The sequence below is a fragment of the Anabrus simplex genome, chromosome 3 (assembly GCF_040414725.1).
Source record: "Anabrus simplex isolate iqAnaSimp1 chromosome 3, ASM4041472v1, whole genome shotgun sequence".
Lineage (NCBI taxonomy): Eukaryota > Metazoa > Arthropoda > Insecta > Orthoptera > Tettigoniidae > Anabrus > Anabrus simplex.
Genome location: NC_090267.1, coordinates 479738616 through 479810704, shown reverse-complemented (window position 1 = coordinate 479810704; position 72089 = coordinate 479738616).

Here is a 72089-nt window from a genome sequence, read left to right as displayed (position 1 = left end):
AAATCTCAATAGAACTTTTATCATTAAGTAATGTGTTCATATGACAATTTTTAACAACATGGACTGTGTTTATAACTCTGTTTACATACGTCAGACTGAGTCATCTTGACTCTTAAACATTTTAAGGATAAGTCATTGTATTTATCGTTGTCAAGAATATCATGTGCTTATTATTATAATAATTTTAGGCTGAAGATGTTTCACAAGTAAGAGACAGAACATGTCCCTTTTAAAAATGAAATAGAAAGGGACAACATGGTACAGTATTATAGAGGTGGAGTCACTCAATTATTAAGACCTATCTTGTTGAGGCTGACAGTACGCATTTATTCCATGTTGGTTTTTCAACGAACGAAGACATTAATTTTACGTGTTGCATATGCTTCATCATGGATAGGTGCAATAATTCCTCTCAGAGCCGATATGTTGCTATACTGTACACAACAGATAAACGAGTGTTCTCTTTTCTTCGGCCCAATTTCCTAAACATTATTTGCGTATCTCGTGAACTGACTGCAACTGAACCATTAGTCAGTCTGCTGACTTAGTTTCAGTTTCTCATTGTTTCTCTCACTTGAGGAGCAGTGTATCATCACGACGCAATTACTGGAGTGATCTCTCTAGGCTACCGGAAGAAACCTGTGCAGAAAATCTTCTCCTTGTTTATCAGTTAAGTGTTAAGTAAAAAACAATGGCCTTCTGTGAAACGAAACGAATTCTAATCTTCAACTCAATGCAGCATGGCGTAGCCTCTCCCAGTTCATCTGTAGATACCGCTGTAAAATCATTGGGTAACCAGCCACTGAGCAAACAATATATCCTAAGTGGACCGGAATAGTAAACAACCTTCAGAATTTGGGAATTTTAAATATTGCTTATCTCACCCCCTACTGTATGTATAGCAATACAACTTTATAAATGAAGGGGCGAGACCGAGTTTAACAAAGGAAAAAAAGGTTAATTTTCATTCTATTGTTAAATAAGCTACAATTGTTGTTGACAATTGCTGCACATATCCCAGTATTGGCATGCTTCCTGGCAACCAGAAGCAACTTTAATAATGTCAGAATGTTAATAATTTGAATATTTTAAATTAAAATGTTCAAAATTTTCCGCCTTTTTAACAATATATCATTGTTTCCCTTAAAAATTCCAAGTTTATAACAATTTTCGTATTTTTCCTTTTTTAAAGTGTGTATCAAAACATTAACATAGACTGTGATTTGGAATTTTTGTCGCTTTTTTTATTCCGAGCACCAGAAAATATTTATAGTTTTTTAAATAAAAATGTTGTATAAAATCTAATTTAAATGCTATTGATCTGAACGAGGTACAGATTGTAGTACAACATTATGGGAGGAAATTCTGAAAAATTCATAATTATCCGTGAATCAGTAAGAGGGTTATGAAGGAAACCGTGATATATTGTTAACCCTAACAGTAACACCATACGTTCTTCTGACGTGTTGTGCGAATGAATGCCATCTATTCCTCTTAAGGAGGGGAGAGTTATCCCCTCCACCACCTCTATTCCTTGTTCATTCCATCTGGTAACTTTAATGTAACTTTAAATAATAGGCTTTGAGTGACACGTCTTCGAAACGTGTGGTGTAACTAAAGCGATATTTATAGACGTGTTACTGTCAGGGTTAAAAAGGCGGGAAATTTTGAACATTTTATTTGAAAATGTTTTAATTAGAAATTTGACATTATTGAAGTTGCTTATGATTGCTCTGAAGCATGCTAATGCTGCGATATGTGCAGCATTCGTCAACAACGTTTGTACCATATATAACAATCGAATGAATATTGGCCTATTTTCCTCGTGTTAAGCTAAGTCTCCCCCTTGAAGTACAACCTCAGATTTTGTTTTTGCATTACCAAACTCGCTAATTCTTCTTCTTCTTTTCTACCAATTTTCCCACACCTGTAGGGACGCAGGTACGACCTGTGTTGCACATGTGGATTTGGCCCTATTTTACGGACCGATGCCCTTCCTGACCCCAACCCTATATGTAGGGATGTAATCACTATTGCGTATTTCTGCGGTAGTTAGTAATGTAGTTTGTTGTCTGAACATGAAGAGGAAAGTGTTGGAACAAATGCAAACATTCAGTTCCCGGGCCGGAAGAATTAATCAGAGGCAATTAAAATCCCCGACCTGGCCGGGAATCGAACACTGGACCCTCTGAACCGAAGGCCTCATAGCTGACCATTCAGCCAAGGAGAGACTATCAAACTCGCTGATTAATTATTCACAATAGTGTTGCTTTGCACGACGATGCTCACAATTTCCTTCATAGGTGAGGCATTTATCGATATATCAGCATTATGCTTTTGTAAATATGTCTAAAGTTACAGCTACAGAACTGACCGCTTCCAGAATTATACTTAGAAAATTAGTATTCTTAATTTTGTGTTACGTAAATCTTGCATATTTTGGTCAATTTTCTGTTTGAAGATAAGTTTTTCCAAACATTTATCAACCCTAGGCACATGATGGTTTCCAGTTTTGTAGAATCTATCGCTAAAGACACCAGACAAAGAATCATTGCAAAACACCGGTTAATTTAGGAGTTATAAAGGAAACGGATTTTAAAAATACAGTCTTGAGAATGTGAGCCACGCATACAGCGCATATATCCTATGCCATGTGTATCGTTTTAAGCTATAACTCCTAAATTAGTCGAGATCAAAATGAACTTGGAGAGACCGGGTGAGTTGATCGTGTGGTTAGGGACGCGCAGCTGCGAGCTTGCATCCGGGAGGTAGTGGGTTCGCACCCTACTGTCTGCAGTCCTGAAGATGGTTTCCCGTGGTTTTCCATTTTCACACTACGGCCGCTTCCTTCCAACTTCTAGGCCTTTCTTTCCACCGACATTATAAGGCCTACCTTTGTCGGTGCGACGTTATGCAAATTAAAATAAAGAGGAAGAGTGGGGTTATAAATTGAAAAATCAAATGTTTGTATGTGTTACGCTGTAAAATTCGTCTCATCATGGGACACATGAGAAGCACGTGGTAGTTCAAAAAATTGCCTCCAGAGGAACTCATATCATTTTTAAAATTCTTGTTACCGATATGCTACCCCATGCAATTAAGGGTTAAATTTCTGTTTCCGCTGGACTGCTTTTACCCGTGTAAGCCAAGTTCGTGATCAAACTAAAACGCTGTTTTGTCTGACATTTATATTTCAACTCTTGACAGTGAGCGAAATGATGGAGATATATGTTAACTGCAGCGTGTCAGAACTCTAGATTAAAGCCTAGCACGCTATCTTGCAATCTTTCTCAAGCTTTCCGCATTAACACAAAGCGGGATTACAACAATTAAAACTGTGCACTAGCGCTTGAAGTAGCGGTTTGCGTGAGTCTCACACAATTGCATATCCTGGCGGAAGGCGCTTTCTGACGGCATCCTCAGAAGACAGCTCGAAGGTGCTTTTTTAAAATCCTGACACGGAGCATAAGAACGCCAGCCAGTTTAGCTTCGCACACATGTTTTCAACAGCAGACCGCACTTCAAAGGATTATACTCTCGTTGATAACTGACACACCGCTCTTCTGAGACTACCTTTTCCTGTGAGAATACTCGTACTTCGGCCAGAAAATTGTGTAATTGCCTGACATAAACCGTTCACTCAAATGTGTCTGTCTACCAGCAGCTCCTATGCACTTGTAAAGTTAAAAATATGTTTTCCTGATGAAAAGATGTATTCTCGTATTATATTTGTTTCTTGTTTTACGTCTTATTTATTTACCTATTTATTTTTAAACATTTTTTATGACTGTGAATTATTTTTTAAATCTAGGAATGTCATTAATTTGCACCTGACAATGGAGCCTAATGTCTGAAACTTGTTGTATAGAAGAATCAATAAAAAATCAGCAAGCAAGCAACTCAGTGTTGAAAACATCCTAGGGATATGAGCTCCGAATGTTAGGTAAATTAAATATAATAAAGTATAAGAATACGCTATATATTTACTCCTAAAATTTACAATCTTTTTTTAATCATCGTATGCGGTCGATTAGATTAACAGTTCGCCGTTTTTCCCACTACGAGTGCTAATGTGAGTCAAGCCCTTATAACTAGATTCGATGTGGATATTTTTAAAAAAATAAAAGAATCCTGAGGATATTGAACCAATGAACACATTACAGAAGTATAGTGTAAAGAAGTTAATTTGGCTAGGATGTGAACAACAAAGTAAACGAATAAAATAACAAGCGATTTTAGGCATTTAGGCCGGAAGTGATTTGTGATTTTTTTGGTTTGCTAGAGCTATCCCGTACTCGCAAGCTGGAACCTTTCCAGACCTTTCAACATTTGGCACAATTTAGAAAATTGCTAATGCTACGTTTCTCTTAGTATGGGAACCCCTACTTTGCCCGCTGAGAAATGGTTTCAACATTGAAAGGTGTCTAGTAACGTATTTTATTACTTCTAAATTATTCATTTACATGTTAATAATAATGTTATTTGCTTTACGTCCCACTAACTACCTTTACGGTCTTCGGAGACGCCGAGGTGCCGGAATTTAGTCACACAGGAGTTCTTTTACGTGCCAGTAAATCTACCGACACGAGGCTGTCGTATTTGAGCACCTTCAAATACCACCGGACTGAGCCAGGATCGAACCTGCCAAGTTGGGGATGGAAGGCCAGCGCCTTAACCGTCTGAGCCACTCAGTCCGGCATTTACATTTTAAAGATTCAGAAATGTATATAAGGAATTCGTTACAAATTATTTTAAGAATCTTTTAGCTGGAGTGTGCTGACATAATGGTCTAAATTTTGGCCTCCCAACTTCAGTTCCCAACACATAGGATTAGGCAGGGCATGTAGTCTTAATCCCCCTGGCAGGTCCGATCCAGGATATTCTGTTTACCGCATGTAAACGTGTGTCAAAGAATTAAAACCAATGAAGATTTAAATACCCGACCCGGCCGAAAATCGAGCCCGGGATCTCTTGTCTCATAGACTAGCATGCTAACCATTTAGCCACGAAGCCAGACAAAGTTTCTGTCTTCATTCCGACCAGATCGCTAATGGAGATGAGCTGCATCTATCTATCCAATTATACCAGTCCTCCTGCCAATTTTACAATTCTGGTGGTACCGAGAGTCGAATGCAGGCCCCAGTGGACGACAGCTAATATTGTTCCCCGTCTCATTACACAGGTAGAAAAAAGAATAAGAATAGGAAGAGGAAGAAGCTGGTGTGAACATTGCTACACTTGTTAACTTGACACTGCTTTACGGCCGGATGTCCTTCCTTACACGTACCCTGTGTGGGAGGATACATTCATACTGCGCGTTTCTCTGGCGGATTGTAGTGCACATATGAAGATAAAAATCCTCTACCCGGCCGGAAATCGATCTCGGGAGTCTGGGAACCGTAGACCTCAGTGTTGACTATTCAGCCATGCAGCCGGATAAATCTTTCTTGAACATTTCCCTATTATTTATAGCGTCGCTGAAGCCACCCAGACTCATGTTGATTTTTATAGAGGTTGTAAGATTCTTTTCCTGAAGCGACATGAATTTTGAGGGGAATATTTCAACCTTGGATTGACATCAGCTTTTTGTCTAAGGTGTAAATATACCTAAATACGGACCTGCTCATACCTCAGTCAGTTTCATTCCACCAAGGACAATGATCACACTGAGACAGGTTGACGAAAATAACGGTTCTTTCTACCCCACACTAGAGAACATAGTTTACTAGTAACACCACATCTCATGGTATCCTATCCCGTAACCAGTGAAATACAATTCTTTCAAGTTATAAATTAAAGAATGAAATATTGCTAGTCTATTATATCTATTTAATTCGAATGCTCTCAAATTTGGAAATCCTTGAACTTTAATAGTATCCCATTGTATGTTATCCATTGTTTAAAATATGTAATGTATGATTAGCTGGGTACTTAATAATTATGTAGCAAATAGATTAGGAAATACTCAGCCCGGATATTACCTCACTTTCGCTCCTAATTTCAAAAGACGAACTTCTCTATCTCCAACGAAATCTCTCATTATATACTGCGAACGCGGAAAACTTATTGCTAATGACTGACACTTTACATCACACAATGTTGAAATGTTTTGACTTTTTCCACTCGGGCTGTATCAAAAAGGAGACAGACCGTAGGAAACAGGCGTTAATATTTTAGATGAGTGATGAAGACGTACAAGATCTCTGCGACATTACTTTCAGTATATGACCTACTGTCAGCCATACATGGTGGCGGGAGCTATAACCCACTTTTCTTCGAGTGGAATGCATCCTACATTACAACTCCAGCAAGATAAAACGTTCTCACTTCAAAACAATAATAGTTAGTTGCTGCCTTGAAAGTTGACGCAGAAAATGTAAGATTCATAAAGTTCCGTTTCTGAATCAGGAGGCGTAAACCACTCATCTTTTCGACTAGTGGATAAATCAATGTTCATTGTCCATTTAGAATGTCCTTGTATCTGCCTTGTTCTATAACCCTACTGCTGCGTAAGTTCTGTCACTTCTGAATTTGCAGAACTTTCACGTCATATTGGCATGATAACGATTCACTATCCAATACGAATTTAGTACTGCTCCTTGAAGGATATAGCTGTCGGAATTATGGCTGAAAAGAAATGTACCCAAGTTATATCAAATCAATTTAGTTCATGTTTATAAAATTAAAAAGCAAATCAAAGCAAAATCACGTTCGTACAGGCCATGGAGGATAGAAATATAAAGGCTTCCATTACCTCTTAAGTTGGCACTAATTGGAATGGAGTGGACAGTTATATGCCCAGCCACCTCTGCTCCCCAGGAATTATACTGCTATTAAATATTGGTGTTGGTTTAATGAACCTCAGGGCTACTGTATATCCCATTCCAGTTCTCGTTTCAAATTTTTTCGACTTCCTGGCTTGGAATCGAACTTGTGTCCTTCTGCGAGAACCGAACACGCCTTTACCGCCTCGCCTCGGCATCCCGAGTACTTCCAGGAAGCGAAAATGTAGGACATTCTCAAAGGTATACGTTTCCACCATCCGTAAGGTGGTGGTGGTGATTATTGTTTTAAGAGGAAGTTCAACTAGGCAACCATCCGCTGTATAACACTAATCAGAGGGAAAAATGGAAGGTATCCGACACTTCGAAAAATGAAGATATCGGTCAAAGAAAGACAAGGGCCACGAAGGGCGTGAAAATTAAAGACTCCCTAGACCTCGCAAACCTAATAGCGTCGGGGTAGGAAAAGAACAGGAGTTGACCAAGAGAGGTCGGATAGGATAGATGAAAGTGAGGAGCCTGACACAAGTAAGTGGAAGCAATGCCAGGACTCAGCTAAGCGCCCAGTGATCGGCAACCCACGCTCCAAAGTTCAGAGCTGCTGAGGCCCTTCCTAGTCGCCTCTTACGACAGGCACGGGATACCGTGGATGTTATTCTACCGACCCCACCCACAGGGGGGCCACCATCCGTAACCTCAGCACTTGATGGGATAAAATGGTTAGCGTTACGAACGGACGCCTTTGCCCGTGCCCGCAGGAATTAACCTGGTACTCTTTTGGTGTAGGCCGAGTGAACCTCAGGGCTGTGTGCACCTCCGGAATTGGAAATCTCGTTTATTAAATTCTTTGACTTTCTGACGGGGAATCGAACCCACGTCCTTCCGGTTGAAACAAGCAAGCCTTTATTGCCTCGGAGAGGCAGACCACAAGATATTCGCAGATATGTATTCAAGGAATGAATTTATGCTCATCTGTAAAATAGTGCATTATGTGGAACAAGTATTGTTTTACAAAGAAATTGCCTTAGCTTTAAATTATAACAACACGAAGGTATTTAACGAATAATAGGAATTAGGTATGCATTGGCTATGGATCCAAATTAAATTTACCGAACCAGTTAGCCGTGTGGTTAGGGGCGCACAAGTGTGAGTTTGCATTCGGGAGATAGTGGGTTCGAACCCCACTATATGCATGCCCTGAAGGTAGTTTTCCATAGTTTCCCATTTTCACACCAGGCAAATCTTGGCACTGTACCTTAATTAAGGCCACGGCCACTTCCTTCCAACTCCTAGCCCATTCCTATCCCATCGTGGCCATACGACCTGACTGTGTCCGTGCGACGTAAAGTATATTGTAAAAAAAAGAAGAAGAAAATGGAGATTAAATTTATTGGGTGAACTGTCCCTGAACTGTGTGCAACTGATTTTATTTTACTGATAGACGTCTTCCCATTTAATATTCAATTAATAAGACGTATTTCTTCTACCTTTCTTCTTAGCTACTTCCTGTCGTGGGGACAACCTAATTACCTTCTGTAACAGCCAGGAAATTCAAAGACAGACGTGTCCTCTAACTGTACTTAATATTCTATGTCAAAATTACACTCTTAGTAAATACGGTACTATTAAGCCTACGGTCCATTCAATTTAGGAAGCAACTTAACCTATGTGAATGCTGGAAAATATGTTAAAGCAAATTAATGTTACAAGAGTGTGTGACAGTACGTATACGACACTCCCGCACTGTATTATTAGTACGTCTAATCTGTGAAAAGTTATTCAGTTCGTATATTAAAATAAAGCTGGAAGAGTGTCCATAGTTTATATTACTTGTCTCCCGGGTGGTCCACCAGCCTCTTGTGGTCTAGTTTTATGCAACCCGCTGCGTTTACAACAATACCTGCCTCTGCTCTGTGTGTGCGCACCTCCCGTTTTAAATTTCGTGTTCTCTTCGTATCTGCGCTCGTTTTACGGGTTAATTCGAGGTACCCATAATGAATTTATAGTGGCACTCACGATTTCTGCTGTCTTCTCCCCCGTAACTACGCATCCTATTATATTAACCCGATTTAGGGAGAGGGACTGATGAATTTCAGAATTGGACTAAATGCGGGGAATGCATAAAACTGGATGGCAAGGGGCTGGTGGTCCCCCGGTATATTAGTACGGTACGCCGAAAAACCAAGGCTAACTATAACCTGAGAGGTTAGATTAATGATCAGTGACAAGACTGGGAACTTGAGATGTGCCAGCTGTTCATGGGGAGGCGAATCTATTGTCTGCAGAGCTGTATACGTCTGGATTTGGCACGGTCCAGAAAAAATCCCTGAAAACTGTGTATATTGTACAATGTTTTGAAGTGTGCTCCCGTTATCATTCGCCGTTGCTAATACGATCATTACAAGTGGTAGTACACCGTAGTGCCTGATTTTTCTTTATTTCTGCATTAGTTTTGTGATTTTATGTTAATGTGTGAAAAATTTCCGTCTTTAGTATTATTTATTCACAAGTATGTTAAGAAACATGTTAGGTCTAGAGAGTTAAGGTGAGCCATCATGTACACACAGAATGTTCCCTTGAACTATCTTAAGAAGATATGTTAGTTACAATATTGACAATGTTTACAAAATACACAAATAGTACTGTGCAAGATATACACTTATGCTTAATGTCTTACTGCTCGCCCATTCCCTCTATCGACAATTTTCTAATTACCCAATCATTCAATAATTCCTGTGCTCAATACTTCCTTTCATTCTACCAATCTGTCATTCACACATTCCCCCCAAGCACTCACAGACACATGCAGCTGTTACATTAGGTTATATATTTGCAAGATCATGGCTTCCCCTGACAGCGAATTTCATAGCTTTACGGAACCCCAAATCCTTCTGAAAGGCAGAGGTAGGGGCGAAAGGCGGACAAAGGGTTGTCTATACTTTTGTTGTAAGAGTCTGATGAAGTGGATCTCCATGGATTATGCGATTTTGAACTGTAGCTCCTGCAGTTTAATCGAAGTCATTGTGAATATTTTATTTGAGGTAAATAACCCTTGTGCAGTTTCCACACATTTCATTGTTTTCAGAGTGATAGGTAAAGCCCACAGCTGATATTCCAGTGCACAGATTCACGTTCACGCCCTGTGAGAGAACACAAAATTTATTATGGTCTATTTAAATTCAAGGGATCCGTTTTGGTGAAATCTGGCAAACAAACATACAGGAATTTGAGGTTATTAAAATATTTTTTCAAATAAGTTCAAGTCAAGTAGAATCATAATATTACAAATGGTGACCAAAATGGTTGCAGTAATGTTAGAAATGACGCCCAAGTGTTATCAGTTATATACAGTTATTAGTTATATTACAGGTAGTTTTATAACGCCAGATTTTTCATTAAGAGGCCAGTAAAATGTCAAGTTTCAACTCTTCTGTTTAAACCCATACAATTTCAAAATTATTCAGTCCAAGTAATCGCTCAGTTTAGAAACGTGTGGTTCGACCATTCAACTATCTGTGTCCTTCTGGCCATATCTACACACGCATATAAATCGTACCGTTTCATATCATTGCAATATCACACGAATTCGAAGAAGAAACAGTGAAATGAAATATATTTTTCATGTGATTCCGAAGGCTTCAGTCAAATATACCTTTACAAATCATACCATGCAAATAGTAACGGATATCACCTGCCAGTTCAATATGTTTACCGGACCGTCTCTTCTATCTGACGTTCCGCATCCATTACCGCTTGACTGCAAATATTTCTCGTCAGCTTGTCTATATGTCAACGTCATGTCGCATATTGAGTAGTTAAATTGATGTAAAAGGTATTTCCAACGCAGTTTTGAATACAGTTCTTTAGTATTGCTTTCGCTGAACAGGACTCTCCAATATTCACGTCCGCACATGTCTGCACGTCAATTCTAAACAAATTCTGAGAAAGTACTTGTTACTTATCCTTTATATCAATCCAGAGTTTATGATATACAACGGCAATCTCTTAGAGTTTTTGGACTCGACCTCCGGAAATGGCGCTTCTTCCATGGTTAACTGTATGTGGGTTATTCAAGAGTCGAAACGCAAACACACTATATGTGTTAACTCCAAATGGAAGGACACATAATATAGTTTACCCGAAAACTCTATTGTTTTATAATGAATGAATGAATACCTACTACCTGTTTTCCAGTCATTGACCGGGTCAGGGATGTAATGCATGAATCACACATAGGCTATTAGTACGATGGGGTCGCCACTCCCAAAGTGATTTAGTAATGACTGATAGATGCTACGAAATGAGAATGGAGAGTGTTGCTGGAATGAAAGATGACAGCGAAAACCGGAGTACCAGAAAAAAACCTGTCCCACCTCCGCTTTGTCCAGCACATATCTCACATGGAGTGACCGGGATTTTAACCACGGTATCCAACGGTGAGAGGCCGGCACGCTGCCGTCTGAGCCACGGAGGCTCCAATGTTTTATAATATCATATTTTATATTGTTTTAATGCCATTTGTACCCTCAACAAACCGGATATCTTAAGTATTAAAAGCAACAATATAATCAAAAATAATACAATGTATTTCATGCAATTCATATTAAAACGATGTGTGCTATTAAAGTTATTTGTTGATTTTAAGTAAAAGATTTAGAAAAATCTAACAAGGTTAAATTAATGGACGTTCACACCAGGCAAGGCTGTACCTTAATTGAGACCACGACTGCTTCCTTCCCATTGCTAGGCCTTTGCTGTCCCATCGTCGCCATTAGACCTATCTGTGTCGGTGCGACGTAAAGCAAATAGCAAAAAAAGTAATTAATGGACACTGGCGAAGCTGAGGGCATATGGTAGTAAATAACAAATACATATAAATATGTTTAAATATCTTAAGTGTTAGATGTTAAATGTTAAAAATTCCTGATAACTGTGCGACGTAGATTTGGCTGGGCATCGCACACATACACACAAACACTTCCGGATATTACGGAGAGAATGTGGCCCCTCGTGTCTGGGATCAAAACTGGCTTCCTATACCATGGGCTTAAATGGCTCCTCGACTTGTATTACTTATCTTATGAAAGTTTGCCAAGCGATAGTGAATCTATGCCTTAAATTCTGGTGACAGCACGTTGGATTGTCATATCCCGTTTTCCGATGGATTTTCGTTCATCACCCAGCAAACAAAGTGAAAATTTAAATTCGGGCTTCGAGGTGCATTCGGACCCTCCTCCATCTTCTTCTTTCAGTAAATCTGTCCTTAGACAGGTATCAACTGGATGTCCTCCACTTCTCTCTGTCCTGTGCATCTTCCTTCATTTGCTTGTAACTTCTTCCGCTCTTCACATCTGTCAGTATTCCAAACTTCCTTTTTCCTCTCCCTTCAACTTTTCCCTCCATGATTATCTGTAGCAGACAATTTCTACATAATGTGCGAGCAATTAAGGATTTTTTCTCCTCTATATCATGATGATGAAGTACCTCTCATCTTCTACCCTGCTCAAAACCTCCTCAATTCTCACTCTATCGGTCCATTTCACTTTCTCCATTCTTCGCCATAACCACATTTCAAGGGATTACGAAGGCTTCAGTCAAATATACCATTAAAAATCATACCATGCAAATAGTAACGGATATCACCTGCAAGCTCAATATGTTTGCCGGACCGTCTCTTCTATCTGACGTTCCTGATCCATTACCGCGTGACTGCAAATATTTCTCGTCAGCTTGTCTGTATGTCAATGTCACATACGCGCGTACACACCAGAAACACGCACAGAAAAACATTTTATTTTATTTTTATAGGCAATAGGAGAGAGAAGTTACGATATCTTTGCTTACCACAAGGACTACCATATTTCTGGAAGACGAACGCGGAGACAAGTTTGAAATTTTAGTAAAATATTAGGCTACTTTATCTAGCTCCTTCAGAGGATCAGGTAGAGTGTCAACTATTGGGTCCTCATATCATGGGTTCAGTCCCAATTCGGACTTCTGAAGGGCGTATAAACGTCCATTCAACACTTCATGTGGTACAGTGCGCACATATAAAAGTTACCTAGCTACAAATTAGGCAATTACCCGACAAAATCAATTTAAAATCAATTATAGATACCCCAATAGAAATCCAGTTTACCCTGTTATCCTCAGAGGCAGTTGCGGAGAAAGTATTATATTTTTATGCCATTTTGGCAGACTGAAACTATGAATTATTAAAAAAGGAATTTGAACAAGCCCTGTTGTCTTATCAGCTAATTCCTTCCTTTATTTTCTTTAATTATTAACAGAATTATTAGCGAAAATACACACACAATATCGTTCGTCCCGGCTAGCCGATTTGTATAGCACCACAGCAAGTAGTGGAGACTTTGCAGGTAGCAGGGGTACATTTTCTTGCTAAGGTCATGGACACTGAGGTATGGTTCACCCGCTTGCCGCACCCATTCGTCAGCCTGGCAGTCTGTTTTGTGTCTGTTACTTTGTAGTTGGTTAATTTTAGTTCTATAATCGCACCGTACTTCTCTTTAGTTATAATAAATGTGTAACATTGTTCCTTTTGTGAATATTGAATATTGAATCAAAATCTCAAAAATCTATTATTACCGCAATTCAGTTGGTAAAATGTCAACATTTACCTCTCCGTAGAAATTCTCTCAGATAACATTAGCTATTCCTTTTAAGTTTTGATGTATATCCCCACCCGGCCGCTACATCCCACAAACCCAGGTACTGTTTGCTGTCTATTTTTCCCCCCGCACTTTTAATTCTTAATCTCCGCTACTGCGCAGAGGAGCTGTGTAGGTGAGTCACTTAAAAAATATGCTGTAAAAGGAAACATTAATCTTATCGAAACCATAAAGTTAATGTGTGCTTCAGGGAACTTACAATTGATGTTAAAAACACATTGCCGTTGCGCCTACGAAAACCACTATATGATATCATTTTTGGAGAAATACTGACCCGCAGCACATATATTATGAAGAATGAGAATTTCTTGACAATATTCACACAATATTGAACCTTAGATGACAGAACCGTCCGCCTCTGTCGTGTAGTGGATAGCATGATTAGCTGCCACCCTCGGAGGCCCGCGTTCGATTCCCGGCTCTGCCAAGAAACTTCAGAAGTGGTACGAGGGCTGGAATGGGGTCCACTCACTATCGGGAGGTCAATTGTGTAGAGGTGGATTCGAATCCCACCTCAGCCATCCTGGAAGATGTTTTTCGTGGTTTCCCATATCTCCTCCAGTCAAATTCCGGGATGGTACCTAACTTAAGGTCACAGCCGCTTCCTTCCCTCTGCCTTGCCTGTCCCTTCCAATCTTCCCATCCTCTGGCAAGGCCCCTGTTCAGTAAGCAGTTGAGGCCACCTGGACGAGGTACTGGTCTTCCTCCCCTGTTCTATCCCCGACCCAATGTCTACCGTTCCAGGACACTGCATTGAGACGGTAGACGTGGGGTCTTTCGCTGAGTCCGGGGGAAAAACCGATCCTGGATGGTAAACAGTTTAAGAAAGAAAGATAGTGGTTTTTGTAGGCGCAACGATGAGTTAGAAATTTCTTTTCCTTACGTCGCATCGACCGACATAGGTTTTACGGCGATGATCGGATAGGAAAGGAAACTTCTAGGAGTTGGAAGGAAGTTATAATAGTCTTTATTAAGGTAGAGCCCCTGCCTGGTGTGAACATGGGAAACTACGGAAGTCCATCTTCACGGCTGCCAAGAATGGTGTTCGATCCCCCTATCTCCCGATTGAAAGTTACAGCAGCTCGGTCAGTCATTGAAAGCTGATAGAAACGCGACTCAAACCTTGCAGCTACTTGCTCGGTACGTATGTAGATATTCCAAAGAATTTTGCTACAGAGGTTACTCTGATACAAGGACATAAATTTCTCAGAGGTCCGTAATTAGTGCAGGGACTTCAATGCTGGCTTTGCCAGGTTCAATCATGTGTCGAAACGTTCACTTGAAACATCACACGGTGACAGAAAGGGCAAACGGCCTTAAAACCCTGGCCAGAACGAAAATAAACCACGTGGCTCCAGGGTCAACAGAAATGATAATTTGAAAATATTGTCCTGCCTCTTGCCTGAATGGTCAGCGTAGTGCTTTTCGTTTCAGACTGCCCCGGGTTCGACTCCTGGCAAGGTAGGAGATTTTTACCTTAAAATGGTTAACTCCCGGCTCGGGGACTGGGTACTCGATCTATCCCCAATATTTCTGAGAACCAAACATCACACAACTCTGTACTCCAAAACAATAATCGGCAGTTTCATAAACTTGGCAGTTGACAGCCAACCTTGTAGGAGGGTCTGCCTTACAAGGACAGCACAAGGCTAGAGGCCAGTCGTGAGTTCCAGCTTTTTCCTGTCTCCCAAATAGAGATGCGTAGATCCACTGTAGAGCCGTGGCCACCCCTCTTCTGCTCGGTTGGTCGGTCAGAGTGCAGAGCTGTTGGACCACGGAGCAGCCGTGGCCACTTAAGGGCCGAGACCCACTCTGCATCCATCGAAGTTATTATCTACACTCGTAATTGCTGTTCTAAAGACCACAGAAACACGCAATTATGCACAAATCTTTCTGTTTTGGGTTAGTATCAGGAGGCGCAGTGGTGTAGGGGTATCGTGCTTGCCTCTTACCCTTAGGCCTCGGGTTCGATTACCAGCCATGACAGGGATTTTTACCTGGATCTGAGGGCTGGTTCGAGGTCCACTCAGCCTACGTGATTAGAATTGAGAAGCTACTATCTGACGGTGAGATAGCGTCCCGGTTTAGAAAGCCAAGAATAACGGCCGAGGGGATTCGTCGAGCTGACTACACGACACCTCGTAATCTGCAGGCCTTCGGACTGAGCAGGAGTCGCTTGGTAGGCCAAGGCCCTTCAAGGCTGTAGTGCCATAGGGTTAGGTTAGGTTTAGGTCAGGAGGGGCATCCGGCCGTAAAATTGGGCTTAACCGAAGGATAATTTGGAAAAATGGCCCGAGGAGAAGGATGAAGGCAACAGAATTTGTGAACGTTAACATTGGAAAGACGGAACGTTCCACCCCCCCCCCCCCTTAACAATTCCTCTAGAAAACCTCACATATTATGACGTATTTCGAGCTAAAATGTAACTTTCGTAGTGCTCCAGAATGCGCCGGCAACACTTAAATGCTATCGGTGCCCACTCCCAGGTAACAGGGTGCGAGATTCACATCTTACTGTCCTATGAGGGAGGGTCGCATGACGGAGTAATGCGATTGTGTTATGTGGTCGCACCTGTTGCTAGCTTGCCAAGCGATTAGGCCCGCCTATTGTACAGGATATGGAAGATATCCGAGCTACTCGGCATTCATTCCCTGCGCTCTCAAGATTACGTGAACTAGGCCACTGAAACTGACAGTGAGAGCACTTGTCACTGAGAACAGTGAAGAGACTTGGAGGACTTGATAAACTTTCCAAAACACATTTATAAATAGACACCTAGATAGCATATCTATTTTAAGCTATATATATATATATATATATATATATATATATATATATATATATATATATAAATTCCTTTAATAATATACCAATAATAAAAAAATAATAACTTTATATCCGCCTTTGCTGGCAGGACCTAGTGTTTACAGTGCACTGTGTCTTCTGGTATAGGCTAGAGCAATTTTGTTACTTTCATAAATCTGTCTCTGTCTTATCCTTGGCTTTGACAATATGAAAGTGACTGAGGTATGAACGACGCTAGTAATGCCAATCCTTATGCAGCCAGTCCCTGCTATGAATGGTGTGAAAATGTTGCTCATAGGGTCGGTTGGTGTATGCATTTCAGTGGGCTTGGCAAACTGATATGCAATAGCAACTCTGGCTCGGTGAGGAAAGCAACGGGAAACTACATCACTCCTCATTTCCCTAGTACGCCTCTTCAGTGATGCCTAGGCCATCTATGACAGCTGATGGCAGAGCTGTTGAGGATCTTACCCGCGGCATCGCTGACGGACTGAACATACATAGAGGAAAGCAACGGGAAACTACCTCACTCCTAATTTCCCTAGAACGCCTCTTCAGTGACGCCTACGCTATTTAAGACATCTGTTGGTGGAGCTGCAGAGGATCAAACTAGCCTTCGGGCTGAATACCCAACATACAACATACATACACGTCAAATGGCTGTAAATTTCCGAATTCACCGAGTTTTCTAATGTATTTTGTAAATGACCTAGATTCTAGGGATCTGTATTTACATTAATGTTAACATTTTATATCTTTGGTAATGAATTATAATGTTATTGTTTTTCGTCCCACTAACTGTACTTACGGTTTTCGGAGACCAGGAAGTACTGTTCCGCATTAGTACTTTAACGTGACAATGAATCTACCGACACGAGGCTGAGTATTTTACCATATTCGAATACCTCCGGACTAAGCCGGAATCGAACCCGCCAAGATAACTCAGAAGACTTCGTAGAGTTCTCCAGAGTCTCGTCATCAACAGTATTTATTAATTTGTGTTTCTATACAATTTTGCTTTACTTTCCACCGACACAGATAGGTCTTATGCCGACAGTGGGGTACAAACCCTCTTACTCCCGATTACAAACTCTCAGCTGTGCGACTATAACCACATGGTAAACCCGCTCGATCATCAATATCCACAATCATGAGTTTGAAATTATTTTCACCCAGCGGGGCAGTAGATGTGCTCTGCTGCGGCTCCAGTAGTGTGAAACTCACATGACGACGCTCGGCCACTTTCAATTTGAGTCATTGGTGATTTTGGACATTTGGTATTCTGACAAGCAACTCCAATCTCTTAAATACGTTTTCGATGATTCTAAAGTCATTGTGAGATAAATATGACATAGAGCTGGGGGCCATTCGAAAATTTGTGTAAGGAAACGGTGTACGTAAGGAAATGTGGGACGCGAAGTTACCTAGCAACAGCACCTTGACATCTGCACAGACCATGGATTTGTAAACAGGGAGCTATTTAGTTTAATTAGAATAATATTTTAAATAACTTTCGTTCCTGCCTCCTACACTCAGGCCCCGGATTCGATTCCAGCCCAAGTCAGAGGTTTTTAACTGGGTCTAAAATGTGGTTCGAGCTCTCTGACGGTGAGTTATCGGTCACAGATTAGGAAGCCGAGAATAACGGCTGAGAAAATCCGTCGTGCCGACTATACAACACCTCAACATTTGCAGGACTTCGGACTGAGCAGCGGTTGCTTGGTAGGACAAGGCCTTTCATAGCTGTTGGGCTATGGGGCTTGGTTGAATGCACTACTAGTAAAAGTTATTGTGATTACTGATAGCAGCTAACTTGACATTCTAAAAAAAATACACAGTTACATTCGACATATTATTGTACTCGTCCTGAAGTACATTGAAGTTCACTTGCGCAAACCAAGCCCCGCTCTTGCCATTTGTTCGAGTAACTTCACATCCGTGCCAAGTAGTTGACGATTCCGAAAGTCAAACTCTCACTTTTCAAAGCTTGCTCTGCCAAATCTGACAAGGTCCAATTTCTCTGTAGAATGTGGGCCCGACGTTCTCTATATCGTTCCATACGTCCATCGCCCAACCGTGGCTTCTGACCTGTCTCGACTCCTCGCAGGTCACTATCGATTACTGCCTAGCCAATAGATTGGGCTGCCCGTCACAGCACTGACCGCAACTCGTAAGGAATTCTGACGATTGTCTTTGGATATCACTGGGAACTCAATAGCAATCCACTGGTGCAATTTCGTTTACTCTGACAATCTACTTTGGCATGTTCCTATTCGGAAACTAATGTAAAAACACGTAGTTCCAATTGTCACCGAATCTTCAGCTAATCTGTATTGATTTTGGCCCTATTATTTGAGTGAGTTCTACCAGAGCCCGGACGTTTAGGCAATGATATGCTAGAATGCAAACTAATTTATCTAGTATTCTAGCCCGCTCTTTCGTAATGTAGAGAGAGTATAATAATTTGTTGGAGTTGGAATAGGCCGGGCCCTTAATGTTAATGCAAATCTCATAGCAAAACTGTTGTCTGGACTAGCCTATTGGCCTACATGTTAGTCGCTTTACGTCTTCAGTGGCGGGTTCTCACAGAGTGAATTATATATTTATAGAAGCAAGGAATTAGGGGCCGTTATTAAGGGGTAGTGAAGCTAACGCAGCCTGTTTCCATTTTCAACTGAGTCACGAATGGAATGAATGAAGCTCCCATTTAGTGGAGAGGATAGGAATTGTTCCTGTTGGCGAAGCCTGTCGCATCCCTCTGCAGCATTGATTAATGACTGGCAGATAAAATGAAATGATACTGGAGAGTGTTGCTGGACTGAAAGATGATACGGAAAACCAGAGTTCCCGGAGAAAAACCTGTCCTCCCTCCGCTTTGTCTAGCACAAATCGCACATGGCATGACCGGGATTTGAACCACGGAACCCAGCAGTGAGTGACCGGCGCGCTGTGGCATTCCATGCTTATATTCTTTCTACACGAATATTTGATCTACATTTCCTACGATCACCGTTGCTTTCCCATAATATCTTCTTCACTTTAACTAAAAGTACCAATAAGGTCATCATCAGAAGAATCATTCGAATCATTATCGCTTCTATCAGAATTACTAATATTACTTAGATATTTATTTGATCTTGAAACGGACATCTCTTCAGCTTTCTTCTTCTTTTAATTATTTCTTATCCCGATTACCTTCCAGAGTTAGTTTCTCTCTCGATTCAGCGGGGAAATCCACGTCTACCGCCACAGGGGCAATGTTCTGCAGCGGGAGACTTTGGGTTGGAGGGATACAACTGGGGAGGAGGTCCAATACCTCCCCAATGCGACCTCACCTTCTATGCTGAACTGGGGCCTTATGGGGGGATAGGATGATCGGAATGGATAGACAAGGAAGGGATGAGGAAGCGGCCGTGGCCTTAAGTTAGGTACCATCCCGGCATTTGCCTGGAGGAGAAGTAAGAAACAACAGGAAACCACTTTGAGGATGGCTGAGGAGGGAATCGAACCCCCCTCTACTCAGTTGACCTCCCGAGGCTGAGTGGTACCCCCTTCTATCCCTCGTACTACTTTTCAAATTTCGTAGCAGAACCGCTTAATCGAACCCGAGCCTCCGGAAGTGGCAGCTAATCACACCAATAACTACACCACAGAGGCGAACTCATCGGCTTCCTAAGAATATTATTGCTCGGTTTTGCGCAGACTTGCCGGAAATTTGGTCCTGCTGAAATTATTTTACATCGCGGTAAGGCTGGTATACTTGTGTATATCCAAATACCACCCGACAGAGCCAGAATCGAACACATCACCTTGAGCTCAGAAAGGGGAGCGCTCCACCATCTCAGCCACAATGTTCTGTAAGGTTCGTTTCCTCTTCCGCAAACCTCTCACTTGAGCCTGATGGAAGGTTTCCTGCTCCAGTTTATAAATCCCGATACCAAGTTGACAGGCTTTGCATGAGGTCAGCGTTTTCACGCCATCACCAGTGTGTTCGACACTCACGATGGTTAGAACTGATAGAATTGGTGAAAGTCTCAACAGGACAGCCGTATTATTTACGTTGAAGGTAGCTTAGGGGATCATACTTTCTACTGCAGTCACAGGTTCGAAGCCTGCCGATAGCGATACTTCAGTTTTAAAGTCGGCAGGTTACACCTTGTGTCGCGAGGCTATTGTGACTTGTTCTCACTTTCTCAACGCACGATCATGTCCCTACTCTGCGACTTCCCACACACACCGATTTATATGGAACGAAACGAGACTAGGAAGGAAGTGCAGAATGCATCTCAGCCTAAGGCACTGTCTGGCATCGATAAGATTTCGAGACATGATTTCGTACTACTTGCCGACAGATGTATTAACTCCGACATTCCATTTCCATTATGATCCACAGTCGGTGGCGGTGGGCACTTTTTATTATTCTGGCTATTTGCTTCATGTCACACGGATACAGACAGGTGTTATGGCGAAGAGTGGGTAGGAAATGGCTACGACTCGTGAGGAAGTGAATATGATCTTAATTAATTGCCTGCTGTCAAAATAGGAAACCGAAGAATGTTATCATAGGTGCTACTCATAGTGTCAGTCATGCTGCAATAGCACTTTGTGGCTGACTGAGGAAAGCAACGAGCAACTATCTCACTCCTCATCTTGCCACGTACGCCTAACTTCGGTGCCGCCATTGGATTTTGCATGCTCCCTCCAAACCGCATAACGTTTGATGGAGCTCTTTGAGTTTCCAACTAGCATTTGGGAAGATGACCTAACAAACAAACAGACAAACAGTCGTTCAGCGTTTAGTCTGAAAGCCTTTGCAAATAAACGAATTTCTTCTATAATCCTCAATTAGCCTCTGTGCCCATATTTAGTTTCACTCTTCTTATCTGTAAATCGTGAAAAACCGAGTCTTGTGCGGCTTTTCTTAACCTCTATGGTCAATTATTCTTCTCCGTCTGCCTCACGTGACCCCACCACCAAAGAGGATTTAATTAGCAAAACTTCATTCACGGAGTTTATTTCTGAGTTAGCCTCCACCTCCTTATTCCGTATACTCTCCTTATGCTATTCCCATCTTCTTTTACCAGTCCCTTAATGCTAACACTATTATGTTTAAATATTTACCTTACTTTTCTCAGCTCCCGGACGATACCAACTTTGCTTTACGGGAGTAAAGCCGGGTGGGCTCAGAATAACCAATTCATGAAATTGAAGTAACAGGCACGGAGTTAGCGAGAATGAATGGTAAGAGGGTAATCGGCATAAGGAGATAATGGCCAAGTAATAAAAGAACTCGATGGATAAATCAGTACGCATAAATCGGCTTCGCTCGTGGATTCATTTGAGGCGAACGGTGGAGAATAGGTTACCCTGGACATAATAATTAAATTTTGGAGTCTTACTGTAGTCGCAATTAACTTTAAAATAACTAACATATTTGTACTAATCTTAGAGAGCTATGGTTTGTAGGTTACAATCCAAAACTCCTGTCAGATTTCTCTATTCTAAGGTGGAAGAGTTGAAATTCAAGTGTAAAATCAGTCCTCGTTCAAAGAAGAGATAGCTATTTATGTCACAAACCAAGGGGAAAGACAACGGCCGCAGTGAGACCATTAGGGCTGATGTTGTGACGCGCTTGTATGTGGCGCTGATAAGGGAACAATATTCTGCACACAAGGCTGCGTATTCAGCACTTCACGTACCTTAGTCAGCAGTAGGACCCTGATTACAATGCTCCTAGCTTTTATTTTCATCGTATTGACCGGATGCAACTAAAATTTCCTCTAGAAATAAGAACGAAAATTTCCCTTTCATTCATAACCCTGGTGGAATAGTGGAAAACCTTTCTTCAGATTATCACAGATTACTTTCTTTTAATATACAAATAATAATAATAATAATAATAATAATAATAATAATAATAATAATAATAATAATAATAATAATAATAATATCTTCTTTTGCTGGTGGTAAACGTCGCACCACCACATTACATGTTTTTGTTGACGTTAGAAAGAGAAAGGGCTAGAAGTGGAATGGAAGAGGCCATGACCTTACTTTAGGTACAGTCCCAGCATTTGCCTGGTGTGAAAATGGTAAACAACGGAAATTCATTTTCAATGCTGACGACGGTGATTTTCGAACCCAGCATCTCCAAAATGCAAGATCAGAGCTTCGCGACAATAACCGCATGGCCATCTCGCTCGGTAATAATAATAATAATAATAATAATAATAATAATAATAATAATAATAATAATAATAATAATAATGTCCTTTTAACGTCCTCTTAGCCATTATGGGTCTTACGAGAAGATGTAAAGTGAGAATTATGGAACAGGATATTCTTTATTTAAATACAACTAACTGTAACATGATTCACTTCTGTAATTCTTCGCACAGCACGCGAGCGTACAATCCAGTAAGCTATGCAGTTATTTTACATAGAGTGTACAGAATATTTTCATTTATATTTCATACACTTCATACGAATTCCTATGCGACTGAGTGCGATTATTGTTATTGCCATTAATATTTTATTTCAATTATTCGTTACTTTAATATCCATATGTTTCTGCCTTATTCTTCACTTTTCGACATAATATAGGGCCTAACAAATTTTCTAATACAAATTTGTATTATTATGTTTCTGAGTAAGTAAGTAAGTAAGTAAGTAATAATTAAGTAAGTAAGTAAGTAAGTAAGTAAATAAGTAAGTAAGTAAGTAAGTAAGTAAGTCCCCACACTTGTAAGGTCACAGGTGAGAATTGTGTCACACATATGTGGATTTATTCCTGTTTTACGGCCGGATTCCCTTCATGATTCCAATCGTATGTGGAGGGATATAATGACTAGTGCGTGTTTCTGTTGTGGTTGGCTGAATTTGAAGAGGAGATTGCTGGGACAAAAGGTACATCCAGTCTCCAAGCCGGAATAACTAATGACAGGCCATTAAAATTCCCGCTCATGCCGGGAAATGAACCTGGAACCCTCTGAACTGAATGCCTCAACGCTGCCGTTTCACCCGAGGAGTCGGACTAAGCAAGTCACTCATTATATCTCCTACTGGCAATGTCTTTGTTAAAACATGAAACGTTTGCTTGAGATAATCCATATATAAGTATTGGAAGATGGGTATCGTGAATATTTAACAACACTATCAAACATATTTTACAAATAAAATTTAACTGTGATGTAATTCACTGAGAAGAATAAATTATCAATAAAAATCATATATTCTTTAAGGAATAATACAAACTCTCACCAGTCACAGGTTTCAGAGATGTTAAGAGAATCTAATGTGTTTTGAACTGTTTTTCCTTAAAGAGTAGTGGTGATAATCAGATTAAATGACTGGATATTCCTTTGGCTGAAAGGAACTCTATTATATATCTAAAAATAGAATACTTCATAAGAGGTTGCAAACAGGAGTCGAGACTCTTAATCCTACTCACACTTCTCTGACAGCATTAGTTGGTTCCTCGCAGATGTCCAAGTGGACTTAATAAAAACCATCAAACTCATTTCCACTGTCACTTATAGTGACGAAATATTTTTATGTTTTTGTGTGTCCACCTACCAAAAACTAAGTGATAATATGTTTAACTTTCTAACTCGCTGCCCCGCAGGAGACGAAACTTCTGTGGAAACAGACACACAAGTAGAGTTGCCTTAGAGGTAGCAAGTGAATCCGAACAAGGGAAAGTACAGGTGCGAGTAGAGGACCAAGAAAGTTCGTTCACATAGGAGGTCGCGAATTGACCAAGAAGATCAGGTGAGGTAACGGTCTGAAATCCATGAAGGAACAATGCCGAGTCCCTCTTTGCCAAACTGTTCATGTGGAAGCTTTCTCGAAACTGCTCAACATTCATCCCCACGCGTTCAGATTGTGTCACGGTAGGTGACACTCACACGGGCAGAGAGGTTTCTCAACGAAATTACGAAACCTGAAACAATGTAAAGATGGATTAAATAAACTACCTCTCTCATGCATTATAATTAACAATCAACTGAGCAAATGCATTAAATATGAAACGAAGTTCACCTACCTTTCATTTCCCACGCACGACTGTGGTTTTGTGGTATAACTGCTTTAACATGGAAATGTTTTTGGGCTGAAGTTTATCTGGAATCAGCAACAAATTCCACGATACCATGGTACCTATAACAACCAGTGTTCGCCTATGTACACTCGGTCAGTAGCGCCATGTTCTCACTGTGCTTTTTCTTCATGTAACTAAGAGCTTGAGAAAATCTCGTATCAAGTAAACCCCGTTCTACTGCTTAGTCCAGAATTAGATTCCTTGAACTGATGGGAAACTATAGCAGAACCTTGGAATAAGAGAGAGGCACGGTAATATTACACCACAGGGCTGGATATATATATGAAATGAATGAAGCCCCCATCTAGCCGCGAGGACAGGAATTGTGCCGGCTGCCGAAGCCTGTCGTACTCCTCTGGGGCAATGATTAATGACTGACATATGAAATGAATTTATATTGGAGAGTGTTATAGGAATGAAATATGAGAGGGGAAAACCAGAGTGCCCGAAGAAAATCCTGTCCTGCCTCCGCTTTGTCCAGCACAAATCTCACATGGAGTGATCGGGATATGAACCACGGAACCCAGCTGTGAGACATCCGGCGCACTGCCACCTGAGCCACAGAGGCTCATATCTAGAAATTAAATGTGTTTAATTATTCATTTAATAAATGCCTTATATAACATGGCGAGAATGCTGGGGCTGTACCTTAATTAAGGCCACGGCCGCTTCCTTCCAACTCCTAGGCCTTTCCTATCCCATCGTCGCCATAAGACCTATCTGTGTCGGTGCGACGTAAAGCCCCTAGCAAAAAAAAAAAAAAAACATGGCGAGTTTCAGGCTATGAAGACTGCAGGTCTGCTAGACTAAACATTCATCTGCATTTGAAATTTGGCATATGATATTTCTTAAAATTCAACTTAAAGCTATGTTCGTATGACTACAGTGATCTTGAAACTAATTTCTTTTAACTTTGTATAAAAGGTAGGTTTTAAAATCTACTTTGTATTTACTATTTAATTGTTAGAAATACACATCCCAGTGCAAGCTTTGTACTTTCGTATATCAATTTCCTTCATAGCTCCTTAGAATGCATTTGACCTGCTCCTTGTTTCAGCAGGTAGACAGTTCCATGTGCCACTACGGATACAATGCATGACTTACTATAGCCAACTGATGACAAATGGGTATTGTTAGCACAGCGCGGATAAGGATCTCATTTGTGGGCTTGTTGAAGAACCGGGTCGTCCAATTATCTTGTAACCGGAGCGGTGGCTGGGAGTAATCAAGGCAACACCTGGACGGGAAGGAAGCGAGCCTACAGGCACTGGCTTTAGAGTATCTCACGCCGCACATTGTTTCGTGTTTCAGTGCGAGCAACACCAGTGTGTAAAACGAAGTGACAATAAATGGAAAGTAATAATTTTACCAGGAGGTACGCCTCAACCCAGCTCATTTAAAAGAAGCGCCTTAAAGGAACTCTATTTATCAAACAAAACTTGAAACAGCTACTGCATGAAGTTAGGACATTAACCAGAAGATGTCACTCATGAATAACAGAGTATTGTGTTATTTTAAAGTTTCCTAAACTGACTGGATTTATTTATTTTTGTTTTGGTGTACAGCAAGAAGTTTGAACATTTCTCCATAAATGTCCTTAACAAAAACTGTGGTCATGTACGCTGGTGCACGGTGGAAGAACTAGTGATTTAAAGAAGTTTTGTGTTCTTATGTTTTCTCAACTAAATTAACTTTCATTAATTTTGACATTTCAAGCTTTGCAACACTTCCTTCTCGACACGCTAACTTTGACTCTGGCCAATGGGAAATTATCTGTAAATATTTTTCAGCCAAGAATAGGCTTCTTGTAACTTTTAAACTGTCCAATAAAAATGTGAGGGTGTGTCCGGATTTAGTCCAGAGCCTTCTCAAAATATCCCCTCGGATATATAAGCTGCGGATTTTTCAATCCGAATTTCTGAGAGTGTGTATGTTAAGACAGGAGGTGGGGCGCCTCATTCTTCGGCTGGCAGTACACCCGCCCAGGTAATTGCCACCAGTTTTCTATCTCTGTAGCTATCTCCGCCAACTTATCCGAGGGGAAGGTTCTAACCTTTAACTATCTAACCATGTGATTTCTGAAATGTAAATTACTTCTTGCTAATGTAAAACTTCCACTTGAACGGAATCAAATGCCAATGCATTATAATACTGAAGAATGTTCCTGAAGTAATTCTTGGTTTTAATATCATTCTTTTCTTAACTGACAAATGAAACATATTATAATGACATAAAACAGGTGTCTCGGCGGCCAAAATGTGAAGTGGACAGCAATGATGGTGCGTATTTTTCTTCAGCAACAGTATTTGCAAATCGCACACTTCATACAATTTTTAAACTCATATTTAAGAGAAATTATCGATATTTATGAAATGAGACTGCAATTCGTCATTGCTAATATATATTCTCTTTCTTTTGAATGCTTATTTGTCATGATCGGTTACTTGTCAGCGCCGCAAAAGGGATCTATACTACTGAAATAATACGCGTATATTTGATTGAACCTGTGTGATTGTGTGGTCTCTGACATGAAGAACGTATCCATAGCTGTTGATGTTTATTTTAATATTGTGATATATCTTAAACTTCATACGTAATGTAAATGGGGATTTATTTATTGCCATCTCCACACCTTGAGTCCCGACCAAGCTTCTCCATCAATCCCCAGCGGGGAGCTGCTTTGCGACCTCAACTCCTGCCTGTGGCTAACTGTACCCTGAACCCACCTCTCATGAGACTTAACGTCCTTTCGAGTTTAGTTCCAGTTGATAATTCATCTTCGTTCAGCGGGTCTGTATTCTTTCCCCCTGACGTCGTTACGTTCCGTCTTGATTACCGCCAAGATTGAACGTGGGTAAAAGTTAAAGCTTAGCTTAGCAGTGACAGAACACGCAATTACTTGGCCCAGAAATAAAATATATCGTCACTGCCGGGACAAAACCTCGTATGTGATAACATTTTTGGAGATATACTGACCCGCAGCACATACACTATGAAGAGCGAGAATGCCTTGACAATATGCACACAATATTGCACATTAGATGACAGAACGTCACGGGCCAAAGTTCTAAGCAAAAATATTTCACATAGGAGGTTTTCTCCTGGCAGCGACGATATGCTGTTAAGGAGGAGATCTGATTCTTAAATTATTAGAATTGACTAATGAGTTAGTTATCTATAGTTCGTATTCCTTAAAATGCCTCTGAACCCCTATAATCGGTGATAACTATGCCCTCAAAAACTTTTTAGGCACTTAAGATAAGTTCTAAAAATAATTAAACGGGGATTGTTGTGATGTGCCTCCTTTGCTGACACTGAAATGGCGTATGGCTTTTAGTGCCGGCAGTGTCCGAGGACAAGTTCGGCTCGCCAGGTGCAGGTCTTTTGATTTGACTCCCGTAGGCAACCTGCGCGTCATGATGAGGATGGAATGATGATGAAGACGACAAATATACCCAGCCCCAGTGCCAGCGAAATTAACCAATTGAGGTTAAATTTCCCGACCCTGCCGAGAATAGAATCCGGGACCCCTGTGACCAAAAGGCCAGCACGCTAACCATTTAGCCATGGAGCCGGACATTGCTGACACTAATTCATACAGATAAAAAAGAAAGCATCAGTATTTTATGTTTGTTACTAGTGCAAGTGCGTAAAGTTTCACATTTATTGCCAACTGAACTGCGTGCCATTTTCTTTCCTTTGGTAAATAATTTTCCTTTGCACTTGTTCGTTTGGTCCTTCAAACAAATCCATGTGGTAACACCATTTTTACTAATTCTAAATTGTCTGTAACTATAACTACCCATTAAAGCACATGGATTACCTTTCTCCGTGTCGATAAATTCCATAATAGCACATAAAAAATTAATTAATTGAAATAAACAAACTAACTAAAAATTCAGCACTGTGGTAGAGCGAACGTTCTGTATGACAACGAGAGCAGAACTGGATTGGTAAGACGGGCGGAAGAAGGGTGGAAAGGAAAACCCTGGAACGAGCTGGCACTCTGCCCAAATATTTTATGTGCACAAACGAAACTATAAAAGGGGCGTCCGCGATCGAAACTGTACGCAACCAACATACAACCGATCAAGGTAGGCTGAAAGACTTGGATTTCGTGGACGACATTGTACTTGAGGCTGAAGGTGATAGGCAGATCCAGTAGACACCAGTCTAATTGTCCCGAGAGAAACTCTTCACGATCATGTTGGAAGGAAAAGTTCGGGGTGAGAATGGGAAAGGAAGACCGAGGGAGAAGTATTTGTATTCCGTGATGGACAGGCTGAATTTCAAGAAATGTGCTGACTTAAAACGAATACGAATGAATTATATTGACATAGATATGCAATAAATATGGGAGTCACCCCAAAACTTGTGTAACGGGGATAGTGTATGTAACAAACCGTGTGATGGAAGTGTAACCTCGCAACCATGCAGCCTTTGACGTAGAGTATGGAAGAATGACCAGACAATATCACCTAGCAACCATGGAGTCTATGTCTTATGGCGTGTGATCGACTGAAATTAGTAACCGTTGACGGATGGCCATGACCAAGAGACCTATTTATGGTCACCACTCTTTCATTGCTCATGCTGGATTTGTAAATAATTAATAATTTAACTTAATATGCAGATGAATAGAGCCTCCGTAGCTCAGGTGACAGCACACCGGCCTCTCACCGCTGGTTTCCGTGGTTCAAATCCCAGTCACTCCACGTGAGATTTGTGCTGGAAAAAGCAGAGGCTGTACAGGTTTTTCTCCGGGTACTCCGGTTTTCATTCCAACAACACTCTCCAATATCATTTCATTTCATCTGTCAGTAATTAATCATTGCCCAGAGGAGTGCGACAGGCTTCGGCAGCCGGCACAATTCCTACCCTCGCCGCTTCATTCATTCCATTATTGACTTGGTCGAATGACTGGAAACAGGCTGTGGATTTTTTGTTTCACAATGCAGATTAATCCTATGTTAACACAGTTTGTAAATAAGAAATACCTAACTATAATTAAGATATCACTTTTTTTCATCCCGTATCTCATTCAACAAGTAAACAGGAAGTGATAAATGTTCTGCATTGTGTGGTGATTTTAAAAGCTGTCCCGTTCCGCTCCCAACTGCGAACATTGTAAACATGCCACGGGTTACCAGTTGCACTGTCACTCAACCGCGAGAGACACAGTGGAATAAATCTATTCACGGCATTATGCTTGAAACCAGCGATTTTGAGGTATCGTCACGCTAGCAACACGAGGCTGTTTTTTTCAATATTATTGTTCATAACTCCCGTAGAGAGTTCGACGTCGGACGTTGTAGTCGATTTTCAAAGGATATTGATGGAAATCTTGGCAGTTCATAACCGAATTCTAAGCACGATTAAGGCGTCTGCTGACGCACGAAGAAATAAATTATTCAGCCTCAAAAGTCGCGTGGCTAAGTTACTTTTTTTTTTTTTTTTTTTGAAATTGACAAACACATCGTCTGAAAGACATTATTTTACAACTGCAATTTGCTATTGAAACCCATATTGTTATTAGTGGGTTGCTATCCGAGGAGGTAGAGGTGTGCTTGGTTCACTTGGAAGGATGTGGGTTCGATTCCCCATCAGGAATTTTAATAAAGGAGAGTTCCACTTCTACATACGACCTACTCAGCCTACACAAAAAATGAAAACCATCCACAGGGCTGTTTATCTCCTCTCTTCTCTTCTCTCTTCTTCTTATTTTTCTTCTACTTCTTCTCTTTATTATTTGGCTGATTAGTAGTTTTCCTTCTCTTCTCAAGATAGTGTGTTCGATTCCGGCAAACGTCGGAGGCATTTAAGCGGGTGTAACACTGAATTCCAGCACGCTGAAGAACTGCTTTGAGACAAAATTTCGGTATCCTGATCTGTCTGGGAATATTTAGCAATAGACGAGTATTTAAAGAGTTCATAGAATAACGTATTTATTTATTTGTTTATTTATTTATTTATTTATTTATTTATTTATTTATTTATTTATTTATTTATTTATTTATTTATTTATTTATTTATTTATTTATTTATTTAATTTATTTATTTCCTAATCGGTTGGCTGACTAGTGATCGCAATTAGTTTCTGGCGCTAAAATATATCCCCACACAGGTTTATTAATATAGCCAAGATTCATTTAACATGAACGCTATGTAAAGTCAAACAGGAAGTTCATGGAGAAAAAAAGCAATTAAGTTCTGCAAATATTGCAGAGGGAAATGAAATTCAATGCGTCAAATGTGAAATTTGAGAAAAAGTGGAACAAAGTTAGATGTAATGTTCTCTGCTCAGTCGTTATCTCAAACATCCCTGAAACTTGTTTCATAAAAATGACCGAAAGTATATATTAGTTCATCTTCCTTAAATTTGGAACAAAGTGGCAGTTTGTGGTTTTTCTCACCAACATTACTGCGACTTTCTGAAAAAGGCTGAGTGGAATTCATTGCCGGAAGTGGTAACCTCGTTTCCAAATATCTGGCCAACCCGACAGGGTATTACCTCCTCCCACGAACTCAAGGGTATGTCAAGCACGCCTTGCTGTTTACTGAATAAAGGTAAGGACCAGGTTGTAACATGAATTTTAATTCACTGGAATTGTAAGAAACTTTCCCTGCCGGTGAATAATTATCAGTCTAGTCACTGAATATGGACACAATAGGAAGGAATGATTCACTAGGAGCCATTTTGAAACGGACTGTAAGACAAATCTTCTCTCTAATCGTAAATGGGTGAACAAAATGAACAACATTCCACTGGATCATAAAAGCGAAGTTTATTGAGATTTAGTTGAAAGAAATTAATTTTATTGATTTCCTTATAATGATGTATAAGTAACAGAATAAAGTAATGTTCTATTCTGTTCAGCCAGAAAAACGTAGTTTCAGAAAGTCGTGAGGTAGGAGAAGAAGACTTCTAAAGAGTAACACAGACTTGTGGTTCATCAAGCCAACATCAAAAATGGATAGCAGTTTTATTAATGGGGGCAAAAGAGGGTGGGCATGGAGTTAACCGCTCTATTCCAAAACAGTCAAGCTCTTTAGCATTTTAAAAGTGAAATTACCAGGGTTTCACCCCAGTGAGGTAGTGGACTCGTCAGTTGGATTCGCACATTTTCTATGACGCTGGTCGCTGGGTCACCATCCTTGCAGGACAATGCAGCGACTTCCAATTAGAGCAGAGGTATGGACAGAGAAAACCGTTATCTTCCACTCCCAGAAGGGATATCGAGTTTCGTACAGAAATGTCTTTCATTTATGGTACGGTCGCAGAGAATTGAGACTTTGAGTTTATAATAAAAAATTAAGTTTCCACAAGGGAACTTTAATTTATTGCTTCCGATTGAGAACATTAAATAAATTCAGGTGGCTTAGTCGTAAAAGTACAAGAGCGACATATGCTAATCAGTAGGAAATCGAACCTCTGGCCGGATAGCACACCGTTGTGACACCACCTATTTTAAATTTTCTATTTTGTACCCTGTAGGGGTACGGCGGTGCCCCTTGAGGGTGACGAAATCTCTCAGGGCAGGTGATGCGTTACGGTGATTTGAGAAGGGGTGAAGGGTAGTAAGGGAGCGGCTGTGGCTTGTAAAATGACCTGTCTCTGAGAACTGTCCTTGGTGAGAAGGATTGAAAAACCACGAAAACCAATCTCAGGATAGCCGATGGTGGTGTTTTGAACCAACTCCCACCTCCCCCCTCCCAGAATTCAGAAATATACGATGGTGAATTTCATTGTGATATACGTATGAAACTTATCCTGCTATAAGCACAACGCTGTGCTGATGTACCGGGGAAGATATTACAATATATGCCCTCCTAGGATTCCATATAATCATTCCAACTCAAGGGCCCAAGCCGTACTGGAGCAAAACAATGGCACTTTTACAATTGATCTAACGTGGGTGGGGGCGGTAGACTAGCATCCACGGCATTCCTTGCCTGTCGTAGGAGGAGACTAATAGGGGCCCAGGGCTCTTAAATTGAAAACGAGGGTTGGCGATCAGGGGGCTCTTAGCTGATTTCTGTCGTTGTTCCCACTTATTTGTGCCAGGCTTCTCACTTTCATCTATTATATCCTACCTCTATTGGTGAACTCTTGTTCTTTTTCGACTCCGACGGTGTAATGTTTCCGAGGCCTAAGGAGCCTTCCATCTTCACGCTCTTACTGGCCATTGTCTTTCTTTGGCCGATACCTTCTGTTTTCGACGTGTCGCACCCCTTCAATTATTTTCCCTTTGATTAGCGTAGGCATATAGGAAGGTTGCACAGGTGTACATCCTCTTAAAACAATAATCTCCACCACCACCGCCTTTTACGAAAGAAATAGTTTAATTTTACTTGACTTTTTGATATTCTCTCTCATTTCAGCGCCGTTCTGTGCTTAATGAAAATTGGCGACGAGATGAGAAAAATAGGCACTCTTCATTAAATATTTTCATAAAACCCAAACCCCATCGCACTACAGCCCTTGAAGGGCCTTGGCCTACCAAGCGACCGCTGCACAGCCCGAAGGCCTGCAGATTACGAGGTGTCGTGTTGTCAGCACGACGAATCCTCTCGGCCGTTATTTTAGGCTTCCTAGACCGGGGCCGCTATCTCACCGTCAGATAGCTCCTCAATTCTAATTACGTAGGCTGAGTGGACCTCGAACCAGCCCTCAGGTCCAGGTAAAAATCCCTGTCCTGGCCGGGAATCGAACCCGGGGCCTCCGGGTAAGAGGCAGGCACGCTACCCCTACACCACGGAGCCGGCAAATGTTTTCATAAACACATAATATTTGTTTCACTTCTACCTTAAGGGATATTCTCTTCTATCTGAACTTCCCAGTGTATTGTATAGTGTGTCCAAAAAGTGACTGCGAAGTGCCTTGTAGAGAAAATTTAGGAATGACACAGTGGTTTCATCGGTCCGGATACGTTAAATCAGTACACTGGTGTCTGTAGAACTGGCAACCCCCACGATTGGTTGGAAATGTATTTACACAATGAGGATCTCAGGGTATCGTAAGCCTTAAGTTAGCAGAGTATTACTGGACCAACAAAATCGACACAAAATGTTAGCACACTGAAGGTCTGGTAGTGTTCAGCAATATGCATCGTCGTGTGCAGACGTATCTGCAGGCCACAGGGGGGTATTTCTAACACTTCCTGCAGAGAAAAGAGAATTAAGAACTGCTTCACACTTCAATAATGTCAAATTTCTACCAAATCGTCACTTCTTGGACATCCTGTAGTGATCTCCATTTGTTGAAAATTCCTTACGCTGCAATATAAATCTTGTTTTCTTAGGATAGGGAGAACGTGCTCATCTTTAAGATCACATTTCAAACGAAAATTAAAAGTTCTCATATAAAGGGTTACGAAGCCTTTTCTTTTCTCACTGCATGAGTTACCAGGCCGGGTCTGAGAATTTCAATTGCCGTGGAGACGGAAACTGGCTCCTGTTCTCCCGGTTTAATTATTTACTTGTCTTTGGGGAGTGGAGTCAATATTTAAGTGAAAATATTCTACTCGTATCTTGAGGAAGAAGAGCTGATATCCCAGAGGAAAGAGGTTCGCTGAAGAACGACGGCTGTGTGATGTGTCTTCGAAGACGCTCAGTAATTCTCCGGTGAGTAGGATTGTCTGATTAAGTGTGGTAGAGTGAATAAAGTGCATTAATGTGAAATGACTCTTAGTAATTTTCTTATTTTCTTTCCATGATATATGTAGTATATCGACGAGTTGGTCTAAATGGCAGACCATTCTGAAAGCTGTAATGTAATATTTTGAAGTATGAGAAGAGATGTAGCCAGGTCCGCGTTTAACTATTGCAACTCCCCTGGGCCCAAATAATTTTTCGCTCCCTTCCTTAAAATTGATAAGGCAAAATCGCAATTACTGTTATTTTATTCATTACTAAAAGAGTGCATCCGACGTATAATATCAAACATAAATATCATTAAATAATAATAATAATAATAATAATAATAATAATAATAATAATAATAATAATAATAATAATAATAATATTGAAATAGCGGCAAGAACAAATCTGAAAATCTCATTTGAAAAGACAAAATATATGGAAGGTTAAAATCAGGATTGAACAACCAACCTCTAATCAATAGATATGGGAAAATCTCCCAAGTAGATACATTCAAATACCTTGGCAAAATTATACAACCAAATAGGATAAATCCGCAAGCAAACAAAGAAAGAATTACAAAATTACAAAAAGCATGCAAAATTGTCTGGAGCTGATACAACAAAAAATCTATATCCCAAAACGCAATATTACGACACTACAACACATTTGTAAAACGAAAAGTCCTTTCTGCATCGGACACTCTGATAATTGGTGGCAAATCACAAACAAAATCATCGAAAAGCAGGAGAGGATAATTCTCACGAAAATTCTTGGACCTAAATGCGAAAAACGTATTTGGACGAAAAGGAAATCACAGGAAATCTATCAAGTAACAGAAAAAATCACAGACACCATTAGAAAAAGAAGATTAAAATTCTATGGTTACTTAATCAGGTTGGATAATAGGCTAACAAAGAAAATATTAAATCTCGCAGTACCTCTAAAAAAATCACAACTGTCTTGCAGAAAATAACGAAGATCTTCAGGAAATTGGAATTAATAAAGAAATCTTTCAAGAGAGAAAAAAAATCATAAATCACATAAACAAACACAATTTGCTGATCAAAGTAAAGCACAAACTATAGGATGGACGGAAGAACGCAAAAAGTAGCACAGCGAAAGGATGACCAGAGTTTGGGAAGACAAGAGGAAACGTTGTGCTAAATAAGTTCACACACACTTCATTAGTTGGGCATAACGAATAAAAAAAATAATGATAATAATAACCATCATCATTCAGTTGATATAGCAGACGGCTGTCAACTCTGCACAGTTCACTCCCCCGTCTTTTAAACATTAAAACGTATTCGCGATGAGTGTGGAAATTCTCAAGTTCCTTTAACCACTGATTTTCATGCTTCCCATCGTTGAAGCCAGTGGTTGCAGTTTGGGATGTCCCTCTAAAACGATTACAAGGTGCACATAAAAAAAGAGACCGCTGACTGCAGGAATAGAGCAGATACTCACGTTTCATAATATCTCAATTTAAAAGGTTTCTTTCCAAAAGCACTTTTGTCAAAAATCGCTAACTGTCTGGATACATTCGCATATAATTAGAGAAATTGCCCTGATGCTGTTTAACTTCACGTTTAGAATGGTAGTCTCTAGTAGCATTATTCATAAACTAAGAATAAGGACAATCGTTCGGTTTAAACATATCTTATCTTATCACAATTTTCACTTACAGTTCCACCAGCAGACCAATGGAAACGCAACTAAAACTGGGCGTACACACATCAAAGTTGTCTGTGCCGGTACCATCATTTTTGGTTTTGTCATTGCATGAGAGGAAGTTGTTTGATTTATAGTTTGGATCCTGTGTAAAAGGAAGTCTAATTATGATGTCTGAGACACAATAACTTGAGCAATGATTTCTATAAACCAAGTTATGCAAACTGTGAAGCTACAAAAATGGCGTTTGGGAGAGACAATCATGCTCTACCAGCCACTAAAATTTTACTTTCTTATTATGCATAGTTCTTGAGATGAATGTACCTAAATGAGACAAATTTAACATTGTCAGTATACAAGATACTTAATGAAACTCCCATAAAATGAATAAAAATGGCTTTCATTTTCACGGATTTCTCCGGAAATCTCGGTATTATCGGAAGTTAGCAACGTTTCCGATTTACTCAACATTACGCGGTTGTCTCTAGGTGGCGCTGATTCGCTGCCCGCTTGAATAAGTTGCAACTCGAAGTCATCTTGATACCCGTACGCAGAACCGAGGGGGCTGTGTTTCAGCATAGTGGTGGTATTTATTAATATTATTACTGATAGCATTCACATAAGCGGAACGAAATTTTCGTTATTCACGTCCGGAGCTTTCGATTTTTAATACTACAAGAAAACTCATTTTCAAATCACCAGAGCTATTAATTTTTGCCACCCCATAAATTTTGCCCATAAGACGCATGTCTAAATACGGCGCTAGGTGTAGTGAATATCAGATTAGCGTTTTCAAGTCTAAAGTATTGAGTTTGAAGTCTGGTATGCAAAACTGGCAAAACCGGCTCATTTCAAGTATTTAGTTTGTTCCTACTCCCAGGATGGTAGCAACTGAATCAACGTACAGCAGAGAGGTAATGCAATGAAATCACCGGTAGATCAACGAAACTCTGCAAGAAACAAGTCTACTCATGGTTTCTGATGGACGAGATTGAGGGCTTGGTGGAGTCAGGATATCTTATTTACAAGCCGAAAGTAACAGATATTAAAGGTCGGCACAATTGCTGGACGATAGTCGTAATGAGGCTTATTTAGAAACAAACTCCACTAGCGTACACATTCGAGAACTCTGACATGTGGAAACCTAATTCCCGAAGAGAGGTGCTCGTAATAAAATGTACATGATATCACATAGGCCTACTTTCGTACGTATGCATATCCGCCTTTTGGGCTACGAAGTTTACATTTTCACTGTTACTTTATGCCCAGTATTATACATTAATCTGATATAATAGCTTCATATTCAATCTCACTGGTTCAGAAAATTTTCAAGTAAGAGAAACGTTTATTCATAAGGAATATTACTGCAAGTCCTGAATATGAAACATTCATTGTATGGAACGAGACCTTATCAACGTGTATGTATGTTCAGTCTGTATGTTCAGTCTTCAGCCCTAAGGCTGGTTGGATCCTCAACAGCTCTGCCATCAACTGTCATAGATGGCCTAAGCATCACTGAAGAGGCGTACTAGGGAAATGAGGAGTGAGGTAGTTTCCCGTTGCTTTCCTCACTGAGCCAGAAGTTGCTATTACATATCAGTCTGCCAAGCCCACTGAAATGCATGCACCAACCGACCCTATGAGCAACGTTTTCACACCATTCATAGCAGGGACTGGCTGCACAGGGAATGGCATTACTAGCATCGCTCATACCTCAGTCACTTTCATATTGTCAAAGCCAAGGATAAGACAGAGACAGATCAATGAAAGTAACAAAATTGCTCTAGCCCATACCAGAAGACATAGTGCACTGTAAACACTAGGTCCTGCCAGAAAAGGCATACCTTATCGACATCATCACGAAATTGTTGAATGTCAAGAATTGTGGAGATATTATCTACCCTCAAAGACCGGAGGCAAAGCTCGTGGTTCGTTATGCAGACTGTATATACTACAGCGCAATCATGAAATTGCTCGTCCAGCTCCTAATCTTTCCGCCACGCTTATTGAAGCATTTCATCGCTTTGGATTTAGCTTCCCTTTGTAAACAACTGTCACAATACAATAATACGAGAAACACTTTCATTTGGATGTCTTGTCGATAAATGTCTCTTCACTCGCGGTCTATCAAACAGAATTTACTATGACTTGTCTTCCAGAGGGAGTTCATTGCTGTCTCTTCGCTAATGTGGCCTTGCCACGAACCTGATCAGTACTTTTCTCTTTACGAAAATCAAATGATACCGGTCATGGCCATCCATCGAAATTTATCCATGATCTCGTTTGGTAAACTATTGCAATTCATAATTCCTCTTCCTCTTAACGAATATTTGTCCTAATTTGTCCTGTGGAATACCAACTTTGTCTTCATTTGTATTTTTTCTACTTTTATAAACGTCGTTCAACCTTATTCGTCTACTGATGTCATTCCTGGCCATGTCCGACTCGTTGGCTGAATGGTCAGCGTACTGGCCTTCGGTTCAGAGGGTCCCGGGTTCGATTCCCGGTCGGGTCAGGGATTTTAACCTTCATTGGTTAATTCCAATGGCCCGGGGGCTGGGTGTTTGTGCTGTCCCCAACATCCCTGCAACTCACACACCACACATAACACTATCTTCCACCACAATTACACGCAGTTACCTCACATGGCAGATGCCGCCCACTCTTACAAGGGCTGCACTCGGCTAGAAATAGCCACACGAAATTAATTAATTCCTCGCCATCTCTAGGTTGACAGTTCGTTTTTTCTTTCAAATTGCTTTACGTAGCACCGACACAGATATAACCCCGGTATTTGCCCTGGTGTGAAAATGGGAAACCATGGGAAACTAGGTTGACAGCTCGGACCATACCGCTTCGTCGAGTTGTTCATCCCCTACTCCCGAGTCTATCCGGCCCAAAGTTTGACAGTTTTTTTCCCAAAACTTCTTCTTTTCTGAAAATCACCACTACCAACGAAGTTACATGTTCAGCACGACACATTTCTACTAATGTCACTGAGAAGTTTGAACTATTTCAATTGTTAATAAGTCTGGAAATGAAGAGCAAGGTAATAATTTTGTAAAGACGTAATTTTAGCTCGTGAGAGATTCAGAGGTTCACACTCACTGGTAGGATGTTACATGAACGCTGCAAGAACACAGTGTAACACCGATGCTAACTGCAGGCAGTCTTACTGTGTGCCATCGTACCCCATCTTCCTGCCTAGCTAAATAAAGAATCGTAATGATTAATACCCCTTCATTTCTAGAAGCACTTACCACAATCCTAAAACAAAAGTTAGCACTTTTAGAACATCACAGACCATGGTCTGTCATGTCAGTAGAATTACAGCTGGAACACCTTGCAGATTGGTACCTGTTGAGCTTGATGGCCCCCTCAGTCTGATTGGTTAACATTCAAGACCGTACCCACTGCTTCTTATGTCAGGTAGACAGTTAGACTGGGTAAACTCCATTCCAACCAAAGCAACAACATTTTAAATATAGAATAGAAATGAAATATAATGAGTCAGTATTATCTAATGACAAGAATATAAATGGTAGTCTAATACTGTCAACGAATCCTTCAAAATATTTAACAAGAGATGTTGTACATCTGCCAGTGTAAGACTCAGCTTCTTGAGATACTAGCTCGTGCCCTTAAATGAACCTCCCCTTGCTCCGAAGAGAAGTCCCCTACTTCCTATTGTGTTCTATCTCTCACTTCAGTGAGGGATGCATGGGCAGTAGATGGCCGTCTTTTCGTTATTCACCACCTGTGCATTCTCTGAGTTGAGCCATGGCAGGACTGCTGCTTAATAAGGTACATAGGTACATCTCTAATAGTATTAAGGGAAACAATATATCTTACATGTGTCAGACCCATCCTGCTGTACGGCTGTGAGGACTGGTGCTATATTCCGGAAACTTACATGTTAAAACTACAGACCTTTTAAAACAAAAGCCTCCGACGAATTACTAATGCTCCACTCCTGAGATCTAATTAAAATATACGAACCGAATATCGTATTCCATTTATTAGGTCTCAGGTAAATAAAATAATCAAGATGGCCAAGTCTAGAATCCTCCTTAATCATTCTATCGACCCGGGCATCCTACTCTTAAAACAGGACGTAACGACCAAGAAGCCGAACACCAGTTTCAAACATCGCGGTCCTTGGCTAACTTACGACCTGTTTTAACTGGTTAGCACACCCACTTTTTCGGCCTTATTTGATTTAACCCACTACGTGACCCGGCGCAATCTTTATTTTTCCTTCTCGAGACGATATTGTTCAATGAGAGGGATGCATTTCCTGTACTCTCCCTTCAGTGTGGCCTAGACCTGTGCTCAGTGAAGACGTACTATCTGCGTGAATCTGGAAGGCTTGGGTCAGCTTGACCCCAACCTACAGTTTGTTGTTTACATTATAGTTTAAATATTTGCTAGAAGGTAGCCAGTTGTTATCTTCTGTGCTGTATTGAACATTGCTTCCGGTAACTGTCACGTGCTCTTCATCAGTACAAAGAGTGCGCCAGAAATCAGCAGACGCGACTTCATTCTCCAGCTGGGGAAGGCGCTCATTCAGCCAGAGCTAGTACGGAGAAGTCAGGTGAGATAATTATCCCGAGGGATTTGTACTTTGATTTTCAAGGTTGGAAATATCACCCAAGTTGCTTAAGACGTTCAAGAGTCACAGAGTGCATCACAAAGGAAGCGGTGTGCTTTCTGTCCCCGTGGCAGTGACAGAATGGTAGCCACACAATTTGAACATTGCAAAAAGACAATATGTGCCACTGGTGCAAAAAAAAAAATTATGTTAGGTGTGTATTCACTAATACCTGTAGTTCATAGTTTTCTTAAAATGTCAGTTGTAAAACACTTGTTTTCGAAATTTCAACTATAATACCTCAACATGGAAAAAATGTTAACAATACAGTGTTTTTAATGTGAAATTAATGAGATGTGATATAAAGTTACCAATTATTGCTTATTCCAGAGTGAAAGTATGTCAAAACAGATGTATACTCATGTAGTTCAATTAAAAAGCAATGGAGTTATTAGTGCACATTTTGACCCCACCCTTCCAGAAATAGTATGACGAAAATTGCACACTACTAGTAGAGGGTTAATAACCTACATGATTAAAAATCCAAATTAATACACCCCCCCCCCCGCACCGAAAAGGCCCGTTTGTTACGAAGGGAAGCTTTCCACCCTCTCTAAATTTTTCTTCACTAAATTTACTCTGAACTCACATTTAGAATTGTATCAGAGTAGCGAAGAGGGGGTTTCGTTCTTGACATGAAGAACATTTTTCTTCTTCATGACAGACCGCTTTTCTCCTACCATTGTACGTGATGGAGATTTTCAGACTTACGCATTCCCTTTTCCTTATGGCTGATGGCGATAATATCCGCTCGCCTGGTCTATCCATCTTCTGCGAGGCAGTCCGCTTCTTCATGAACCTCCCGCTTTGCTTTCCGCAGGGCCGTCGTAAGGAAAGAAAGGACCTCGTGATGGCACATGTTCCTCTATAAATTTCCCTTGGAGCAGTAGCCCAACACATGACCTACGGTTGCAGAATTTTCAAGTCCTGGGTGGCGACATTTAATGGTAGACTGTGAACAGTGTCAAGAATTACAAACGTTCGGCGCTCACGACAATGGCTAACATTTTGTCGCCTTTGACAATGCTAGTCACCAACCATGGTCGGAATACTTCTTCCTTTTCATCCTGGCGCCTTTGGAATGAATTAAGATCGATACTAAGTATCAAATAAGTGCCTTTCTTTACGCCAACTGTACGCAGAAGGATGCATTTTCATACGGTGTGTTGTGTATGAAAGGGGCAGGAGATCCAAGAAGACGGATGTAAAATGCCTGGCCCGACATCGAACCAAAGACATTATAAATCGGAGGTTGCAACGCTGACAATTTAGAAATTTAACCAGATACCTATCGTTGGAGTTTGTGACCAAAATTATCTCAAACCCGTAAAAGAGAGTAAGAGCAGGTATTTCTGTTGTCAATGGACTACACTTTGCCTTCGCAGAAATCTGACATTAGAAAGTGTTAATAAAGCCTTGTAGTGGAGAAACCTCTTTCTGTGTTGTTAGGGGGTTCTCAGAGCGGAGATGAGAATCAGAGTACATTTGCCAGAGGAGGCATGCGTATTTTTTTCCGACAGCAAGAGACGTGTACGAGGGAAACTTGCAATTCGCCCGACACGTATTTAACTTAGAGCTAAGAGAAAGTTTCAGACTTGTTACACTTTATTTACAAATGTGTTCTGCTTTGTAGTGTGGTGCTCCTTATGAACACATCAGTGGAGATCATTAGCATCACAAACAGCTGAACAATGAGCGTGAAGTGGTACGACTGTAGCACCTCCTTCACTCCAACAAAGTGCCCGGAAGAAATACCAACTCTCACGGAGGGCTTTTGACAACGTCACTTTCTGTCATTGACCATTGTGACTTCATATCGTGACAGAAATAATACTCTTTGAAAAAAGACCTACCTTTCTGTGAACTCACAAGAATTGGATAACCAAGGCGGAACACTGACATTGTTGTGATTGTTGATGAAGATGCGAATTATTGTTTAAAGGAACTTTGTATGACCATTATTGATCGTAAACTCTTTATGTCTATCAATGGTAGAGTGTCGGTCTTCAGATCCCTAGACCATGAGTTCCAAACCGACAGAGAGAGCCGGATGTCTCAAGGGTGGAAAATAGTCCTGGTAAGATAGCTTGCAATTTTACATGATGATGTTGATATCTTGACCATTAAGAACGGTTATAAATGGTTATAAAGGACGATATTATTATTATTATTATTATTATTATTATTATTATTATTATTATTATTATTATTATTATTATTATTATTATTATTATTATTATTATTATACATTGCGTTTCGCTCTCTAATGAGTACACGAAACCGTTACTTAGCACCCGTTCTCCTCGTTCTTCTTATCCTTCTTATCTTCCTAAAACTTCCTCATCATTTCACATCTTCCTAAAACTTCCTCATCATTTCACTTTTGGCCTGTCTTCTTTCTTGCGTTTTTGAGTTTGAAATTACTTCCTGTTGGGTTCTTGGGTACGAACGTACGTGTATTGATTTTCTTCCTGTATGTAGTCTGTGTAGTTGCCAGTGGGTCAATACCGATTTCTGTGAGACCACTCTCTGTCTACCAACCAGTCTATTTTGAATTGTCGGGTTCCGTTGATGATATATAAGATTTTCTTCGTCAAGCGAGAGTCGTCAATTCGTGCTTTATTATTATTTATTATTAGGCCTGCTAGGGATCATATGCCAATATCTATTCCCAGGAGATAGTGGGTTCGAGCCGCACTTTCAGCAGCAGTGAAGATCGTTTTCCGTGGTTCCCCATTTTCACAACATGCAAATGCTGGGGCTGTACCTGAATTACGGCCACGGCTGCTTTCTTCCTACTCCTAACCCTTTCCTATCCCATTGTCGCCATAAGACCTATTTGTGTCGGTGCGACGTTAAGCCAATTAAAAAATCTATTCATCCATCCTTGTTTTTCCTCTTTCCGGTATTCCTTCATCATTACACTATGAGACCACTTTGTACCGGATTTCCTTTCTGTTCTTCCTTGGATTTCTTCCATTCATAACTATCTCTTTTTTTAAATCTCTCTTTCTATAGTTTCTTCTTCTCTTATTTTGTTTCTTTCCAATTATTTCTTGACTTCTTGTATCCAGCTGGTTGTTGACTATTTCTCCCTAATGTACTGGAATATTCTTCCTCTTAATATTATTATCGATTATTATTATCGATGTCCCCATACTTTAACAAAACGCTCCGTCTTCAAATGCATGTAGCCTTCTTTGATTAGTACATTATAACGGTTCATTTTTCTACGGTAGATAGCATCTCGTCATGTGCGGGTGCATTCTCTACATCCGGTAATAGCGGATATTCATGAGATTCTTCGAACATTTGTGTCGTTTTAGAAAGTGTTACTAGAATATGTCCTTTGGAGTGAAACTGTAAGAAGCTTGAGAAACTCATACCTTCTACACACAGACTGCAGCATGTGAAACATGATCCGCTGTTTTCACGATGGTTTACTTAAGTGATATTCCTGGAGATATGAAATAATGATTGCTTTTTCAGTCCCTTCTAGCTAGTCATTCGACACAGGTCCCAGGTTAGGAAAGGGCTAACAGTAGCCCTTATTGCTTTACACCATTTTCCTGATGTCGAAATGTTAAACTACGGAAAAACAATCAGCCGATGGTGGAAATCGAAAGTACCACTTTCTGATTGAAAGTCTAAAGCTACACGACTCATACGGTGGACTCAACTCACTCGTCATCTAGCAGAAACTACAGGAGGATATGACAGTAAACGGCTCTCGTATAGAAAGAAAATACTCTGTCAGTAAAAGTACTTGTGCGTAACTACCGAAGGAAGAAGAGGAAATAAAAGGAAAATGTAAGAAATTATTATTATTATTATTATTATTATTATTATTATTATTATTATTATTATTATTATTATTATTATCATTCTTATTATCTTATATTCTCCTATTGTTTCCGAAGAAGACGCAATGTTGGAATTTTTTCCTACAGGAGTTACTGCACGTGCCAATAAAACTACCGATCCTATAGCGACATATTTGACTTCCTTCAAATATAATCGGGTTGTGCCAGGATCGAATCCCTCAGACTGGACGTAGAAGGCCAGGAGTTAATTTACTTGCTATTAAATCTGCCAACTCGAAGATGTATTTCTGAGCACCTTCAAATACAACCAGCCCAAGCTTGTATCAATTTGGGCTAAGAAAGCCAGCGCTAATTCTCGAGAGCCACCCAGCCGAGCCATTAAAGTAATAATTATATAACGAGCGATAACTGGCGCGCAATCTGATGCTGAAACACTGCACCACAGTCATCCGCCGGGAAGCCTTGCATGGCATGGGGAGTCTGTCACTAAACAGAAATGGCTTTATTGAAAAACTGGAAGACAGAGAGAAGAATTCTCAGGAAGATGCTCGGACAGGTACTGGAGAACGTTTAGTACCGGAGTCTCAATTCACAGATAGACAGGCCCTGCAGTTTACAATTTTAGCTTTATTTCCCACCGATACAGATAAGTCATATGGCGACGATGTGATATTAAAGGATTAGGAGTGAGAAGGAAGCAGACGCGACCCTAATTAAGGTACATCCCCAGCATTTGCCTGCTGCGAAAATGGGAAGCCACAGAAATACATTCTCAGAGCTGTGGACATTGGTGTTCGAATCTAATATCTAAAGTTGACAACAACGTAACCCAAACCAAGCAGACAAGCGCTCGGTAGAAAAGAGCTTACAGAAAGCTTTTAATTTAAAGGAAATAATAATAATAATAATAATAATAATAATAATAATAATAATAATAATAATAATAATAATAATAATAATAATAATGTTATTTGTTTTACGTGCCACTAACTACTCTTTTACGGTTTTCGGAGACGCCGAGGTGCTGAAATTTAGTCCCGCAGGAGTTCTTTTACGTGCCAATAAATCTACCGACACGAGGCTGACGTATTTGAGCACCTTCAAATACCACCGGACTGAGCCAGGATCGAACCTGCCAAGTTGGGGTCAGAAGGCCACCGCCTTAACCGTCTGAGCCACTCAGCCCGGCATTTAAAGGAAATACACTAACATATAAAATGTTATGGAAGTACCTTCAATAGCTTTAGAAGTTGGATGAAAACCATTAGTAAAAATGAAATTTACCGAGAAATGGAAACACCCACAGGGCAGAGTGGGATGTTCAGGGATATTTATTCTGAATTAGTGGAGCTAATTACAATTTTTCACCCATAAACCTGCCACCTTAACTCAAAAGTCACAGTTTTAATACCTAGGATGAACCTCCGTTGCTCAAACGGCAGCTCGCCGGCCTCTCACAGCTGAGTTCACTGGTTCAAATCCTGGACAAATGCGGGACAAATCAGAGGCGGGACAAGTTTTTCTCCGGGTACAATGATTTTCCCTGCCATATATCAATCAAGCAACACTCTCCAATATCATTTTATCTGCCAGTCATTAATCATTGCTCCAAATGAGTGCGACAGGCTTCGGCAGCCGGCACAGTTTCTATCCTCGCCCATAGATGGGAGTTTCATTCATTGCATTCCTGATCCAGTCGAATGACTGGAAACAGGCTGTGGACTTCCGTTTTACTTTAATTAATAACTTTATTGACTTTACGTCCCACTAACTATTTTTACGGTTTACGGACACACCGACGTGCCGGATTTTAGTCCCACAGGCGTTCTTTTACGTTCCAGTAAATCTACCAACACGAGGCTGACGTATTTGAGCACTTTAAATACCACCGAACTGAACCAGGATCGAAGCTGCCAAGTTGAGCCCAGATGGCCAGCGCCTCAATCGTCTGAACCTCTGAGCCAGGCTCACTTAATTTTCATTAATACATGGTAGATCTCTCAATACTGCATAAGAAATACATTGTAGTCATTATCATAATAATTCCTAGTCTATTAACTATAAATTACGGTCGTTTGTGCATTTTTCTTGAAATTTATTGTTTGTCATTTCGTTTTGTGTCAAATTGCCTATTGAATTAAATTAATAATATAACAATTCACGCCGTTAATATAACGTGATGCTGTTATTGCAAGAAGGATGAGGGGAAATAAGATGACCAGAAAATTTACTTGTCTTCCAAGGCAACTTGAACATTAACGCGTCAAACTGTATCTGCTCATTGACATTACCTGAAGAATTACTTTCCATCACGCAATATTTGATTCCGTTAGAAAGTAGACTCTAATACTATAATTGGTATTCTGCTGTATCACTAGGTTCGTGTCTGCGCACTTTTATGTGCGTCTACGCCTCCACAACAGAATCGAAAGTGATATTAATTTCCTGGTATCTCTTGCTGTAATGACTTGACCATTACTCATTCATAGACAGAATGGTTTCTATGTAGCTAGTCGTACCCGTCCCTTTCTTGATGGGATTGGGCTCGGTTTTCGGCTTCCTGAGGTCAATTTCAGTTGCTGTACCTAGGTAAATAATAGATATTATTATGGGAGGTATACGAGGTAAAATATCACTTTCGACCTCTTGATCAATGAGAGTGTTAGGTTCTTGACTTCAGAATTCTTTGATCTCCGGCGCAGAAGACGAGAACGGTATTGTTACCACCGTGCAACCATTGGACCACTTCCCCGAAGAATCATGCGCCTGTTTAATATCAGTAAGTTAGTCCATAGCTCACACTAATTAAACTGTCATTATCAAATATGCTCTCAATCACTAAATGTTCATTCCATCGAATAGCCACGCCGTTTGGGTCACTTAGCTTGCGTTCGGGTGAGAGTGAGTTCGAATCCCCGCTGTCGGCATCCCTGACGATGTCTTTCCGTGGTTTCCAATTTTCACACCAGAAAAATTCTGGAGCTGTACCTTAAGCAATGTCACGGTCTTTCCTTCCCACTCCTAGGCCATCCCTATCCCATCGTCGCCGTAAGATTAATCTTTGTACGTACGACGTAAACAAAGCAAGCTGTAATTAATCATTATCGGATATTGCTACAGTTATTGAATGATCATTATGAAAAATGTTCACAATTTTTAAATGTACAGCAAGTTCATTAAATTCACATTATTGTGCACCGTAATTTGAATTTAATTTTCCAATTCTCTTCTGTACCGAGTGTCAGCATATATCTTCCTATGATGTGTAAATACCCGCAGGTATAGCTTGATATTGTTGTTGTTGTTGCTGTTGTTCGCTCGCGGTATCCGTCATCTACTGTAACGCAGGGGACACTTGCCTGAACAAACAAGGAGATATGTCACCCATACATCACTGTGCACTTCTTTTGCGTATTGCGTATTCCAAACAATAAAAGTCTTTCTTTGATAATGACAAACCTTAGAGAATATTCTATATTCAAATTATGCTATCAAGTTGCTCACCCTGACCTTGCGCCAAAGGAGCTCCACCCAATTTCTAAATGTTAGTCGCGATATAAAGTGCTTATGAGAGGAATGCGGTCAGGTGTTGTGCAGTATTATGTACGCACTGTGACAGGGCTTTGGTTCACCTACAACCAGTTCTCATTCAGAGCTTCATCGCGATACGAAAAGGATCAAGTAGTAAAACAAAATGTGGAAACTATTCTTTACGTGTTGATATTTGAAGAAATGTAATGAAAATATTCGTACTTACTACATAACTGGCGCATTAGTATTTGAATCACAGAATTTGGCAGCTGTATTTCTGTCATCTCCAACTGCGCCCGTTTACGCTAAGTTCGGAGCCAATTTTGTGAGCAATTATCAGGATTAATCTCGACATTTGCTTGCGTAGATGCGCGTACGATTCCAATTTTCAGCGTGGTCTTAGTTCCATGCGTACAAGAACGACTGTTTGCAAAAGATGTTCTTTCGACACTTACTACAAAGCTTTATAATATATTTATCAATGAAAAATCCACAGCTTGATTTCAGTCATTCGACCAGGTCAGGAATGGAATGAATGAAGCCCCCATCTTGCGTCAGGAACATTCTGTTAGCTGACGAAGCCTGCCGCACTCCTCTGAGGCAATGATTAATGACTGACGGATGAAATTAAATCACATTGGATTCTGGAATGACAGATTACAGGCAAAACCTTAATACCCGGAGGAAAACAATAACCTGTCCAGCCTCCGCGTTGTCCAGCACAAATTTCACTTGGAGTGGTCGGTATTTGAACCACGAAACTCAGTGGTGAGGGGCCGGTGCGTTGCTCTCTAAGCCACGGAGGCTCATATTTAAAAACATGTACACAAAATGATCTTAATCCTATGTTTTAATAGGAACTATGTACTCAGCACAACCTGAACACACAAATCGCCGCCCTATAGTTCAGCTCCATGGCTAAATGGTTAGCGTGCTGGCCTTTGTTCACAGGAGTCCCGGGTTCGATTCCCGGCAGGGTCATGAATTTTAACCAACACTGGTTAATTTCACTGACACGGGGCTGGGTGTGTGTGTTGTCCTCGTGATCATTTCATCCTCATCACGACGCGCAGGTCGTCTGCGGGAGTCAAACCCAAAATATCTGCACCTGGCGAGCCGAACATATCCTCGGACACTCCCGGCACTAAAAGCCATACGTTATTTCATTTTACCGCCCTATATAGTTCATTTTAAATCCTGTCTCACCTAAAAGTTTCGTTCAGCTGGTTTCACAATACAGTATGCCAGATTAGAGAAGCAGGCAGACAAACATCCAACTGAGCTTATTTTCGAATTTGGTGTCACCTGTCTCAGATGAAGTGTTCGATAAAAAAAGAAACCACTTTTTCCTTTGCGAAAATCAAATGATCATAAATGTGTCTCCTGGTCATGGCCATCCATCAATGGCTGCTAATTTCATATGACAACCAGCCTGCACGGTTGCTAGGTAACATTGCCTGGCCATCCATCACTGCCCGCAATGTTGCTATGGTTACACTTCCATCACACATTTTGTCGCCTTACGTTTCACAAGTTTTCGGATGACCCACAGCCATACGGCATATTTATGTCAAAAAAAGTATACTTCATGCTAGAATAGCGACACTTAAATGAAAGCGAAACTAAAGCATGGCTTGATGATTATATATTTTAACATCTAAAGAAAGTGCTTAATAAATTACTTAACCCATGGTAACAATAGCAAACTTGCCAGTCAGTTCATTAACTATGTACAGCAACAAAAAGTACAGACATAAAGAGGTGTTAGACATGGATATGCATAGCTTCTTGTTCTGACTTTCCCTTTTTAATTGTTATCCAAATCTTTTCACCAAGCAAATAAACATAACCATTCTTTTGTTAAATAAGCCATACAGCAGCATGTAAGAGCGCTGTTCAGTATTTGCACTTCGTTTCCGCATTCTGTATAGAAAGTGACTGAGGTCTGGGAGATTTCGAAAGTTCCTTTTGTCCAATTTACTTCGCTTTAACAGAAATAGAATTACATTTAATGTTCTCCACCCCAGTTTATTTTGGGTGATGATGGGTTTTCTTGAAAACTTACTTAGTTTGCGTCGTGAAGATTATGCTGCAAGTTTTTATTATATTCGGACTTCATTACATTTAAATATTAGTAACGAAATATGGCATCATCGAGTAGGTGTAACATAATACCTTACAATAGCTCTTTAATTCTGTGAAATAGGCATTTCATTTTAATCAAAATAACCTATTGATTAGAGTTATTCTGATCATAGTATAGAGGCAGAGGAAATTTCTGAGATGAAATAGAAGATACAAACGCACACAATAAAAGAACGATACCTAGGTAAGTCAGAAAACAGTAGGTAAAAATTGTAAAGAGTATTATGCTCTGGATATTTCATACGTGTGCCATCAAATGATTCGTTTCCAATGTTTTGCTAAAAGTGAATCAACGTAAAAGTAGTATATTTAAACGTTATTTTCTCTCTCCATTCTGACAAGTTGAGAACTGAAAATCAGTGTAATTTCAAACGACGTAATAGCAAATTTTAAGATTATAGTTTTTTGAATATCCTGTAAATTTTGTAAATGTTTAATATATTTTTGGAATGCCTGGTGATCACTACCTGAGCTGTTCTATTATTAATAACTATTTCTTAACACTAGGAAGTAAATTCGCAGGATGCAATATGGTTTTATCGTGATTTATTAATGGGCTTAGCCGGCCCCGTGGTGTAGGGGTAGCGTGCCTGCCTCTCGCCCGGAGAGGGTCAGGTCAGGGATACTTCTCTCGACCTGAGGGCTGGTTCGAGGTCCACTCAGCCTATGTGATTAGAATTGCGGAGCTATCTGACGGTGAGTTGGCGGCCCCAGTCTCGAAATCCCAGAATAACGGCCGGGAGGATGCGTCGTGCTAACCACACGACCCCTCGTAATCTGAAGGCCTTCGGGCTGAGCAGCGGTCGCTTGGCAGGTCAAGGCCATTTCAAGGGCGTTAAGTGCCGTGGGGTTTGGGGTATTAATCGGCTTAAATATCAAGAAATATATTGATGGCAAAAGACATCAATGACTTAGAAAAGGTCTGTTCATACATAGTGGCACAGATCAATTTCTGGTGAGGTGTATTGTTGAAGGTGCACTAGGAACGTAATCATGAGCAATAACAAATATGTCGTTTTCATTTATCAGTCTCCATGGTTTTGTCAATATGAACGTGATTGAGGTTTGAGCGATCCTAATTAAATATTCCTTATACAGCCTGTCCCTGTGATGAATGATGTGATAAGATAGGATAGGATCAGTACGTGTCGGCTTGCAAATAGGTACGTAACAGCATTTTCTGTCTGGATGAGGAAAGCAATGGGAAATTACCTCACCCCTCATTTCTTTAGTCCGCCACTCCAGTGATGCATAGGCTACCTACTGCAGCTGATATTATAGTTGTTGGGGATCCAACAAACTGTCGGGCTTTGGGCTCAACCAACCAACCAACCAACCAACCAACCAACCAACCAACCAACCAACCAACCAACCAACCAACCAACCAACCAACCAACCAACCAACCAACCAACCAACCAACCAACCAACCAACCAACCAACCAACCAACCGACCGACCGACCCACCGACCAACCAACCGACCGACCGACCGACCGACCGACCGACCGACCGACCGACCGACCGACCAACCAACCAACCAACCAACCAACCAACCAACCAACCAACCAACCAACCAACCAACCAACCAACCAACCAACCAACCAACCAACCAACCAACCAACCATATGTCATTTCGAAGTACCGTGTCTTAATTCTGATGGCTGGAGGAACAGCTTAAGTTAAATATTTCTTATCATATACAGTTGAACAACGCGGTCGCACCGTTCGCACGGTTGATGGAACTGTTCCATTTGCCCACAGAGTTAACAATTATTATTCGTGATTTCCTCTGAAGTTTCTTTCTAAACAGGTTGTTGAACACGGCAGATCTATTACATGGCCTCCACACTCTCCTGACGTAGCTGTAACAGGCATGCTTCATTGTGTTGCATTCCACCAGAGATATTTTTCATGGGCTCCTTGTCTTGATGGTCAACATAGTGGCTTTCGAATCAGAGGGTCGCGGGATCGATTCCAGGATAGGCGAGGGATTTTAACCGGGTCGCGGTAAATCTATTAGCTTGGGGTCTCAGTGTTTGTATTCGTCTTATTTAATATCTCACACTAACAATCACCAGAGAACCACCAGATAGAGAAAAGGTTAGTGGCTGGAAAAGGTACCCGGGGGTAAAACCGGACTTCATCCCCAAGTAATTGGGGAAAGGTCAGAGGGAGGTAGAGGTACCTTTCAGAGCTTGTCAGCGGATAATCTAGTGCAACACAATACACCCGATTTAACGTCGTCTAAACTGTAAAACATGTAAGGTCGAAGATACGTGGTCTGAAAAAAAAAGTTTTGTCTTATGCTTCTACCACTTTGCATTGGATTTCGAAAATGCACATACATAGAATACCACTGTGAGGTCCAGTGTTCAAATTAAGAAAGGTACACTGTATACATAAATGAACGTTTCTTATACGGTATGAGTTGGCTACACAATTAAGGCTGTGATCTTACATTCGAGAGATCGTGGGCAGCCCAGAAGATGGCTTTCCGTTCTTTTCCCATCTTTGCGCCAGGAAAATGCTAGGACTGAATCTTAATTAAAATCACAGATTATTCTTTGTCAGCCGTATCCATTTCTTATTCTACCATCACGAAAATACCTAAATAATAATAATAATAATTATAATAATAATAATTATTTATTTATTTATTTATTTATTTATTTATTTATTTATTTTCAACAGGCAGTTCTGCCCACGTACAGAACATATCCATTTCTCATTTCAAATGTTATAAATAATTTACAATAAAATATGATACCTAATACTATACTTATGAACTATGGACAGTGGTAAGCGTTTGTTTGAACGTATTATTTTAATTTCTCCTAAAATATACATTGTTAATCTAAATTAATTTAAGGACCAAACTATTCATGGTACACATGTATGCTACTTTTTTAAAATTTATGTCTTCCCTCTGAGTGAGTTTCCCTCTGACTGACCTTAAGAAGACACTGTCCTCGTGAAATATGTCCACGTTAGGCATTTTATTAGGGGCTGCCTGTCCGAGGCGGTAAAGGCGTGCTCGGTTCGCCCGGAAGGACGTGGGTTCTTATCCCCGCCAGGAAGTCGTAAAATTTAAGAAACGAGATTTCCACTTCTGGAGGTGCATATGGCCCTGAAGTTCACTCAGCCTACACCAAAAATGAGTACCAGGTTAATTCCTGGGGGCAAAGGCGGCCGGGCGTAGAGCTAACCACTCTACCCAATCACGTGCCGAGGTTAACAATGGTGGAAGCCTTTACCTTCCACTCCTCCAAGGGCTTTCATGGTCTGTACGGAGGTGACTTTGCTTTTTTTGGCATTTTATTAACTGACTGACATATTATATTTAATGGTGAATTCATATGGTGATTTGTGTCTGACCTTTTAATAAAGAAAGTTAAATTATTTATATTACTTCCAAACGGCTCATACAAGTTTATTTGGTGGAGTAACCCTTGGTTATCTGCTTTACCTTTGAGAATTCTATGTAGGTATTTTACACTCGTTAATGTTCTCCTAGTATGCAACTTATCTATCCCAAATTTTTTTATTAAGTCACCATTTGCCACATATTTTGCATTAGTTTTAGAGATACAGAAATACAGATAACTTAGAAATTTAGCTCGAATTTTATCTATTTCTTTTATGTGTTTATCTGATGGATTCCAAGACTATAGATGTATATTCTGTTACTATTCTAACAAGTGAATTGTATACCTGTATATAGCTTTGATATTTTTGAATTGTTTGTGTTTCTCATTAGAAATCCTAGGTTCCTATAGGCCTTTATGCGTATATTGAACTGAAGTTTACAATCAAATACCAAATACACCAAGTGTGTCACGAGAATTATTTTACATGCCGACATCGTACGACATGGAGTGTCGAAAGGACTTCTCTCCCCGCCAAAATCCGACTACCTCTGTCGGGTTTGAACGTGCTATCTGGGGATCAGGAGGCCAACATTCTACCACTGATCCAGGAGGGACAGCTAACTTAGATGTAAGAACACCGACAAAAGAATAAAAGGTTCTTACGAAGAATGGTTGCCTTATTTAATTGCTCAGAATTCGTCGCTGTAAATGGGGGGGGGGGGGAGGGAGGCTCACCCGATACACGTTGCTGCTACAGCAGTGACGAGGAGACTGGGTAGAGCCACGCTGTCTGACAGTGGCAGGAGGCGATTCTTCACGCGTGACTCCTGTCGACACGGTCTTCTGGGGTCACGCGCACGCTTATTGGATTAAGCGGCCATCGCTCACGTCAAGTGCACGTAGCCGGCGCTCATCCTTCACTTTCCCGGGAAAATCTAAAATGTGAATATGGCGCTCTATGTTCTGTCCTTCTAACCAAGCATGAAACTAGTCCATTGTCTTTCAGAGGACAAGCAAAATACAAAACCCAGAGCAATGTTTATACACTGATATAGTTGATTCAGTCGATTTGTTGTCTCTGTTCGGAAATGTTTCAATCTTTTAGAATGTCACTCATTTAAGCAAATTTAAAGTCGATCACTCTGCCTAATAGCCTATCAAATCATCCATTAGTTCGTTCATAATTAAGTTAAATTCTTCTTCTCCTTCCTAGAATTTCCCAAGTTTATAAGGTTACTCACTTAATGAGGATAATGCCCAGTTTTACTGTCAGATTCCCTTCCTGATGCCAAATCAATGTGGATGGACGCATTCACTCTTGAAAATAAATAAATAAATAAATAAATAAATAAATAAATAAATAAATAAATAAATAAATAAATAAATGAATAAATAAATAAATTTCATTAATTAATTAATATACGGGTGTGTGATCATTGCTGTGCCTTAGCAGCTGGGTTTTCACCTGAATGGCTTGAGATACGAATAATGGTCAACACGGGACTGTATTTTCCTATGCGAAATTACGTGGTTTCATGAGAGATACCCAGTCTTAAACCTCGAGCCACTACCACCAGAGTGTCTCTGTTTACCATAAAATCACCTAGGATACGCTGAAGAAGGTTTTAGTAAATAAATCTCCAATTTATTCGTATGAATAATTAATCAGTCAAATTATTAATCGAACCGGAAGCCCTCTGAATTGAGACCACTACGTTAACCATTCAACCAAGAACCAGACGATACCCACGCTAATTCACATCTCTAATATTAAGATCATCCATTTTTAAACTAATAGGTAGTATATCTGTTGTCCGATTTCCGTATTCCGTTTCACGAAATATTGAGTGACAGTTCTTGACTTTCCATGCAATCTCTAAATAGTGAGAGAATTCAAAATAATATACCAACGTTCACGTATGTCGTAGAAATCTTTCTACTGGATCATAAAAATGTATGAATGTGTTCCCTGCGTTCAATGAATATTCATTTTAAAATTCTCTTGCAACTTATCCCGAAAGTGCTTTGTGGAATTGTGATTGGCTTCAGAGAAGGGACAGTGGACTTGTACTGGAAGTCAAGAGGAGCCACTCTGATATCTCAAGTGATCCAAAAGCTTTCATCCACTTCTCTCTGGCATATGATTTTTCTGACGTCTGTCATGGTAGCAGGAATTCAAATATTTACAGAATTCTCCAAACTAGGACTGATTGGAGCGCGCGTGCTCTGTTCACGATTCAGGTAGCATATGCCGCTTACGACTTAACCACATTGAAATAATGCTAATACTTCATCCCTGTAGGTCCAACTCTGTGGTGGAGTGGTTAGCGTAGTTAGCTGCCATCTCCGGAGAACGGGGTTCGGTTCCAGGATTTGCCACGAAATTTGAAATGTAGTACGAGGGCTGTGACTGGGTCCACTCAGCCTCGGGAGGTCAACTGGGTAGAGGGGGAGTTCTATTGCCTCCTCAGCAATCCTGTAACTGGATATCCGTGGTTTCCCACTTCTCCTCCAGGCAAATGCCGGGATGGTACGTAATTTAAGGGCACGACCACTTCCTTCCCTCTTACTTGTCTATCCCTTCCAAACTTCCGATCCGCTCACAAGGACCCTGTTCAGCATAGCAGGTAAAGGCACATGGGCGATGTACTGGTCCTCCTCTCCAGTTATATCCCACGTCCGAAAGTCTCACGCTCCAGAACAGTGACATTAAGCAGGTAGAGTTGGGACCCCTCCCTGAGTCCGAGAGAAAAACTAACCCTGGAGGGTAAACCTTTTAAGGAATAAAGAAAGAAAGAAAATCTACTCCATGGCTAGAATTTAAAAGAAAATAATGATGTAAAATGATTATGACTTTTAAATAATCAATAGATCTAATTCGCAATGCCTTATTTTCTTATACTAAAACATAATAATTGATTTAAATATTATAAGGTATTGATTTGAAGTGAAATCATAAAATTTAATATATTTCCAATTAAAATTTAAACATTTAAAGTACACAAAAACTGACTGACAAAGATTCAGTAGTTCAATAGAATAAAACGTAGTTAATAAAATAATAAAATAAGTTAATAAAACCTTCAAAGCAAAACTCACTCTTATGCATGGAAAAACAGACCACTATCCCTCGTAAAATGGACGACGATGTCTGCTGACTGCTCGTCATCTCGCAGGATGAGGGTTGCGGTACCAGGCCACATACTCCGTAAGGAGTGCGGTAGATGACCACCGCAAGCTCACCCCGGCGAGCGTTGCTTCTCCCTTCAGTAAGTAGGAGTGCGTTGCTATACCGTGGTCGATCTGAAGACGACATAATGCCACTGCTCTGCGACAAACCCGAAGGGATGTCTTTCATACCTTCATAGTTCCCTTTTCGTTCGCAGCTTATTTGGAAGAGGGTTGACCAGCCACTCCATCTCTCAATGAGACATTGCCAAATGTCTCAGCTGAGAATGAATATCACTGGCTGGAAAGGCCTCCTTGGCAGCGCTATCAGCCAACTCATTTCCCGCTACACCCATGTGGTTGGAATCAACAAAAACATGATTCTGCGGCTAGCACTGCAACACCCGCCCAACAGGTCCTGGATCCGCTGCACCAGAAGGTGCCGAATTGAATAAAATATTACTCTTTTATATTAAACGTTTATAGCTTAACTTGAATCACAAACAACCTTTACACCTGACTTCCATCAATAACAAAGTACGTGTTGCAAGCAGCGAGGCAGGAATGTACCTATTTCGTATAGGAAACTCTTGCAAAGAACACTTGTAACAACTCTTATGTTCTCTCCCATGAATGAATAAGCTCTGAGTTTACAGGCAGTTCCGGAACTTGTTAAACCAGGATACAATTCTGACTAAATTAGTCAGAATTATGTAAATTAAAATCTGTTGTCAATGTTCAAAACTCTTTGTGTTCAGCTTGAGTAGTAGGTCCAAATAATATGCTTGCCATTCAACAGAGATAATCAGTTAACCACGCTTATGCATATGTGAGTAAGCACGTACCGAGCAATGAGTCATCCCTATAGAGAAGGTATTACTGTGTAAACTTTAGTTTACCCGCAGTCTATCCTTAAACAATCCCAAGTGTTGCTTTTATACGTCACTGGCCTTGGACAACAAGCTGCATGAACTCTCTGTAAGTCACGTGTACAGAAACGGATGTTTCAGAAATATATTATTACTACGATTATTATTAATGCATCAGAGGAATAATAATAATAAGTAATAAGAATCAAGTATGACATTTAATTCCTGCGACTTTCACGTTTACGTCGATGATAGGAGAGGGAAGGGCAGAATTATAAAGAAAACGACCACTTTATTTAATGTACAACCTCATCATTTATCTGAAAAACCGCAAGAAAACCGTCTCTCGACACTAAGCTCTCAGTTGCAAGGCCTAACTGCACGTGCGACGCCTAACTAACATATACGTAGCCAAATGAATAAGTATAAGCAATTTTGCTCTAATCGTCTTCAGGTTGGCTCTATGTAGTTGTGTGCTCACCAGCCGCTAGATGGCACCGTTGTCTACGTCTGTGGTAGGTTTCAGCGTTATCAGATCAGTACAGTTTTCGCTGTTGCGACGTAAAAGTGGCCGCACCACTGTCTATTTTGCACCAAGGATTAACAGCGTTCCTTAATCCATTGTTTGTGGTCTGAGGGTGTACCAGGAGCGGAAATTCATAGAAGACTTTCAGCACAATATGGGTCCCAGCGAAGTGTTTACTAGTGGATTGAACAACTCCAAAGGGGTCGCACGAGCCTGAAGGATGAGAAAAGATTCTGGCGTCCATCTGCAGCCGTAACTGATGGGGTCGGTGAGGTGAATTTTGACACTTCATGATCCTAAATAACAGACGAGTGACTGTTCTATGAATATCCGCTACTGGTACACCCTCAGACCACAAACAATGGATTACGGAATGCTGTTCATCCTTGGTGCAAACAGAGAGTTGCGTGGCTAGCTTTACGTTCAACACCGCAAGCTGTACTGATCTGATAACTCTGAAACTTACCACAGGCGTGGACAACGGTGCCATCTAGCGGCTGGAGAGCACACAATGCCACAAAGCAAACCCAAAGACAATTAGAGCAAAATTGCAGACATTTATTGATTTGCCGTCGTATATCTTATATCTACCTGTATGTCCATCTATATATCTGCAGTATATCTATTATTATGTGCTGTATGTAGAAATCGATGTTTGTTCCAGCACAGCTCTGAAACGCATAGATAAGGAACTGACATATGACTTACTATCTGAAAAATACTGTGGGGGTAAGAAAACCCCAGAATCCCTAGGAGTGGAGATGGTGAGGGGTAGCATGTAGTAAATATCAAAATCGACCGATGTTAGTCTGAAATTCATAGTTTTAGAAGACGGTGAGGAGAATTTTGACACTTCAGATGCAGTTTAAAATTAAGGTCCTATCGGTATAGGGGTTGAGGATGGGTGAAAAATAAACTGTCAACATTGACCGAGATTAGCGTTGAATTCACAGATTTCTGGGTCGCTAGGCTGATTAATGGCAGTGCCAATGACAGCTGGAATCGTGTATGTCATATGTACAGCGCGATGCGTAAATACGAAGTGTGTTCAAAAAGGAAGAGAACATTTGAAATAGCGTGGCATCCGCCAGAGAGAGCATGGTGCGGCTACTGCGCACATGTAGCGGCAGGTTTAGACAACAAACTGCCATTCGCCACGTTTCTCTCTGACCGTTAATTCGCGAGGTAGAGCCGCTGAAATGACCACGTGCACAAGCTGTTCGTCGGGTTAGTGCCTAAGTGTCAATGAATGAGCTTGAAGAACTACGCGCGTGTGTGTGTGAATTTTTTCTACAGTGACTTAGCCAACCATCCGTGGAGGGTCTCTTCGTCCAAAACAAGCACGCACGAGTCAGTCAAACATCAAGGTGCTTTTTAATTTTAATTTTGACTGCAAAGGCATTGTCCATCAGCTATTTGTACACGTGATCAGATGGTAAACAACGAAGTCTACCACGCAATTCTAGTGAGTTTGAGGTGCCGGTATGCTGTGGACAGGAAGATACCTGAATTGTGGGAAAACCTGACCTGGATGTTGCATCATGACAATGCGTCGGCTCAAGCGTAGCTCCTTGTCTGCAACTAACTAGCAAATCATCACACTCCCGCTGTGGCCAATCCACCATATTCTGCGGACTTAGCAGACTTTTTCCTGTCCCCCGAAATTAAAATCGCGTTTAAAGGACGTCGTTTCTAAACCACAGAAGAGATTCAGGGTAATGCGACAAGAGACCTGTATGACATCCCAGAATGTGCGTTCCAGGAGGCTTTCCATAAATGGGGTAAATGATGTGAGCGGTGTGGGACCATTTTGAGGGGGACGGTGCTTAGAATGTTGTACAATAAGCGATAGAGATTTTATAGCAAAAGTTCGGTTACCTTTGTGTACTCTCATATTCTTCTACCACTTTTCCTATACATGTGGGGTCACGGGTGCGAACTGTGTCGCACATGTTGATCTGGCCCTGTTTTACTTCCGGATGCCCTTCCTGAGGTCAACTTTATATGGAAGGATGTAATCACTATTGTGTGTTTCTGTGGTGATTATGAGTGTAGTGTGTTGTCTGAATATGAAGAGGAAAGTGTTGGAAGAAACACGAACACCCAGTCCCCGAGCCACAATAATTAATCAAACACGATTAAAATCCACGGCCAGGCCCGGAATCGAACCCGGGACCCTCTCAGCCGAAGGCCTCAACGCTGACCATTCAACCAATGAGTGGGACTTTGTGAACACTCCTCGTACATATAATTAGCACTTACTGTTATGCTGTTCTTATGCGTTTTAAAACCTGTATTCAAAATTACTTTGAATTTACAATTAAAATATTTAAATTCTTTTCCTTTTTCAGTCCAATAGAAGACTGGGATAACTAAATACCCGAGCTGCGCCTGGTACTACAGCTAGTATTTGAGTACAACTCGGAGATATAACTGCGGCCTATTTTAAGCAAAGCAAAGCAAAGAAAATTCGTCTCCGTACAGGCTGTGGAGGCTCTGGGAGGAGTATAGTGGTTAGCTCTATGATGAGCTACCCTTGCCCCCAGGAATTAACCTGGCACTCAATTTTGTTGTAGGCTGAGTGAACCTCAGGTCCATTTGCACCTCCTAAAGTGGATTTTTTATTCTTGAATTGTTCGACTTCCTGGCGGGTTATACAGTATTTACTGCCCCTAAAAATATGCATTTCAGGATACTTTCCACAGATTACAATGAAATGAATTTGGTATTCCTCAAATGCCTTAATTAGAATGAATGTTCATTTAATAAGAGATGTTTTTATGACTGTGACTAGCTAACATTCATTTCATAGCTGGTACTTCTTTTTAAAGCTCTGCATGTTAAGAAGCTTGTAAATTACTCAGGATAAGCTGTGAGTGAATACCGGAGAGTTCTCTGATAATTGCTGCTATATATCAATTACTTGCATTTAAGTATTGTGATACGTAGCATAATTACGTATTAAAACTCTTTCGCTGATTACTGATGAAGGACAATCCTTTAGAATAGAGGCGGAATGTTCTGTGCGAGAGGAATTGGAATGTTTCAAGTAACGGCACATTTTACTGAGAAATAAGCCGTCATAGCTGAGGATATATTCCGTATTTAAATCAACAGTCATAAAATTTGCTCGCGAAATACTTCCTCTCTTTATCTGACTGTTACGTCTACAAACGTTTTATTGTGTTTCATGTTGATTACATGAAATAAACTCTTATTACTTCCTTCGAAACTCTACTCCAGTCGGCTGAAGAGAAGTGACAGTCATTAAAACCTGTAATATATTTGTTTATGCCTAGTTCGTTGAACTAGAGTAAATCCACTGTTTCATAATTAAGATGGTGAGCTCAACTTGTATTGACTAATAACTTTATATACTTCCAGAGCCCGAGATCAAGGCAGAGCTGTAGTTGGACTTAAGCTGATGAAAATGCAGTAGAAAATCAGTCAGAGGAAGAACTAGTGTTAATCTCGAATGCCTTTTCAACTGCGTATAGAAAGAGTGGTCTCAACCTAAATACCAGTAAGACACAGATTCTTTATCAATCAGCCCCTGGAGAAGGACACAGGCAGATCATGTCTCCATCGACGGATTGAGCCTTCAAGTAGTAAACACCTCTCGGCACTTTGGCAGCATCCTCTCGTCTAGTGCAAATATAGATTTGGAAATCCAATTTAGAATCAAACGTGCTGGAGCATCCTTTCCCAAAGTACGATCTCAAGTATTCGATCATCATGATATCAATGTTGCAACAAAGATCCTTGTATACAATTCAGTTGTAGTTCCCAGCTTATTATATGCATCTGAATCCTGGAAAAGCTACAAACGGCATATTAAAAAGTTATAACAATATCACCAGTGATGTTTAAAGAGAATTCCACATATAACCTGGAAAGATAGACGCACAGATGTTAGCGTACGTGAAGAGGCATAGAAAACCAGTATAGAAGGCATGGTTTGGGGCCGTAAGCTCTGATGGACAAGTAAGTGCTTTACTTTGGGTTTATAATGGGTAGATATTGTTTGGGAGGTGAAAGGGAGCGATTTAAGGATGTAATTAAGGCTAACATGAAGATGTGCCACATTGCTACTAACAACTGGGAGACCTTGGCCCTCAATCTTTCATCCTGGAGTTCATTAGTTCATCGCAGCATACTAGTTTTTTTGAAAATAAATCCATAGGCGAATAGCGAACGATAAAAGGTAATATAGCAAAAAAGGAGCGAAATAGACGAACAGTGGGTGCTTCCCCTGGGAATATCTGCAATCTCTGGGGCAAAACTCTGTGCCTCCAGTATTGGGCTGTAAAGTCACCTACGGACTCAGAGATGTAGAGGAGTTTTGTTTGGAAGTCCAACCTACTCGTTATCGAGTGTTTGCTATTGTATTGATTTCAGTTCCTAAAATAGTGGGTTCATTTTCCGCTCAGGTCTAGGAACTCTTGCAGAACACCTTGAATTCTCACAATAACTACAGCAAATAGACTGGTGTCTTGTGCCATATATTGTTGATAAAATACCAGTTTCATTCCACTCCATCTTCAGCTACATCAGTTAGGTTTCTAATTCTCATATGTAGATCCCGTATTTTTGGCCAATAATAGGTTAGAATATAAACATACTGAAAGTAGTAACAAGTATACAATAGCCTGTGCAACTTTTATGCGAGTTTTGTATGAACATTAGGGGGTACGCCATACCAGAGCTCGCAGACCAGGCATGTCAAGGTAAGGAGCTGACTGACAGTTTCTCGAGCATGAGAAACAGCTGTTACGAGCGCAAAGCTTGGAGAGGTGTACTTTACTTCTTTCGACATATATTATCAAATGTTTTAAAAACGCCGTTTGCATAAAAATCCGCGGATCAACATGCTTTGTAATCACCATGTGCCAGGAAAGTAAATAATTTCTCTGAAGGTTGCCATAAACAAAGTAAAAATATAGAAGACATTTCATTTTGAGCAGCATAAAATGCTCAACTTTCCTATGTATAATTGTGTAAGTATGTCGGGTAGTCAGCCCGAAGGCTCCGCTAACAGCTGTCATAAATAGCCTAGGCGTCACTGAAGAGGCCTACTAGGGAAATGAGTAGTGAGGTAGTTTCCCGTTGCTTTCCTCACCGAGCCAGCCGTTGCTATTACATATCAGTCTGCCAAGCCCACTGAAATTCATGCACCAACCGACCCTATGAGCGATATTTTTACACCATTCATAACAGGTACTGGGTGCATAAGGAATGGTATTACTAGCATCACTAATACCTCAGTCACTTTCATATTGTCAAAGCCAAGGATGAGACTAAGACAGGTCAATGAAAGTAACAAATTTGATATAGCCCATACTAGAAGACATAGTGCACTGTAAACACTAGGCCTACATCTCGCCAGCAAAGGCATATGTATAATTATGGAACAGAATAATGCCAAATTCTATGTAGCTACTATATCGCTCACAAAGTTGAACAAAATAAAATAGGCTACGATAAAAGTATGATTTCTTCAAGCAACCGTGTTAATACAAGAGTACAAAATAGAAACACACACGAACAAATTACTGTATCAGTCCTTATAACACAGCCTACGTAGCTGTATGTTACAACCATTACTTTTAGACCAAGACAGGTAACTTTTGCCTGTGATATCTGTAGGCGTGCACAGCCCTGACTCAGCAACGTCGGGAAGGGCAAGACGACTGATATTTCTGGGCTTACGGTGGGACAAGTTTGGCACACGAGCCCTAGAATTTACAGTATGTTATTCTCACTACATTACGGAAGACCGAACTAGACGACACTTCCTGGACACTACAATTAGTTTGCATTCTAACCTATTACAGCCTAAAAGTCATTCTACTCTTATAGAGCCCGGATTCTTATGCATTAATAGGTTAGAATGCAAACTTACTGAAGTGAGTTGCAAATATAGTCTACCTTCACAACCATTGTGCTATGGGGATTGCATAGACATTAGAGGTAAGGTCCATCTGAACCCCTATAATTTATGCTACCATTGCTACATTGTGGAGGAGCGGGTGGCCGACACTTCCTACTAACCAAATTAGGTTACAATCTAACCTGTTACTGCATAAAAATCCCGGCTTCTCATAAGACTAAGATGCTGGTAACACGGCCTAATCTTTCAAATGCTTGGCAAAGTAGGAATGTGACACCAGGGAATCTCAGTCGGTAACTTATCGCAATGGTAAATCAAGACTCTGATCGCGTGTACGGTGTCTTATTGAAAATGTAGATATTTTTTTCCTAAATCTGGTCCGAAAGGTTCCGACAATGAATATAATAAGACAGTATGAAAACATGGATTATAAGGTAACGTAAAAATAAGTCATGCGATGTTCGTGGGGCGGATGATCTCTTTCTCAACAACATCACAAGCTCGAAGACAAAAAAAATTATAATATTTGTACAAGTCTTATTCTTCTTATTATTCTGCTTCTTTTCCCAAGTAGTATCATGGGTGCCACTTGTGTCCAAATATATGTACTTCCCACACTTTTACTGCGAGATACCCTTTCTGAAGCTGACCCAATATGGAGAGATATATCCAATTATTTCGTGCTACTGTAGTGGTTGTATGTAAAGTTTGAGTCAATTACAAACGGTCTCCGAGCTAGAAGTATTATCGGAACGCTGCTAAAGTCCCCGGCTCGTTCGGAAATTGAACACAGGGCTTTTTGAGACGAGCGCTGCTTGACTGATCATTTAACCAATGATACCAACGATACCGCATTTGTATAAGTTAATAGATTCACTTTTTATTATGTTTACTCTATATATTTTAAGAAATGATGGTACTTGGTAACATCGATTACGTAAGTTTCATGGGTCCATAGGGTTCAACCGATCTTAAGAGTCGAACATTTCACACTGTATATTCTTGCCGCGTCCGCCTTTGTGGTGTAGTGGTTAGAGTGATTAGCTGCCACACCTGGGAGCCCAGTTTCGATTCGTGGCTCTGCAACGAAATTTGAAAAGTGGTTCGAGGGCTAGAGCGGGGTCCACTCAGCCTCGGGAGTAAACTGAGTAGAAAGGGTACGATTCCCACTTCAGTCATGTTCAAATTGGTTTTCCGTGGTTTCTCACTTCTTTGCCATGCAAATGCCGGGATGGTACGTAACTTAAGGCCACGGCCGCCTCTTTCCCTCTTCTTCGCCTATCCCATCTAACCTTCCGATCCTCCACAAGGTCCCTAGTTAACATAGCAGGTGAGGTAACCCGGGCGTGATATAGGTCCTCATCTCCAGTTGTATCCCAGACCGAATGTCTCACACTCCAAGACACAGCCCTTGAGTCTGTAGTGGTGGGATCCCTCGCTGAGTCTGAGGGAAAGATCAACGGGCTTACAAGGGAAGAAATATTCTTGGCTTTCTAGTAGAACTAGATGTATTTACATTGATCTACATCTGAAGATATTTTTCACGATATTTTTCTTTTGAATAATGTTTTGTAATGATTTTAGGGCACTGGAAGGGACTATATTATCAATTTTTTGCTTCCACGTCACATTTTGCTGGGAATACTGTAAGTACATCCATTTTTGGCTTTTATGTAGCATGCTTTTATACTCGAATATTGTAAATCATGTTATTGATTACACATTGGTCACAAACTACCATCAATTTAACAGAAACAAGTTACTCATGAACTCCACTTTCTCTGCGTTCAGAAAAAGATTTATTGCAAATTCCTGAAAAATTGACATCAGTTTCTTATTTTTTTGCTATGTGCTTTACGTCGTACCGACACAGATAGGTCTTATGGCTACGATGGGATAGGGAAGACCTAGGAGTGAGAAGGAAGTGGTCGTGGCCTTAATTAAGGGGCAGCCCCAGCATTTTCCTGGTGTGAAGATGGGAAACCACGGAAAACCATCTTCAGGGCTGCCGACAGTGGATTCGAACCCACTATCTCCCGGATGCAAGCTCACAGCTGCGCGACTCTAAGCACATGGCCAACTCGCCTAGTCTGTTTCTTATTAGTGAAAACCATGACATGATAGAAATCAAAAATTTTATTTTTGAATTATAGTTAAAAGTTGTTTAAGAATCGTTATTCTGTGTTATACATAGAAATTCATGCAGAGAAGTGTTATTAATTCCCAGACTGCCTGTCACATTCTGTATCTCAGATTTGTTTTTTGGTAATAATTGATAAAGTTAGGTGGTTAAGGTAAGCTCGTCTCCCTCTTTTCAGGCACACCCCGAATGGACCTGAGTTGCCTATAACTTTATAACTACCGGTACTTATGAAAAATCCTTGGCCTGTTTTCAGTCATTCGAGCGGGGTATGAATGAAATCAATGAAGCCCCCTGCAGCGGCGAGGAAAGGAGTTGTACCGGCTGACGAAGCCTGTCGGACTTCTCTGGGGCAGTGATTAATGACTGACAGATGAAATGAAATCACACTGGAGACTCTTCCGGGAATGAAAGATGACAGGGAAAACCGGAGTACCAGGAGAAAAACCTGTTCGGCCTCCGCTTTGTCCAGCAAAGGTCTCACTTGCAGTGACCAGGATGTGAACCACGGAACCCAGCGGTGAGAGGCCGGCGCCCTGCCATCTGAGCCGCAGAGGCACTCTTGTATGTTCTTATGTCAATCTTCATAACTTATTAGCACCAAATTCTCTGAGGATGACAGCTAATGGCGCTAACTGTTACACTTCGGAAGTGGACTTCAGTAGAAGCATGTTAGCAGAGTTACCGAGATTGTAATTCAGAACATTTTAGAAGCGAATGGAAAGGTAGCAGCCGTGTCTTTAATTACGGTACAGCTCAAGCCTGTGCTTGATATGAAAATGGAAAACCAAGGAAAACGATCTTCAGGGCTGCCAACAGTGGGATTCGATCCCACCATTTCACGAATGCAAACTCACAGCTACGCGGCTAACTCGCTCGGCCAGAAAAGTTCCTTGAATTAATTCATTGTCCCTGAGTCCTTTATAAGTAAATATGAAAGTTGATGTCCCATGCATAGAGTTGTATAGCATGTCATCTCCACCGAATGCATAACATTGCTTTCAACTTAATAATACAATGAGGTTCAAATCGATCATCTCTCTCACAAGAAAAGCTTCTTTGTCTCATTGACACCATTATCATAAGAATAGCAGGTCACGTAGGCGAAATTACACAACCTACAGAGTGTCTTCATCAATCTATATGTGCTGTATCACTTCATTTAAGGTGCACTTAAACCTGTGACATCAGAATTAATTGTCATGCGAATTGACATAGAGGACATAGAGTGAAGCAATGTTGATTTTTGACATTTTGCCCTAGTCAGTTTTATTGTTCCATTAGACCAATGTAGGTACCATATGGGTGATTAATTATAAATGATTACAGGCCGAACCTTCACCATCTCAGTGGTATTCACTTTGCACACCCTTACTCCAACTACACCAAATTCACTAATTCCAAACGATGAAGGGTTTTGATGCAAATATGTCCTATGCCTAGGGACATCTGGAAATTTGCTTCACAAAATTAGTGATATAAATTGTATAACGCAACCGTTGTCACTGTGATGTATATAATGAATTTATTTATTTATTTATTTATTTATTTATTTATTTATTTATTTATTTATTTATTTATTTATTTATTTATTACTTATGCCGGTATCAGAGGTGCACTCCAATTACAACAGACATTATAAAATATATTATAATGGTTAATGTAAATTAGAAAAATATCACGAAATAATTAACAACAGATTTCATAATATTATAAAAACGAAATTTAGAGAAAATTGTAAATGACAAAAATAGGTTAATTTTTTTAATACACAGATCGGTATTAGATTCTTTCAACTTTCCAGTTGCTGGCTACTGATTCTATAAGTGGGATATAAGTAAATGTTCATGTGCGAGCAGGGTCATTAACAGGTCAGGTGCGTAACTAATAGTGCAAAGAATCCTAAATTGACAGACAGCTGAATTCCATATGACTTACTTACAATGAGACTGTAAAATGAATTCCTCTTACATTAAAAAGAATATATTTGTGAATATGTTTTATGTGTATTCGGTGAAGTAATTCAGTAGACATTCTTTTGAAATCTACTAATGACACTGAGAGATTTGCGGCGTGGCTTATGAATACGTTATTAGACGCAGTACACATCCTTACCAATGACGACTTTTTGTGAATTAATATGTTGGATAAGGGATTCTAATGTACGTCCAACAAAGCACGTTTGATTTACTTACGTTGAAATGTAGTACTGATGGATGGCCATGACTAAGGGACATATAAGTGCTCTTTTGTGGCAGTTTCATAGGCCCTGAGTCACTTTCTGACTTTCTGTACCATTAAACTATATAATAGTTTGTCTCAGATTGCATACGTTTTATAACAAGTATTTTGGGTTAAGTGTTGAAGTGTTGGTAACGGCCCACCGAGACTAAGAGAACTTCACTGGCGCGGAGGAAAGTAAAAGTGAAAGAAGGTCCAACTCTCCCAGCTCACTTCATTAATGTTCGTGCTCTTGTGTGTTGCAGGTGAACCGGAAGTGCTGTTAGCATCGCTCCTCGTTGTTCGTGGTGAGTAATCCTACTTTAAACGAACTACTCATAGATTGGCAAAATATTTCACTCTTAATTTTAAACGTTCCATCATATGTCACCAGGGTCTTCCATTACTGCTTCCACAAGTAGATTGAGCTCTCTTACAGCTCCTTCCTCAATGTTCGAATTTGGGATAATTTATTTACTACAGGAATTGATATACAAAATACATATAAAATATTAGTATCAGATTTAAGAAGGAAAAGAACCTCACAAAAATGAAATTCTAGCTGTATTACCCGGCGCTGCCCGGGAACTTAACTGACTGTTTACTTTTAGGTATTTTAATAACCTGTTGTTTATGTGTAAAACAACATTTGTATACAACATTTGTATACTTCGTTATTGTGACGCCGAGTGATACTTCCCCCCTTTCCACCTCCGCTCAAAGGGGTGCACACACACAAGTCCATAATCTGGGCCATTTTGGAAGTACTGCACCCCTTCTTGGACTTAAACAACATGCGGACTGTCACTGTTCACCTCAGCTACCCCGAAACCTCTGGATTCGACAATATTTTTGATTATTTTTATATTATACCTTCTCTCCAGCTCCACACGCAGGGGTGGCTTACCCCCACAATGCTATTTTCCAGACAGTCGTGTGTGTAGCACTCTAGTCTACACGTGTCTACTTCAAACCGCAGGCCTGTATTCCACTGTAGAATCCTTGAAGTGACGTTGCCATCGTTGCGAATGATCATTTATTCATCAGATTCCTAGAGCGGAGTAGTGTGATGGCAATATCTCAACAACCCTTAAAACATGATTTTCGGTGCCCGAGTTTTGTTGTTCGCGTCGTGAGGCTAAACATGAGATTTGTCTTGTCCTTGTGCGACAAATTCGATATTTCGTCTATATAGACCTATAATGACTTTTATAGGCAAACTTTTGATACCTTGGGTTAGATTATTTAAATTTTCCTAGGAATCTCTAATTGTTTTGAAAATAAAATATAAAATATTTTTTTAATCGGTTCGGTAATTTTTGAGTTTATCTATTACAAACAAACAAATATACAAACATACAAATATTTTTCTCTCTATTATATTAGTATAGATTGGTGTATCAGGTTTAAGAAAATAATCGCTCATAAGTTAAATGTTCCCTATTTAACTAAATTCACTTTTAAATTAGCTTGAAACCTATTAAAGTTTTCTTGAATGAATAGATGAGTAGAATAATCTTCTCCCCCATTCACCGATGACCACCAAGCAGGGAGAGAGTAATGTAATCATAACAATTAAGAGCAGTTGTGTTAGTATTCCAAAATCTCTTAAATATTCCAATTAAAAAAGAGACACAGGAAATAATTACTAATACAGTACCTATTCCATGAATATTACTTGGTAACATTTTAACAATTGAACACTTTCGAGGTATTTCCTGGGCTACAAGTAAGTTTCAGTGTTTAGTCAAAAAAGGTACCTCCTCATGTATATCCTTACTACATATTAACTACAAGTATTTCCTACATATTTGCCTTCTTTAGATTTCTTTTCCCATATTCCTCTGATAACATTACATAATTTTGCTGTTTTCCTAGTTTCTTCCATTCTCTATTTAGTAGCTTAGTAAGTGTCTAAAGTTCTGGTTCATTTTCACTTTTACCTATTTCTTTCCCATCTATATATTCTCTCTATTTTTATCCTTCACAGATATGCCATTCCTGGTGTTTTATTATATAAAATGCATTGATTTTACTTTTTATCTCTCTTAAGGCTTTGTTTTCTATACTCCCGTCAACCACCATGTTATCCCTCTCATTTACCTTTTCTTAACATTCTAATCCTGAGTGTCAAAATTACACGTATTTTAGAAATTTCGATTAGTATTTTATTGCTATTACATACTGTCGTTATTGTTTGTCTTTGCATGTCTTTGGAAAACCCTCTTAAAAATTTCTTGTCACCCTTTAATACGTTCCTTTTTCTGTTGTATCCCATTCCTATGTCTTCTAGTAGCTTTTTCATCCCATCCACCCAGTACCCCACATTCTGAATATTCATTTGGTGGTGATACACTATGCCTATAATTTCACCTAGCCCCCCTCCCACCCACGGCTTTAGTTTCAACCAATATTAAATAATGTATTAATTTAACAATATCTGCCTGTTACGGATTTATTCCTAATAAACCAGCCTCGTAGCTGCAGTCGTTTAACTACAGCCAGTATCCAGTATTAGGGAGATAGTGGGTTCGAGCCCCACTGTCGGCAGCCCTGAAGATGTCTTTCCGTGGTTTCCCATTTTCACACCAGTCAAATGCCGGGGATGCAACTTATATAACGCGACGGCTTCTTCCTTCCCACTCCTAGTCGTCCTTTCCTTTTCCATCGTCGCCATAAAACCCATCTGTGTCGGTGCGACGTAAAGCAGCTTTCAGAATTAAAATAATATTCCTAAAAAGGTTCAATTATTTTATATCTCCATGAATGTAGGCATACTTATAATGGCACCTATAAAGCTGCACTTGATAGTTAATAGGAAATACTTGCCAGCTCTTGACGCTGGCTCTGAAATACCACATTCATCGGGTTGATTGGCTCAGAGAGCAATTTAGGAGTTTTAGCTAACATGCACGAATCAATACGTTTTCTCTGATGTGTGATATGAATAAACCACACAAATAAAGCATTAAGTTGCAAGAATATTTTTTATTATCGGGAAAGGAAACGTGTACTACTTGAGCACAATTCTCTGTGATTGGATATATGTTTTTTTCTAAATATTAAATGTTGTATTTTATTATTAATATTCACTAGTCCACTCATTCTATATCAAAACAATACGCTGAAGACATATATAATGTAGAAATCTGCCTGCTCAGGTTCACCTATAGCATACTTAAGAAAGTTCTTCGCACTCTCGAATTAAAACACACTTAAGTGCATGAGGATGTGATGTGCAACTTCAGCATAGGACATGAGCTCTTAGCCAACTATTCTACGGAGTTAGTAATTGTATGAAGTACTCTACAAGGTGTAAGGCTGTAGTTAGTGCAGTTTATAGTCACATGTGTTTCAAAAGTGGTTCACGGACTTTCTTGAAATGTCTGCCATAGGAAGTACGCACCTCTTAAAGAACAATTTGTTAAAACATTTTATGTACGTTTTATTCTAGAAAGAAACGGATCTTGCAACACCCCGGATTGCGAGGATGTTAATTGCGACCTCTATTCGTGCTTACTCCACCGGGTGAAGGTTAGAATAAATTCTTCTGACAGTTAACACTTAATTACATGGTCAGTATCACTAAGGAGAAAGTATCTCAATTCTTTGGCGAATATCACACGAAACCACTGTGGAGATGTAATTTACATCTGTGTTTCTCAACTGAGTTTGCTAACCCTACTCAGTTGAATCTCTGTTGCTCCGAAGGAACATCCTACAAAGTTGGTGGAATAGGTAAGAAATACAATTTCGTATCAGTAGTAGAAAATTTCATTACACTTTTACAATGTTCTGTACGTCACAACGACACGAATATGTCTTATTGATAGTTGTTTCATTTGAGGGTGTATGATATATCAGCAATGCCGCGCGTTTATCTGTAGTTTTCCATAAAAAAGAGTGGTATGTTTCCCTACGGTGTATTTTGCATATGGAAGTTATTACTGAATACATTAATTATCATCGTTCATGTGTTTCAAAGTACAGTATATGGCATAACAGTAAGTTTAAACGTAAAGTAATAACTTCACTTCTGTTTATTTGCAACGGACAATTTTTCACTCCCCC